This window comes from Durio zibethinus, chromosome 4 (assembly GCF_047325235.1).
Source record: "Durio zibethinus cultivar Kanyao isolate XHJ-2024 chromosome 4, ASM4732523v1, whole genome shotgun sequence".
Taxonomy (NCBI): domain Eukaryota; kingdom Viridiplantae; phylum Streptophyta; class Magnoliopsida; order Malvales; family Malvaceae; genus Durio; species Durio zibethinus.
Window position 1 is genome coordinate 5498095 of NC_143165.1, and position 71257 is coordinate 5569351.

At 30.5% G+C, this 71257-nt stretch overlaps 6 protein-coding genes and 1 pseudogene across 14 annotated transcripts; 4 read left to right on the forward strand and 3 right to left on the reverse strand.

The window, feature by feature from the left end:
- Positions 1-6711: 6711 nt before the first annotated feature.
- LOC111287641 (cytochrome b561 and DOMON domain-containing protein At3g61750-like) lies at positions 6712-10196 on the forward strand. Its single transcript, XM_022878309.2, has 4 exons — positions 6712-7393; positions 7912-8308; positions 8849-9126; positions 9921-10196. The coding sequence occupies exons 1-4, from the start codon at positions 7055-7057 to the stop codon at positions 10194-10196; spliced, it is 1290 nt and encodes a 429-aa protein (XP_022734044.1). The 5' UTR covers positions 6712-7054.
- Positions 10197-12399: 2203 nt separating this feature from the next.
- Positions 12400-22787, forward strand: LOC111287640 (histone-lysine N-methyltransferase ATX3-like). Of its 5 annotated transcripts, XR_016341397.1 has the most exons (25): positions 12400-13633; positions 13709-13764; positions 13855-14038; positions 14322-14429; positions 14529-14597; positions 14697-14765; positions 14867-14955; positions 15086-15178; positions 15291-15426; positions 15982-16054; positions 16207-16306; positions 16397-16521; positions 16860-17005; positions 17176-17280; positions 17463-17527; positions 17655-17868; positions 18385-18471; positions 18619-18675; positions 18760-18849; positions 18983-19069; positions 19883-19957; positions 20377-20477; positions 20565-20786; positions 20952-20997; positions 22378-22787. XR_016341397.1 is itself a non-coding variant. In XM_022878307.2 (23 exons), the coding sequence occupies exons 1-23, from the start codon at positions 12755-12757 to the stop codon at positions 20653-20655; spliced, it is 3099 nt and encodes a 1032-aa protein (XP_022734042.1). In that variant the 5' UTR covers positions 12400-12754; the 3' UTR covers positions 20656-20884. The 5 variants fall into 5 exon arrangements, 3 of the variants coding, with proteins under 3 accessions (XP_022734042.1, XP_089615368.1, XP_089615369.1); XR_016341396.1 differs by lacking the exon at positions 22378-22787 and having other exon boundaries at positions 20952-21227; XM_022878307.2 differs by lacking the exons at positions 20952-20997; positions 22378-22787 and having other exon boundaries at positions 20565-20884.
- Positions 22788-23703: 916 nt separating this feature from the next.
- LOC111288738 (non-specific lipid-transfer protein 3 pseudogene) lies at positions 23704-24351 on the forward strand (annotated as a pseudogene).
- Positions 24236-32421, reverse strand: LOC111287580 (cyclic nucleotide-gated ion channel 1-like). 2 transcript variants are annotated; one of them, XM_089759244.1, is made up of 10 exons: positions 32178-32421; positions 31455-31549; positions 30243-30786; positions 29401-29613; positions 28358-28644; positions 26960-27071; positions 26495-26731; positions 25471-25865; positions 24985-25243; positions 24236-24372 (listed from the first exon to the last, which is right to left on the reverse strand). In XM_089759244.1, exons 2-9 carry the CDS (start codon positions 31481-31483, stop codon positions 24985-24987), a joined length of 2076 nt encoding a protein of 691 aa, XP_089615370.1. In that variant the 5' UTR covers positions 31484-31549; positions 32178-32421; the 3' UTR covers positions 24236-24372. The 2 variants fall into 2 exon arrangements, with proteins under 2 accessions (XP_089615370.1, XP_022733945.2); XM_022878210.2 differs by lacking the exon at positions 24236-24372 and having other exon boundaries at positions 24721-25243.
- A 7851-nt stretch (positions 32422-40272) lies between these two features.
- LOC111287284 (DEAD-box ATP-dependent RNA helicase 31-like) lies at positions 40273-46130 on the forward strand. 2 transcript variants are annotated; one of them, XM_022877699.2, is made up of 10 exons: positions 40273-41392; positions 41689-41795; positions 42591-42646; positions 43099-43323; positions 43607-43813; positions 43901-43987; positions 44068-44163; positions 44596-44811; positions 45083-45265; positions 45646-46130. In XM_022877699.2, exons 1-10 carry the CDS (start codon positions 40362-40364, stop codon positions 45871-45873), a joined length of 2436 nt encoding a protein of 811 aa, XP_022733434.1. In that variant the 5' UTR covers positions 40273-40361; the 3' UTR covers positions 45874-46130. The 2 variants fall into 2 exon arrangements, with proteins under 2 accessions (XP_022733434.1, XP_022733436.1); XM_022877701.2 differs by lacking the exon at positions 43099-43323 and having other exon boundaries at positions 40308-41392.
- Positions 46131-46648: 518 nt separating this feature from the next.
- On the reverse strand, positions 46649-54546 carry LOC111287037 (uncharacterized). 3 transcript variants are annotated; one of them, XR_002689920.2, is made up of 9 exons: positions 53553-54546; positions 52853-53041; positions 52229-52321; positions 51937-52119; positions 51749-51851; positions 51461-51637; positions 48462-50902; positions 47321-48140; positions 46649-47182 (listed from the first exon to the last, which is right to left on the reverse strand). XR_002689920.2 is itself a non-coding variant. In XM_022877207.2 (9 exons), exons 1-9 carry the CDS (start codon positions 53790-53792, stop codon positions 47173-47175), a joined length of 4038 nt encoding a protein of 1345 aa, XP_022732942.1. In that variant the 5' UTR covers positions 53793-54468; the 3' UTR covers positions 46649-47172. The 3 variants fall into 3 exon arrangements, 2 of the variants coding, with proteins under 2 accessions (XP_022732942.1, XP_022732941.1); XM_022877207.2 differs by having other exon boundaries at positions 47539-48140; positions 53553-54468; XM_022877206.2 differs by having other exon boundaries at positions 47040-47185; positions 47539-48140; positions 53553-54468.
- A 7561-nt stretch (positions 54547-62107) lies between these two features.
- On the reverse strand, positions 62108-65018 carry LOC111288739 (phospholipase A1 PLIP1, chloroplastic-like). Its single transcript, XM_089760306.1, has 5 exons — positions 64199-65018; positions 63564-64091; positions 63295-63354; positions 62797-63213; positions 62108-62646 (listed from the first exon to the last, which is right to left on the reverse strand). The coding sequence occupies exons 1-5, from the start codon at positions 64868-64870 to the stop codon at positions 62227-62229; spliced, it is 2097 nt and encodes a 698-aa protein (XP_089616432.1). The 5' UTR covers positions 64871-65018; the 3' UTR covers positions 62108-62226.
- Between the last annotated feature and the right edge of the window lie 6239 nt (positions 65019-71257).

A 71257-nucleotide genomic window follows, 5' to 3' on the forward strand; every position in this document is an offset into this window, starting at 1 on the left:
TGAGGGAAAGAGGAAGATCATCCCTACTAAGTACAAACATAAAAGCATGAAATATCCTTTTTATACAATGATGTGATAATTCATTTATTCCAAATAGACTTTTTGAATAAATCAATTTTTATGGACATACGTTCATGAACTTACCTTATTTTGATTTGCCTATTATGGATGGCCACAAACAAATATAGTTGTTCTACGTGTTACTGTCAAATGCTTTGTTAGTTTACACTCTCCAATGTAAACGAATCGAATATGAATGAGCTTTACTATGTTTGTAATTTATTCATTTAGTTAATAAACTCTAAAATATTGTTCCTAATTGTCTGTTAAGCTTAATAAACAACATAAACAAACAAAAATCAAATCTATTTACAAACTATTTATCGAACGTCCAGTTCATTTACACCAATTCTGATATACTTTCTTTCTTCAAATAGACAAAAACAAAGCTTGAACAGCACCTATGAATAACATAAGATTTCTTACTTCGAATAAATTTTTTGTTACATGTAGTGTTCTGTCTGATAATCATTTTAGGGTTCAACTTTTGCAATATAAACTATATTGTCTAGTATTTTCTCAAGAAAACAAGGCTAGTTTAATATTAAGATCTTGGGTGTACTAATAAAATAGTATATGACTCTCAGTAATAGTACTAAAATAAAAAAAAGGTTTTCAAATCAAAAAAGTTTTTAGTTTGTTAAGTCACTTTTTTTAAGATATAGTTGCCTTAGGGTTGGTTAGGATCCAATCGCAACCTCGTTTCGATGTAATTGAATTATTTTTTGAATTTAATCACAATGATAAAATGTTTGGATTCAATTGGTATAGTACGATTAACTCATTCTAACCATATCACACCTTGTTTCCCATTAATGAATAATTTAATATTTTTTTTATTTTACGCATAAAACAATCGGCTTGATTATTTTTTTATCAAATAGTTGATTACTTTATTAAAAAATGACATCCACGATTAGAAAAAGTAATTTTTCTTTTCATAAAGAATGATTACTTTAAAAAAAGTAGAACTTAAACCTTGAGGCTGCTATCAAATTCTTAAGAAACCTAGTATGGTTGATGTTAGCTCAAGTGTAGATAATAATCCAAGATAGGGATGAATTTGATTGTTTTCAAATTTTTTCTCAAAATTGGATTGCAATTAAATTGAATGAAAAATTAAAATCCATATAATCTTTAATGAAAATATGATGCAATAAACAATAATTAATGAACTTGAAACAAATATAAACAACAATGAAACTAAAAAGAGTAGGGACAAAGAAATCAAATACAAAAATTTATAAAGGTTTGATCCTTCTCCAAAGGCACCTACGTCCTCTCCTTTAGCTATTCTAGCTAAGCACAATCTACTATATGTTAAATCTTACAAATAGTACTATCCAAGGCTAAGAACACAACAAACCAAAAAACCCTCAATGGTTTTTTTTTTTTTCAAAATCTTACAAGTACACTCAAAGGTTTCACTTCCCTTTAACCTATAATCTCAAATGAGATACAAGGGTTTTTGCAAACTAGATAACCTCACAAAGGTTAGATATTTGCCAAATAAATACAAGAAGAAACTAAATGGATACAAATGGATATTGAATACAAGGATAAAGAATTCAAGCTCTAAACACTTAATTTTTTTAAAATTTCTTAAAGAAATTGAATCAATGCTCTTTAAATATTGTCTTTTGGCTTCAATGGTGTTGGAAGGTTCTTTTTATAGAAAAAATATGTTTGGAGTCATTGGGGATTGTTTGGAGAAGAAAATACATGTTTATCTTTTAAAAACCTAGTCGTTGGAAGCTACTAGGGATTAAAAGATTGATCAGGTACATTATTGGATCAATTATTTTTTGAATTTCATTTAAATTTTGACCATTATAGGAGAATGAATAGATCCATTTTGATAAGGATCAATCGAGTCAACCTGATTTTGCATATGGGGGTGATTCTGAATGAATAATGCACTTAAAAGCTTTAAACTAAATCCTGGTTTGCATTATATTTACTAATTTAATCATATCTTGAATTATACAACTCCAAATCAAATTCCGTTTGAAAATTTAGAAACTAAACTTAAGGATACATTAGTAGATCAATTGGTTCTTAAATTTCATTCAAAATTTGACCATTGCAGGAGAATAGATCGATTCATCTTGAAAGATGATTGATTAGGTTAATCTGGTTTTGCAGATGAGATGATTATGGATAAACAATGGACTCAGAAGCTTTAAACTAAATTTTATTTTGCACTATACTTACTAATTTGATCATATCTTTAATTATACAACTCCAAACCAAGTTTTGTTTAAAGATTTATAAACTAGACTTAAAAGATTTTCTATCAATGTAAAATTCATCATCTGACTTAATGAATAAAAATTATAGTAAATTTTCAAAACTACTTATTATACAGTTGTTAGACAACTTTCATAGTCTTTAGTAAAAATTCAAAATCTTCTAAAAAAATTTGGATTTTGATTTTGTTTAATTCATTAGAAAGTAGAGTAAAAAAGCTTTCCATCCATATAAAATTCAAATGTTGAAAAATGTTGTTCTTACAAAACAACTTTCTCATGTTAATTTAGTTCTCAAAATCAATATTAAATCACAATTGTATTGAGTCTAAAATGAATAAGATCACTTCAAAAACAAAAATTGAACTTCCATTTAAGCTCAAATAAATAATTTTTAAAGATAGTTTTGGTTTAAGAAACACAAAAACATAAAGAAAGGTTTTAAGTTTTATAAAAACATTTTCCAAATCAAATATTACTTTGGAAGACCTAATATTATAGAGTACCAAAATAATATATCATAAGAATCATTTACTAAATAAATCTTTTAAAAGGACAAAACCATTTTCCAAAGTATTTTTTATTTCAAATATTACTAGTATTTATTTAGTACTAAAAATAATATAATTTAAGTACATATACTAAATAAATCTTTTACAAAATCTTAATCAAGTTTATTTAACCTAATATTTTGTCATTTCAAAATAAGAACCAATGGAAGGCTAACAATCTTCTCCTTTTTAGTATGATAAAACTTAAAAATAAATTTGCTTGATAAATTTTTTTTGAAATATTTAAGATTTTTTAAAACTATTTTAAAAAACTCTCCCTTAAACTATGCATGTTTCCTAGCAAAACTTTCCATCAATTCATGCATTCTTTATTCTAATCTTGCACTTATACTCCAACCCGTTTTAACATATATTCTTTTAAGTACATATATATATATATATATCAAAACATCTAACACTTATGATTCAACATACATATATATTAAGGCATATATATATCTATTAAGTACATATATATATGTATATTGAGGCAAATTTGTCCATAAAATATTTCTCCCATTTTTATCATAGAAAAAAGGAGATCAATTTAAGGCATAGGACAATTTTCAATAGCAAATATCATAAGCATGTATTCAAGTATAAAGAATCTATGTATTCAAGTGTAATATGCATAATGAAATTCAAATACAAGTATTTAAGTCCAAGAGCATAAATATATCAATGTATCCAATTTTAACATTTTAGCACAATAGTCATAAGATCATTGCATGATTGTTATGAGTAAAGAGATCGAAGAATATTATGCATTCTACTTATACATCATATTTTCACAAAATGTACTTAAAATTTAAAACATCAATATCATTTAAGTATATATTCAAGCGCAAATATTCAAGCTCATACCAAATATTAAAGAATTGTTTATCACATAAATAACCATTTTATTTCAACCAAAATTTTTGTATTCTAAGATTTCTCCCCTTTGAACAAAAGAAGTGATCAATTTAAGGCATACAATTTTTCATGAAAGGTACAAGCTCTATCAAGGATAGGCATACTTTATATTAGACATGAAAAGCACAAACATTCATGAAAGTTTAAGAATTCATTAGCAATTTTATTCACTAACTTTCCAAGAGCAATATTTCATATATATGAAAGATTGAATCAATAAATTTAAAATGATAAAAACAATATTTTATAAGCATGCTATCCAAAGAAATTCTTAATAAAAATCATAACTAATATATAATTAATAATACATGAATAGTAATGAGCAATAAAGCTCAAATCATCATGTTATAATAAAAATTATACAAGTATGATTTTTCAAACATGATGAATACATGCTATAGCAAAGAAATAATGAAAACGTAATTATTCAAATATAATTCAAATCATTTTAATGCATAGCAATGTACTTAATCCAAACATATTCAAGTTTTCAAATATACATTTCAATCAAAATCATACAAATATATGTAAAAATATTTCAAATCATACATAGAAATATACCAAAAAAGATACAAGCATTTAGACATAATGTTTCATACTATCTCAATATTTTAAAACCATGAACATGTATATAAATTTAAAATTATGAGTTCATAATCTATGAGTCAAATCATTAAAGTTCATAAGATATTAAGATCAAAACATTCAACTCATAGCCATATTCAAAGATTTATATTAAGCTAATATTCACGCATTAAAAGTCATTAATCTAATCAAAAACTAGGTATGAATATCAATCAAAATGCATTTAGTCAATCCAAGATTTCAAGATTATTAAAACAATCTCTACCAAGTAACTTGGTGACTAATTTGAGCAAAATGTTAATATATACAATCATAATAACATATCATAATAATATATCATAGCAAGCATATATCAAAGCATGTACTCAACATTACATATAGTCTATTTGTAATAAGATAAAATAACAAACCAATGATAGGCCTATAAAGTTTAGATTTAATACATTTACCTCCATTCTCATCAAGCTTTGTTGTTTAGTTTATTCAGCTTTGAATTCCACTTCATTTGAGCAATTCCTTTGATAAACTAGGCTAGATTGATGAAAACAACATACTTTACTTGAAATCCTAAAATATAAGCTCATTTATGCACATCTCAAGTTTTTCATGCATAGATTTTAAAAAATTCTTCAAAAGAAATATTCATTAATAGTATAAAAAATATCAATTGATAAATATTATACCAATTATTAGAAAATGATTTCCATATTTCAAATCATTATAGGTAAAAGAAAATGAGCTCCTTTCCTTTTCCTTTCCTAGTCTTTTTTTTTTTGGTTTTTTTTTTTACCTATGTTAGTTTTCGAAGGCTTCTTTCTTCAAAAGTTTTAACCTTTTTTTCATCTCTCAAAGTTTTTTGAGAAGCTTATGAAAGATACATTTCCTAGGAGTGAGTAAAAGTCGGTTTGAACTCACTAGACTGACCGAAATCGAGTAAATTCGATTGAATCGGTTCGATTTATTCGGTTTTAATTATAATCGATTTTTTAAATCAGTTAAATTGATTAATTCGATCGATTTTTTATTTTTAAAATTGATAACCGAACTGACCAAATTAACTGATTATCTAATAAGTAAAAGTAACAAAAATTGAGATAAATATTTTTATTTATTTATTTTTTGTACAATACTATTGAAATTATTAAATTCTTTAGTCATTTAATTTGAATGATACTTGAGTTTAAATTTTATTGAATTGAATTTGTAGTTAAATAATTATTCATAATAAAAAAATGATAAAAAAATTGGTTATTTAACTGAACCAACTGAGTCGATTTTGGTCGGTTCAATTATGGTTAATTATTTAATAATATTCAATCAGTTCGATTATTTATTAAATGAAAATCGATTAAATCGATTATTAATTTTTTCGAACCGACCAAATCGACCGATTACTTATCCCATTTCCTCGTTGTCTTGATTTTCAAAGCTAAAATGCAAACAAAAAACTGCTAACAATTTTTATCAAATGAAATATAAAAAATTCACAAAAAAGGGAAAATGAAGCTCACTCCAGGGGTGGAGTTCAAGATAAGCCATTGATTTCGCCATTCTTCCTAAAAGTTAACGTTAATTAATTAATTAAAAGTTTGCAGAGAGCAAATTACTGCTAAAAAAATTAAAAATAATTATTTAGGTTTAACTTACACAACGAAAGAGCAAGAATCGTGAGCTTTGGAGGAAAGGAGAAGCGATGAGAAGGCGAAAAAGGGATCGCGGGGCTTATCAAAGTTGCCATTAACATCCCCAAAATGCTCAGATGCGCACGGGTGAGAGAGTATTGCTAAGTTTCATACTCTAAGTTTAAAAATAACTATAAACAAACTTGAAAAAACCTCCATCAACAGATGCAAAGACAAAACCTCTACCAAAACATGTAAAAACACCAATGCATGCTCCAATAGAGCCAGTGATCCGTTCAACAGAAGAGATACCATTGCTCTGCATGCTCCAATGGAAGCTTTTGGAGAAGTTTCTGATTCAAGCTTTTAGAGAAGGTTCTGTTAAAACTTTTTTCCAAAATTAACCCTTAATTCCATAAACTTTTTCCATAATCAAACCCTCAATTGATTTGAATCACATTGCTTAGCTGTCCCCATCTCATCTTAAGGGGTTAGTTTTAATATATAGTTATAGATAATATATGTATATATTATAAGTAGATACCCTTAAAAAAATCTTCTACCCGCGTCTGATTTTATCGTTCTCACAGATAAACCTTACTTCTTCCTGACTATGTTTATTATTAGCTACCCTGTCAAAGCTTATGGAGGTACTTATTTTGGAAGGCAAATTGGTTTTAAATTTATCAAATCAGTTTACCTTAAAAAAGCCAATTGTAAGTTTCTAATGTCTTCATCTCCAATCTAATTCATTTCAGCCAATCCTCGTTGATAAAAGACAGCTATCCAAAACATGCAAAAGGCTGTAACGGATATTAAACTTACATAAAACAGTTCGAGACATAAGAGATATACAGTTTGGTAATGAGTTTGCTATCGGGAACGATGATGACCCGCCATCACCAACCGCCAACGCCACCATCACCAATACCATCTATAATTCAGCCTTGAGTCCAAAGAAGCTGGAACATCTTAACCGCCCTGGCTGGCTCAGCGCCTTCACACTTTCTCTCCTTGTTCTTGACCTTCCTACAACAAATGCTTGCCCTTTGATGCCCTTGAATCGATCCCAATGGCAACTTCAAGCTTCTGGGTATCGTTTTCCAGGATTCTTGTTGGGTTATACCTTGTTTTTGTTTTCCTGGAACCTAAGTTTTTGGCAGCTGCAGGTTTTAACAAGAACTGGGTCGAGCCTGATAACATTGATCCAGATAATGATGGACAGTATCAAGTCCTCACCCATGATTCCGATGATCCTTTTGCCGATGGTTCTATTAGTACTGCTGGTGATGGTGATGGTGGAAGATATGAGGTTTGTGGTACTGATCTTAGTTTTCTTGGTCCACCTTATGGAAATATATCCACTTCCAAGATGGTTTGTTCGCCTATATGGAATACGTTTATTTTGAGGGTAAGCTGTTTCGACTCTTGTTTTCAGACTATCATATTCCTCTCTGTGTATTTTTTATATCTGTCAACTTTTGCATCTGTATCTGTTTACTGTACCTAAATACATATAGAATACAAAAATTATCACGTCAGAATTCATCCTTTTTTATTTTTATCAAACTCATATATAATTTTTTTTAAAATTTTAAACTATATGCTTTATCATATTTAAAATTACCATGTATAATATTCTTGCAAATTTCAAAGTTGAACCTTATTTGCTTAGTTGATTGAGAGATTTTAGAAAATGATGAAAATATGTAGAGCTTGGTCTTGTAACATGAATTAGCTATTTTTTTTTTTTTTACATAAAAGGCTGCAGCCTGGAAATAAAAAAAATGGTTGCAAGTGTTGAGATTTAGATTACACATATACTGAATACCACCATTTAAAGGTGATTGTATAAATAAATTGAGCTAAACTCTGATTTAACTAGCCAATGTTTTACTTAGCTAACCATGTCTACCACCATTTATACAGTATTATCAGAGGGGAGACAATGTCATGACCATCATACTATCAGCAGTCTACACAACTGGATGGGTGGGGATTGGTTTTTCCAGTAATGGGATGATGGTTGGATCAAGTGCTATGGTAGGATGGTTTGATAGAAAAGGTCATGCAAGAGTCAAGCAATACTACTTGCAAGGTGACGATGAATCACAAGTCATCCCAGACAAGGGTGAATTGCCACTTAACAATATTCCACCGGTTGTGGTCCTTCATGGTGCCATGATTTACTTGGCGTTTCAAGCCAAGTTTGATCATCGTCTTGGCCGGCAACCTATCATATTGGCTTTCGGATGCAGATATCCTACGCATTTGCACCTAACTAAACACGATGACAAGACTGCCATTTGGTTCGACTTCTCTCAAGGTTTGATTATCCTAAGAAATCCTCAATCCAAATATCTTCTATCTATTAGCTCATCATTCTTTCGCAAAGCAGCACTGGGGTTGAGAAAAAAAAATCAAGAAAATTGAAAATCAATTTGAAATTTCACTATTCGATTCAATTTGAGTAATTTTTTTCAATTCAGTTTAAGTTCTAGATATTACATGTTTTTTATACGATTCAATTTGATTTTCGGACTAGAACATAAAAAATTTAAAAATATTTAAATCGAATTATATATATTTATTAATTTTTATATATTTTAAAATTTTATAAATATTCAAATCTATTTAAATATATTAAAAATTATATTAAAATAATAACATAAAATTTAAAATCCAATGAGTTCAATCAAATTAAACCAATAAAATCAATCAAATTGAATTGATTTAAAAAAAAAAGATTTGAATTCAAATCAATTTTTAAACATCTAAAACATTATACATTAATTGAAATAATCGAAGCATTATGTTCAGCACAATTTAAACCATTGCTAACAAAAACCATAAACTCTATTTGCAGCTTCTGTTCTAGACATAGATATGAGCCAGAAAAAGAACCATGCGATGTTGGGAGTAATAGGATGGGGTTTACTCCTCCCTGCAGGGGCAATCATTGCGAGATACTTGAAGCACAAAGATCCATTATGGTATTATCTTCATGCTGGGATTCAATTTCTAGGATTCATCCTGGGACTTGGTGCTGTGCTCCTCGGAATACAACTCCACAGAAGCATGGATGCTGATATTCCAGCGCATAGAGCCATAGGAATCTTTGTGCTGGTACTCAGCATTCTCCAGGTTTGCTCCTATTTGAAAATTTCAAAGCTTGCAACATATGGTTATGCAATTTTTTACCCATGTTTAAACATGTTTCCTATCTAATACATATAAATACGAAAATTACTTTGTTTATAATTTGTATCAATACATTAAAATAGAAAATACATTTTTTGTTTTTATTAAAATTTTAAATCATTCACATTTTTGTTTTTTTTTTTTTTTTTTTTCATATTGTGTCACCTAGAGGTGACAATGGTTTGGATTTGATCGGATTCAATTCGGTTTTTTCGAATAATGTATAAAATTATGAATTTTTAAAATTTGATCCGAATCTAAACCGAATTTTTATATAATCCGATCCAAACTAAATTTTATTTTTTTTGTTTGGTCCAGTTCTTCAGTTTTTTAACTTATATGTTTTTATATATTATTTTAATATAATTTTTTTATATATTTAAATAGATTTAGGTATAAAATAATTATTTTTATTTTATAAAAAATTAAAAATATATAAAAACTAATAAAAATATATAATTTAGTTCGGTTTGTTTTTTTTTTTTTCACTTGCTAATAAAAAATTCAATCCAAACTTAATATATATTTAATATATGAATTTAACTTGAACCAAATAAAAAAAATCAATCCAAACCGAACCAAATATTACGATTTCAAAAAAATTTTCTTGATTTTTTTTCATCCTCTAATATTTTCGTGTTATATTTAAAATTTTGTAAGCTACATGATTATCGTATTTGATACTACTTTATACAGCTTGAATTGCTAATGAAATCTGACAAATAATGTGATATCAGATAATGGCATTTTTTCTACGGCCAGACAAAGATTCAAAGTACCGACGATACTGGAACTGGTACCACCATTGGTTTGGAAGAATCGCATTGTTTTTTGGAGCTTTGAATATAATATTGGGAATTGAAATAGCAAATGCAGGGAATGAATGCAAGATTGGCTATGGGTTTCTCCTTGCTATAACTCTAGTTGCAGTTATTGTTTTAGAAGGATTATCGTGTATGAGAAGAAGAGACAAGTCTAGTCTGTCTCCAACCTTCCAAATGAATCCAATTTAGTAGCTCAAGTTCAAATATTCTCAGTACTTCGATGGAGCTGAGGGGTTGGCAATGGCTAATCATGTGTTTTGTATCTTCTATTTAGCCTTGAAGATGTCAAGCCATGTCAAACTGGGACCAGGCTTGAATTTAACTCCTAACCTGAACTTTTTATATAATTCATTTCATGTAAATATGATAATTTATGTATTTATATCATGTTTGTTTGTATCAAACACTTAAAAATTATCATGTGATAGTTCATGTCAACACATTTAAATATAAAATATATTTTTTAAATTTTTTAAAATTTTAACTCATATCTCGTATTGAAAATTATTAAATCTATTTTATGTGTAAATTCTCTTTGCACGAGAAGTGAATGAAATAACTTCATATTTGTTTGCCAAGTTGAACCATTCCAATTTTAATTTTCCAAGGACAAAACTAAGACTCACAAAATTCTCAAAGTGCAACTGTAACCCTACTCGCAAAATGAAGATGCATTTGTATCTAGAATAATTTTGATTTTAGCTTCTTGATGTTGTTTCTGTCAAAAAAAATATTATTTTTCATAGCATTGGATATATTTAATAATTTAAAATACGACACAATAATATAATATGAAATAAAAAAATATATAAAAAAATATGATTTAAAATTTTAATAATAATTATATATAAATTTTATAAAATAAAAAATATATATTTTATGTTTTCTACCACAACATATTATAATATATAATTTTCATATAAAATATGATATATAAATATAAATTTTAATATTTTATATCATACAAATATATAAATCATTAAATCTAACGTTAGAGTATTACATGATGTTCATCATTATATCACTCTGTTACAAAACTGTTACTAAGTCAAAACTAGGGCAAGCACCCGTGCCTCCAGCCAAAAAGGGTAGCTTTGCTAGCTACGTATCAAAATCAACACTAATGAGAATTGCTCATGCATTTCTCTGCACAACATCAATGAGGATTTTTTTTTCTTTTTTTTTTTTTTGTATTTAAGAATTTGAATCATCATCATTGTATTTAGTATTCCATCACAATTTGAAATGTAAATTTTTTTAACCACATTCTTAGAGTTTGAATTTAACCCACAATTTCATCGTGACTAATTTAATAATTTATATATTTATATTATGTGTATTTTTTATTAAATATATTTAAAATATAAAAATTATAATATTATATCTTATGTTTGATATGTCAAATATAAAATAAAATTTTTAATTTTATTTAATATATATATATTTTTTAAAAAAATTAAATTTTATTATTTATATTATTTTATATTATATCAAAATACTATACTTAAAATTAACGTATATACCTACGTGACCTCCTTTAAATTGTTTGACGATCCGCCTGTACTTAATAAATGTAAGCCTCAAAAACATCCCAAGCCCCGAGCCATTTTAGCCAAAGGGGCCGGCGCATCCCACTTCCCACAGCTTTCAATTTTCATTTTCGCGCTTCGCACGAACCCAAAATTTCCTACTCTCTAATTTTCCCTCCGTCTTTCCAATATTTGGAGCCAAAACACTGCGCCATCTGCGCCACCGGCCCATCTTTTTAAAATCCTTTAATTCCTTAAACTCTAATTAAACCCATATTATATTACCATTTACAACACTAATTGCATTTATGACTGAAGAAAACAAATCTAAAAATAAAAATATTAATTTAAAATTACGATGATCAATTCAACTGGAATCAAATTTTCTTTTAATATTTTAATTTATTTTAAATTGGTTTTTATATTATAAAATAAAAAATATTTAAATTAAATTATATTTGTATGTCTTTAATTCTTTGATTTAATTTAATGATTAAAAGTTTTTTTAAAAAATATAAAAATTTTAGTTTCCAAGCAAATCTTTTTTTATGAATTATGACGATGTAAAAACAAGATAATATTTTTTATTAATTTTTATATAAGTTTTATTTTTTATAAAATAAAAATAATATTTTTTATTTTAATATATTTAAAAATAATATAAAATAATAGATAATTAAAAATTAAAAAAAATTTAATTTTTAAAAATCAATTAACCTAACTAAATTAAATGGTAGAATTCAATTTAAATTAATTGGATTTCAAAAAAATTTTAAATATTATAGATTAATCGAATTAAAAAAACCAATAGAACAAAATAATAATAATAATAATATTAACTATCAAGATCCCTTCCTTTCCTTGTCTATAACAATTTCACAGCAACTCTAATTACCCATCTCCATTTTTTTTTTTTTAATTTTCTAATCTTCGATTTTTTTTCAATCTCTTTGGCTAAAATTTAAATCCTGAAATTCGGATTCTCGTTCAGTTTTTTGTTGGAACTTGGAAGACACACAAAGCGGAAGAGACGTGCGAATTTTGTAGCTCCCTTCTTGTTTCATTACATCGATCGGGAGTTTTTAAGGGTTTTAATTGGGGAATCTGGTGCGCGTGGATGTCAATTGCACAATCACCGACTTGAATTTGTGTCAACTGATTGCGTTAAATCTATTGGGTGCTTTCTTTCGATGTTAAATTAGGGTTTTGATAGGGAAGATGATAATCAAACGGACGGGGAAACTTGAAATGCCGAGCATGAAACGCTGCAAGATCGAAGAATCGAGCTACGACGACTACGAAGACGAAGAAATATATTACGATTATGACGCGAATCCCAAGCGATTAAAATCGAATGGTTATTATTCCTACAGCGAGTTCGAAGATTTCAGCAGCGGCTCAGGTTATTGGAGCAGCGAGGGGTCGTACTGGGCTGGTGAATTCGAGTCGAATTCAATGAATTTGAATAAAGCAAACAAAGCAAAACAATCTAAGAAGAGTTCCAAGAAGAGTTATAAGCCACCGTTGTTGAAATCATCTAGAGGAAGAACTCAAATGCTTCCTTCCAGATTCAACGACGCCGTTCTTGATTCTTGGAAAAACGGAGAATCGAGGGTTGATTATGCTGATTCAAGCTTGGAGGATGATGAATTTGATAGCGCAAGATTTGAATTTGATCGGTCGGGATATATGAAAGATAAGTTTGGATATGGAAGCTCGGATTTGTATCTAATTAGTAAACGAAGAGAGGAAATAGGAGTGGGTTATGCAGGGATTAATGGTAGCCTTGATTACAGAAATTATTTGAATTCTTCTTTGACATTGCCTGAAACAGATGAGTTTGTGCCTAGGTATAATAGTTATAAGGGTTTAGAGAGGTTGAGAAAAGAGAGAGCTGGAAAGAGGAAAGATGTGTATAAGCCTGAGGATTTTGCTTTGGGTGATATAGTTTGGGCTAAATGTGGGAAGAGATACCCAGCCTGGCCAGCTATTGTGATTGATCCTATATTGCAAGCTCCTGAAGCAGTCTTAAGTTGTTGTGTTCCTGGTGCTATTTGCGTTATGTTTTTTGGGTACTCAAAAAACGGAACGCAGAGGGTAATCTTATCTCTTTACTTGCTTTTGTTGTTTAGTTTATGGCTGACATACTCATATATTTGCAATTTCTAGCAGGATTATGCGTGGGTGAAACAAGGAATGATATTCCCATTTGCAGAATTTATGGACAGGTGTTTTCTTTGTAGATGGTCATTCTTGGCTGACTTTACGATAATGTGTTGGAAACAAGGGGTAATGTTCTTGAAATTTTCCTTGTTCAGATACCAGGGGCAAACCCAATTTTACAAGTGGAAACAAAGTGATTTTCAGATGGCAATGGAGGAGGCGGTTTTAGCAGAAAATGGTTATCTAGACTCTGACCATAAGACCCAGCAAATAGGATACCCAGATGCTCAACCCAGTGGCTCAAGTCAGGATTTGGATTATTTACACTCTCAAAACCAGGTAAGTTTATTAAGAACCATTTTTTTGTTGTATTTTTTACTTTGAGCTTTGTGACATTAATTGTTTGTGAGGCATCTGTAATTTCGGTGATCTAAGGGACATAGAATGCAATGTAGTTCTACTATGGGCCGGCTCAGTTGGATATTTCTTTCTTCTTCATGTAAAATTTGGTTTAGGTTCTCTGGTTTCTCCTCCCCCCCCCCCCCCCTCTTTTTTTTTTTTTTTGGGCTTATAGGGCTTGCAAAGTAGTTCAGTTGTAAGGATGCCCTGTTGATTTGTGCAGGGTGCAAGACCTTGTGACAGCTGCGGCTCAGTTGTCCCTTTAAAAACTATGAAGAAAATGAAGATATCTACGTATGAAGCTGAGCTTTTGTGCAAACATTGTGCTAAGGTCAATACAAGATTCTTCCTTTCAAGGATCTATGTGACTTTCAATTTGAACATCAGTTAAATTTTAGTTTCTTAAAATGGTGTTCATGTATCATTACAGCTGCGGAAATCAAAGCAGTATTGTGGCATATGCAAGAAGATTTGGCACCATTCAGATGGTGGCAATTGGGTAAGATATATGCAGTTTAGAGTTTCTAAACATTTTGAGTATTTTCTTTGATAAAATAGTTGCATATTTTAAGATTGTTGCTTTAACCCTGTGAATTAGGTCTGTTGTGATGGTTGTAATGTGTGGGTACATGCTGAATGCGACAACATTAGCAGTAAACTTTTCAAGGTAGCACTATCATTTCCAACTTGCCTATTTTTATGTTTATGTTTCCCTCATATGTTATCTTGTACCTAAGTCAGTAGTACTGACTTGATCAATGTTTGAAGGATCTGGAGCATACTGATTATTACTGCCCCGAATGTAAAGCAAATCTCAAATTTGAATCATACTTACCGAAAAGAGAGCCAAAAATCAAGTATGTTGGTAACAATTTATGTTCATCCTCTTGACAGTTCCCAATTTGAATTTACATATTTGTCTTACGGGAATCCTCTGGTTCATTTGTAATGCGTTAGACCTAATAACGTGATGAAACACTGAAACAGATCTACAGAAAAAAGGGGGGAAGGTGTTCCTCCTGACAAGCTGACTGTAGTCTGCAATGGCATGGAAGGATCATATATTCCAAAACTTCACTTGTAAGTCCTGGAAAGGTTTAAAATATTTGGAATCGGTTAAAGTAGGTTGTTATCTATTCTACTTCTATCTACTATAATTGGTTCTTATATAAAAATTTCCTTCATGTTCTAGAGTTGTATGTGAGTGTGGTGTGTGTGGGTCAAAGAAGTATACACTCAGTGAATGGGAGCGGCATACAGGCTGTAGAGCTAAAAAATGGAAGTACAGTGTGAAAGTCAAAGACACAATGATACCTCTGGAAAAATGGGTAAGTTCTGGTTTTTGTGATTTTGGAAGCATGGCTTTGTTCTTTTACATGAGTTATTTATAGTTTAAGTTGCTTTAAAACCTTCTTTTGGGTATTTTCTAGGTTCATTAGGAGAAGAATAAACTCTTTGATTTTGCCCACAAAGAAACAAGCTTTCTTTCTTTTTAATTTTTTTTATTTTGCTTCCACCTTTTCCTGCTGAATGGTTACTGTTCATGGATTTTCTTTAATCTTCTTGAATCCTACATACTATTTTTCTTCTCCCTTTTGACCAGTACATATCTGGCTTGGCCATAATAGTATTGGCTTGTAATTTTGTAGTCCTTACATGTAAGTTAAGCTTATAATTGTTTCAGGTAATGTTTGTGAATGCTAACTTTTTTGCGCATCCTCTGTAATTGATGTGAAGATACTAAATTGTTGCTGCTTTCTGATTGTTAAAGCTCAATGGCCTCCATCCCCAACCTCCCAAAAGCATCAAAATAACCCCATTTTTTTCTTGTTTGTTATAATCTAAGCTCACATGCATTATACATGTATGGTTCTTGTGTGCAGATTGTTGAATATAATGCCTTTGGTGTTGATACTCTGAAGCTAGATAAGCGGAAGCTAATTGGTTTTTTGCAAGGTAAAATGCCTTTTCTAAAGGATGTAAAATACCTTTTCTAAAGAACTTTATTTCTTGGAGTTCTTTTATCCCCTCTTACCATTTGGAGTTGAAGAAGTTAGTCAATTTTTAAAAGCTTGAAACTTAATTGACTATTACTTTCATTGTCATAGAAAAATATGAGTCTGTTGATGCAAAATGGACAACTGAAAGATGTGCCATATGTAGATGGGTTGAAGACTGGGATTATAACAAAATTATTATATGCAACAGGTATTTTAATCACGCATCACTTCTTTATGTTGACTTGTGTACCATTTTATAATTGCCTGATTTATTGGAAAGAAAATTTTCCTTTTTCAGGTGTCAAATAGCTGTTCACCAAGAATGCTATGGGGCAAGCAATGTTCAAGATTTGACTTCTTGGGTTTGTAGAGCTTGTGAAGCACCTGATATCGAGAGGGAATGTTGCCTTTGCCCTGTGAAAGGCATGTCATCTAAAACTGGATTTTACACTTCTTTTTTATTCTCATATATGTACATTATAAAGATCTTTTCTGAAAGCACTAATGTAAGCTATAGGGGAAAGAAAAGGGGAGGGGGGGGGGGAAGGATTATCTGCTTAGCAAAATAATTTTGGGACATATTTACTTAGTTGCAATGACATGTGAGTGGCACTTCAGTTGTTAACTCATATATCACTTCTTGCCTTGAAAGTCATTTTTGGGATTTATATTAGTCACTTGTAAATGAAAGGGCTTTTTGTGGAGTTTGACTGTTTCTTTCAACTGTTTGTTCTTATAATATGTAAAATCTGCTTCTCCAGGGGGTGCTCTGAAGCCAACCGATGTTGAGTCACTTTGGGTTCATGTCACATGTGCCTGGTTTCGGCCGGAAGTTGGTTTCTCAAATCATGAGAAGATGGAACCTGCTGTTGGAATCCTTAGAATTCCATCAAGTTCATTTTTGAAGGTGCCTTTTTGAATTAAATGATCCTTCTAAACTATTATATCTTTTGAGAATTCAGTTTAAGATCTTTTGTTGGTTAGCTTAAGGACTGCATTGCATTTTCATATTTTTATGATTGCATCACAACATTTCAGTTTTTCCATCTAAGTGTGCTTTAATTGTGTGGATGACAGAGTTGCGTGATTTGTAAGCAAACTCATGGTTCCTGCACTCAGTGTTGCAAGTGCACAACTTATTTTCATGTGATGTGTGCATCAAAAGCAGGATATAGCATGGAAGTAAGTGTTTTTATGTTTTGCTTAAAGACAAATGTTCATCCCTGGTTTCTAAGTTGAAGAGTCTTGTATGAACTCAAATGGCTGCTGGAATGCATATGACTGACTTTAAGTGCTTGTACTTTTATAGAACATGTTTTATTGTGAACTCATATTTATGTCTATTTTATGAATTAAATTTACAGCTACACTGCTCAGAGAAGAATGGGATACAAATGACAAAAAAGTTAGTTTACTGTGCTGTTCACAGGTTTGGTTTATGTCCTTTCTTATTTTTCATTTTCTGAACAAAGGGAAGCTGATAATTTTGGACCTGCTCCTGTATGCATCATTGTTATTGTTTGGATTGGATCCTCATACTTTGGTCTTTGGTGCAGGAGCCCAAGTCCCGATGCAGTTGTTGTCATGCATACTCCTTCAGGGGTTTTTGCTGCCAGAAATGTTCTTAAGAATGAGAATGAATGTCTTAGAGGTTCAAGGTTAATTTCATCCAAGAATGCAGAGACCCCTGAATCCCCAGCTCCAGAGACCAATGAGTTTGATGCATACTCTGCTGTGAGATGCCGTGTTTTTAGAAGGTCACATTTTAAGGTAGATGTCCAAGAATCTTGTGACGTGCTGTCATTTAACTTTTTATAATCTGTTAATACTTTCCAATTTTCTCTGATTATTATTCTTGTACTTCCTGAAACCTTTTTATTTCTTTCTTCATGAAGGTGAAGTCCATTGATTTTATGTGATTATTTTTTCAATTAAGTATGCTTTTTTGTAGAAGCTAAAGCTGTTTGCTAGACCTGTATTTTTTTTCAATTGAAAATTCCCAATAATAATGGTACTTAGTATAATTAGGAGGTGGGTTTCACGTCAATGGCAACATACCTCATTTGTTGCAACACTCCTTTAGACAATTAAAAAGGTTTCTCTTGAACTAAGAAGGGGAAGGAAGAAAGCAAGTCAGTGTGATAATTCCTCATCCTCAAATTAATCCTTCCCATGGATTCTTGTCCCAACGAATAAGTAATTATGGGGGTGAAACGTGAACTCTTGCTAACATGATGCAATTATTGGTATCATTATTGTCTTATGTATACTATTCGTATTTGCCAGAGGGCTGAAGGGGAGCCTATATTCCACCGGCTGAGTGGGCCAAGTCATCATCATATAGATGCAGTTAGTGCATTGAGCACATATAAGGTGCTATTCTTTTCTTTGTTCTAGATCTCCTATCTTTTGAACATAAAGTTTTTCATTTGGAACAGACCTCATTTATTTTTTCCTTCTTGGTCCTTCTGGATTGGTCAATGAGATTACCATCATTATAATTCCATTGTCTTGTAACAGGAAGTAGATGATTCTACCATATTCTCGTCATTCAAGGATCGACTATACCATTTGCAGGTAAGCTATAATTCTTGATTATGTTCCATGGTTATTTCTTTGTTTGATATAGTTTTCTAATTCAATCTACATATGTGCCTTTAGAGAACGGAGAATCACCGAGTTTGTTTTGGTAAATCTGGTATTCACGGATGGGGCCTCTTTGCACGTAGGAACATTCAGGAAGGAGAAATGGTACTTTATTGACTGCTATCTCTATTTCTATCCATTTCTTAAAACCGCTACCTAGATTGGGTTTGAAGTTGCATTTCATCAAGAGAACCTTTTTGATGTTTAGTGTGTTGATAATCATCATGTCTATGTTCAGGTTGTTGAGTATCGTGGTGAGCAGGTTAGGCGCAGTGTTGCAGATCTTAGGGAGGCTCGGTATCGTTCTGAAGGAAAAGATTGCTATGTAAGTTTCTTCTAATCACTCTGTTTAATTTATTTATGTGCTGCATTTGGTATTCAAACAGTTAAGATTTGACTATCTTTGTGGTCTAGATTTTTCGTTTATAGACATAAAATTCACATACCAATGAATCATCATGAAGTGCTATGGTTCTGCACATGATTTTGCACTGGCTTATAATACAAATATTACTTACAGTATTGAATTGATAAGCCAATGTCAATATTTTCTTGGTTTCATGAAATTTCAAGGTTTGATAATTCTGAAGTACCCACGTGACCAAATAGTTTGTCTTATCAGTTAATTTAATTTGCAAAGGGTTCCTAGACTTTTTGAATGCCTTCTTGATATGTTTACTGTAGATTGGATAAATTGCTGGAATTCCAGAAAAGGATTCCATGCCAATGGTTTCAGCCAACCATCAGATATTGAACTGAATGTAGGTTAAGATAAATGTCCCTATCATCTTTGTGATCATGTATATGTTAAAGCATTTATAAAATGGCTGAAGGTACTCCATTTGTTGTACTATCTTGACACATTCTGGAGTCTTAGATCCTCTTTGATTGTCTGTAATTAATCATGCTTAAAACACTCTTGCTTTTGGCAAAAGCCACTTGGTCTGTTAGTAGAGTGTTGTACTCTTAGTTTCAGTGATTAGGGTTCAAATCTTGATAGTTTCAAGTATAAAAAATAAAAATAAAAAAAACCCTTGATTTTTGGATACGTCTAATTTTTATTGTCATTGCTGCCATTGTGGCCTGCTTATTTTGTATAGAACACTGATTCTTATTGATTATTCTACATGTAATGCAGCTGTTCAAAATCAGTGAGGAAGTAGTGATTGATGCCACCAACAAGGGGAATATTGCTCGCTTAATCAACCATTCGGTATGGCCTTATAATTGGATTTATGCTCCCTCCCACCATTCTCTCTCCCCCCACTCCCCCCCCCCCCCCCCAAAAAAAAAAAGAAAAACAAAAGAGGATGTACCTATGATTACTTAAGTAGTGTTAGTGTTACTTTTGTATAGAATTGATAATTCATGTATTTATGTCGTGTAAAATATTAGTAATTCATGTTGTGTTTTACATGAAATTGTGTATCACAATTTCAGTCAACACAAAAAACATAAAATACTTTTTTTTTTTTGGTTAAACTTATATATGGTTTTTACTAAAATTTTAATTCGTGTTGTTTTCGTATTTTTATTCATATCGTTTTTGTGTCATGTCATATCATGTTTTAAATTACCAGCTTGTAGCATTGTAAATTCTCTTTGTATGCTGAAGCATCGTCCCTTTTGCAGTGCATGCCTAATTGCTATGCGAGGATCATGAGCGTTGGTGATGAGGAGAGTCGGATAGTCCTTATTGCTAAGACCAATGTGTCTGCAGGCGATGAGCTAACGTAAGATTTGCGGATCCCTCTTTTCTCACTCATATAATATCACATAGGGGATGATATAATATCACATATATATGATTTTTGGGACAGGTATGATTATTTGTTTGATCCCGACGAACGCGATGAACTTAAAGTTCCTTGCCTGTGTAAGGCTCCCAACTGTAGAAAATATATGAATTAAGGTCTATAGTCCCATTTATTCCTGGAAGAAGCATCAAAGAGCTGCTTACTGATGGGGAACCTCTCCCCTTCTAGATAGTATTTGATAAAATCAGAACTGAAACAAATGAGGAATCTCAGTTTTTGTCATCGGTGAGCTTGTAATTCTTTCCTTTTTTTTTTCCCCCATCAACCACATTTTTTTTTTTTGTAATTCTTTTTCAATAATATTTAAACTTATCAGCTCTTTACCTGGTGGCTTTTATAGTATTTATAATTTTGTTGCATTGGCACCTCATTCCATCTTATATCTTGCAGCGCGAGCCCTATGCCATTTTGTGTATCTTTTCTAAGGGTCAAGCAGGTAAATTTACTTAAGGACTAGTTAATTAACGAAAAATTATTTTCTTATAGTTTTTAACGTTTTTGCACCAAATATCTGTTGGTTTTTGTTTTGTATAGGGTAGTATCATGAATGATTATTGAATTATAGTGAAATTTAATATGGTATTCAAATTTTAAAAATTTTTAATATGGTATTTGAATAATAAATATGTTAATTACTATGATATTTAGAGATTTTTTTGTGTCAAATGTCATCATTTAGTGTCAATCATATTTGGTATAAATAATATATTAGTTAACATATTATTAATTTAAATATTATATTAGAGATTTTTAAAATTCAGATATTATATTAAATATTTTATTATAGTTTAAAGGCTATTTACGGCATTAGCCCTTTTGTATATTTATTGTTGTTGGCTGAAGACAAATAGAATGTAATAACATTTTTACAAAAGCAATTCATAATTGCTGGATAATTGCTGGAACAAGTAAATTAGAGGTATACTATAATCTTATAAAACTAGATAGATGATTGCAACCTGATGAGGTTACCTAGGTGATGTTTGAATTTTTTTCTTCATATAAACTGTGTTCTGATAAAATTTTTTGTAAACTTTTGATTTATTAAACCCATTTGCATATATAAATTTTGCAAATTTTTGGTCCATGTTGAGGTTTATCTTGCAGCCAAGATAAATCTCACATAAAATATTTGTAAATTGAGATGTGCTAAAATTGTTATTTATGTGGAGGAAAAACAATTAATAAAAAAAAATCATGATAAGTTATAGCTTTGAATATTTTTATGTCACTCACTTTTATAAAAGAAAATTTTATTTACTTTCTTAATTTTTATATTTTTCTTTTTATTGCTTACGTTTACATCTTTTCTGGTTTACTTTTAAACGTTTTGGTCTTTCTTTTGGTTTGGTTTTTTTTTATTAAATTTAATTTTGATTTAGAGATTAAATGTTTTAATTAAATTCGAATTGATTCGATTTAAAAAAAAAAATTCATTTAGGATTTGAGTTGATTTTTGAAAATCTGAAATAACATGCATTGATAAAAACAACTTAATCAGTTTATTCGTTATCAACTCTAATATAAGCATTAGATATTAGATTCGAATTTTATTATTTCCTAATATAAAAAAATCGTTATTTAAATTCATTGAAAAAGAAATACAAGAAATAAGACCTTAAGCCATTATCTTCCCAGGCCCAAGCAATGTGATATGGAACATATTTCCGCTCACCTTTTAGTCTTTTGCGTATATGATTCTCAATCCTAGTTTGGTGGTTTTAAATAGATAGAATGGATCAAAACTCCGAGTCTATTGTGTGAATGAACATATTTCCCTTCACGGTTCATCCTCAGTAGTCATGACATCTTACAGGGTTGAGAATGACAAAGTGGAAAACTACTCCATCACACAAAGCTTCAATAAACAAGAGAATTGGACCAAAGCTCTGAAATATACTCTTTGCAATCTGAAATGGGCTCTCTATTGGTTTAATAGGAGCACCAATTTCCAGCCTCTGTCTGCCATGGTTTCTTCAGCTTACTGAAGTTCTAGCTGCAGAATCTTTATATGTAAGCCATGCTCGTGATCCCAAATTCGTAGTTCGAAAACCGTCAAATCCATAACAGAGAAGTACATATAACATACCATTATGTAAATATTGAAATAAACCGTTTTGTTTCATGTGGTTGCAGCAGCATTATTTACGTTGTATGATAGAACACGTTTGAAATATTAAATATTTTTCAGCAATTCAATGTACAGTCTGAATTAAAAATTTCCCATGTTTTTTATGTGTTCAACTCAACTGATCTTGGCATTTTCCAATCAAAAGGGGAGAGGGGACAATATCGAAGCCAAAAAATTAGTCCTTGCAGCTTATTCATTGGTCCGAGTATGAAATTACATTAGCGATTTAACCTTAAAGTTGTTTTTTGTGTTAAACGTAAAATTTAATTCAATTGATTTATATAATTACAATTATCTTTAAAATATGACATTTAATAAATTCAAAAATCAAATTTCATTTGTAATTCATTAAAGAAATTTATTAAGAATTTGTAGCTCATTAAAAAAATTTGTTAGGATCAGACAATACGATAATAAAGAAAATACAATTTTATGAGTACAAGATATTTGTTAACTATTTAACTTACGATCAATTAACAGCAAATAACAAAGTTTAATTTGAATATAAAATTATAAGATATTGAAAATTTATTAAATGCGAGATAATCCATTATTTTATCACGTGTAAATAAAGATGAAATAAGCTTTTTACGTGACAAATTAAGAAAGGGCAACGGAAGGAAATCCCGACTTTGATAACATGTTAAGCATCTAATTTAAAATCATTTTTATTTTCCCCAATAATTTTTTTAGAATAACATTAAGTTTAACACCTAATTAATCAGTTCATTTGGTCATGGGGAAAACAAAAGCATTTCAAGCTTAGACATGAACTCGATGCTGTGGCAATGGCAGTTAAGTGCCTGGCCTATGCACGTAACTTCCAACATGAATTCTCTCTTCTCATTCTAACAGGCGAAGGAACAGCCACAGCTCCAATGTCACGAGACTTGCATTGCAACAACCTCAAAAACTTTCCCAAACAAATATATTTATATATATATATATATAATTTGAAGAAAAATTTCTTTCAAACATATTTTTTGTCGACAAAATTAATAAATTTGTTACAGTTTTACACATATTATAAGTGATAACTCCTTACGAATCTTTCACTATATATATATATATATAGATGTATATATATGCATATGCTTTACATCCTCATCATTCAAAGAAAACGACAATAACATCAGGGAATAAACTCATTAGCCACCACCATGTCTCGCTCAATCAATTTTCTAGCCATGTTGGTTTTATTAATTACGGAATCAGCCATGGCTGTTGCAGAAATTCCAGCTGCACCTTCGTGCAATGACGCTGGCAAAGCAGCAGTCCCGTGCGTCGACTTCGTAAAAGGCAAAAATACCGGCGACAGTCCATCGGCGGCATGTTGTGCTGGTGTTAAAGATGTTGCTAGCCAAGCAAAGAGCAAAAGCGATCAACAAGCTGTATGCGAGTGCCTTAAAGGATTATTGACAACTATTGGCCCATATGACCCCTCTCGAGTCGCTCTAATTCCCCAGAAATGTGGTGTTGATTTTTATCTTCCTCCAATTACTAGCAACACAGATTGTTCCAAGTATCAATCTCTTCCTTTGCCTTGAATTTTTCATTTATGAATCTTATTTCAGTGTTAAAACTTACAATGTCACATTGATTCGGGTTTTCCTCACAGGTAAGCAAGAGTTGGAGGACATTATGCTCAACCTTCAGAAATCTGATCGACAAGCATGCCATCTAAACAAATACTTAATTAGTGCAATTACATTGTACTTAATAAATAACAAATCCTAATCATGGACTATTAGACAATTATGATCATCTTTCTTTACTCTTTTTCGTAGAATTTTTCAAATAAAAAAAGAGGAATTAACCTCATACTTGATTATTATACTAAATAAAATGAAGTTATTTTTAACTTTCAAGTGGCAAAAGTATTTAGTATTTACATTTGTCTTGGTCATAAAACGAAGTCCATGAGATTCACAAAAAAAGAGTAATTTAGATAAATTTTAAGAACCCGATCATGTCTCACCTACGAGTGAAGAAAGCGTGCATGCATTACATTTAACTCGAATCATGCAATTCTGTCTCAAAAACTGACGAAAATCTTATAGAAAATCTCGTATTAGTATCTAGATTTGTGATTGTATTCTTCTGTTTCGACACCGCGCTAGGTTCTTTGAGTAAAGCTTATACTATGTACATTTCGTAGAGAAAATCCTACAATAACTTTAATTTCCAATGGAAAAATTCGGAATGAAGAAAAACTATACATACATATGTTTAGCTTAATACATTATAAACAAGAATTCTTCCAAATTTGCTCGAATTTAAGATCAAAATTACCTATCTTTCAGCAGTAAAATCAGGCTCGGCTGGCTTTTGAGGAAGAAGCGATGGTAACCTGCGAGTCAATCTGGCGCTTTGTGAACCATTGGCAGCAAATTTTGATGCATAAAGAGTGGCTCCAGACTCTTTTGCCAAAGCATCTTGCAGCTTATCCTCTGCTTCACGTAGAGATTTAACAAGCTTCCTCTTGCAGCACCGGCGCCAAGCTGCTTGTATAAAAAATGCTGCCCATGTCTGCCATTGCACCGAGTAGAACCTGAAAACAAAGCAGTTGATTTCAGGGTCGGATCCAAATAGCATATCAAAAACTGAAAGACAAAAAAATTTTGAAAAAAATTAGTAAATCTGTTGATTTTTTTATATATATTATAAACGAAGACCTCGAGAAAAAATTTTGGATCTGTTACCGGTTGATATAAGTATTTGATTTGGCAACCATGGAAAAAAAATTGAAAGAAAGTGAAATGTTGTTCTTAGACTGACTTGAAAGTGTGCTGGAACTGCTTGCTGTGAAGACGACGAAACTGGGAGGCCACAAACTTCAAGTCATCAGCCATTAAAGCAAAGGCTTCAACTTCTTTGAGGGCCTGGACAGTTCTAGTTGAGAGAGGTAGGTTGGAAGAGGAAAGGGGATCCAATGCCCAAGTAAGAAGATCATCTCCACAAAAGTCACCAGCCTTGAGATAAACAGCATTGAAGAAACCAGTTCTTCCACCATTGGTGGTCGTGCTTATTAGATTTCCTCGTATGATAAATAACATTTTCTCTACTGGATCCCCCTCTCGGACAATGTAGCTCTTTTCAGTGTAAAGCGCCGGCTCTAGACGATCACACATTGCATCTAATAGTTGCTCATCCATTTTTTCAAACATTGGCACCTAAAGGAAAAAATATATATAGGTTAATCTTAAACGTAACTCAATTTTTTTTTTTTAATAAAAGAGGCTATAGTTCGGAAATAAGAGAATAGATTTTAGGTAGAAGGGGTGTAACTGAGTCAAGAAGCTTAAGCTTGACTTGAAACTTATTATTTGAAACTCGATTTAAATTTAATTGCATTTTAATTTTCAAATTCGAGCTCGATTTAATATAAAAATTGAATTATTTGAGTTTGTTTGATTATGCTTATTTATTAAATAAAAACAAGCTCAATTCTTATGCTTGACTCCAAAAATTTAAATTTAAGTTTGAACTCGAATTGATATATAAAAATAAAATAATAATTTTTTAAATAAAATAATTAAAATATATTAAAATTCAATTAAATTCACAAATTAATCAAATTGAGTATTATAATGCCTAAACTCAACTTGCTTCATAAATTGAGTTATTCGAACTTAAATTCAATTTGACAATAATCAAATTGAGTTAAAATTTTTTTCAAAATCCAAATAGCTTACGAACACGGGTATATTAATTAAACCCCTAGCTTTGATGTAACACAATTTATTAATTAGGTGGGGAAGCATGCTCATAAGAAGATAGAAGCCATTAGGAAAGGACTCACCCTCTTAAGAAGATCCAAGCAAAGATGCCTTTTTATTTTCCTCCTGAGATCTTTAGGAAGGTTAGAAATCAACATCTCTTCTTCAACCCCTTCGGTTTCTTGCCATTTGTAATGTTCATATCGCCTAATACGTTCCCTCAGGTTCTCAGGAAGCATTCGATGGGACATCCATTGTTCTTCATCTTGTCTTTTCTCTCTCATTTCTTCTATTCTGATTCCTGTCGACTGCAGATATTTCTATGACAACATAACAAGTAATGTTTAGAAACTATGAAAGAGTTTAAACATTAAGACTTTATTCGGTAGGAAGGATCAAAAACTTTTTAATTCAATGATTAAAATTTACAATTATTTTCTTACTTTATAGTTTAACCATTAGATTAAAAAAATTTTCATCTTCATTCATTTACATCTTTTCTACCAAGCAAAAATTATGAATACCAATGAAGAAGGGTTAAGAAATACCTTCATATTCCCAATAAGTTGAGCAAACAGAACCAGTCCAAGAATGGGAATCGAAATAGCAAAGATTATCTCCGCCACAAAAGTGCTTGTTTTGAGATTTTGGCCCAAAGAACTAAAAAAAAGGGAAAATAATCTACAAGTTAACCATATATTTTTTTCTAATACAAAATGGCAAAAAGTTAAACTAAGAAAAGAAATTACAAGCGTTGATATTTGAATATCATATTTACTGAGAGAGGTAGAATTAGAAATTTTATCTAGTAAAGACTTAGTTTAAATATACTAAAGTATATAAAAAAAAAAAAAACCAACAATAAACATTCATTTCTACGACTAAACCATTGACATAAATATTGAGCTCAAAGCATATAATATTGCCTTCATGTATAAGAAACTAGAAATACATGAGAACCCAATTACGAAAATTTGTTACTAATAACAACAAAATCTTGAAACAATTTAACTTCTAATGAAATTTTATATATGTATTTTTTGTTAAAGTGAATTGGAAAATTTTGCATGTAGAATACCTGTTAAGCTCCTTGATATCATGTAATTTTTTCCATCAATACTTTATGTCTTGAAATTGGTAAATAATATATACTATCAGCGTTAGCACAAACCACTTTTTAATTCAAGTAAGTGATTTTTAGACAGCAGCTATAAAATGAGTTAAAAGGACCATCAAAAGCTGAAAACTCTTTTATCTTTTTTAAAAGATGCATGATTTAAATTTTTTTTCTCTCATGGGAGCTTAAGCCCCTATTCGATTAAAGGTGTAATTAAGTTAAGTCGAATTAATACAGTGAAAATTTTGAGCTCAACTTAAAATTTGTTATTCGAAACTCAATTCGAATTCAATCAAATTTTAATTTTCAAGTTCAAAGTCGATTTAAAATAAAAATCGAGATATTCGAACTCGCTCAATTATATTTTTTTAATAAAAATGAGTTTAATTCTCATATTCAATTCATGTTCGATTATATATTCTAATTCGAGCTCAAGTTGAAATTGATATATATATATATATATAAATATAAGTAAAACAATTATTTTTTAATTAAAATATTAAAAATATATTAAAATTTAAAAATTCTATTAGATTCATAAGCTACTCAAATTGGATATTAAGATGTTCGAATTCAACTCATTCAATAAGTTGAGCTATTCGAGTTTGAACTCAACTTAATAATAACCAAACTGAATTTGAGTTTTATCTAAATTGAATATGAATAATTTACGAGTATTAATGTATTATTTATATTTATATATTAGTTACTATTTTTTTAAAATGATTAAATGAATCAATAGAGTTAAGTTTTGGTTCAAATAAACAAACTATTCAAAAAGAATAATCAATCACTTAAAGATGGATTAAACTTGAGGGTTATTATTTACCTTAGATTACGCAAACCCCACCAAAAGCAGTAAAAGAATTTTTTTGGAAAATCCCGGCTTTCTGCCACCCCTGAAGCAAGTGCATCATTGAATATCCCGAAGTTGAACACTTTCGGATCAGGTTTTGTAAAAGGGCATGAAGTATTCAGCAGACTCACTAATGTTGCGTTTACTGCTGTACTGGTTTTATCACAGTACAACGCACTGTGTTCACCACTGCCGATAGCTTTGCGCCAGCACATGTCTTCTCTTTCAATGGAGAACAAGTACCAAAAGGCTCCCAATACCTGGTTTGTCATATTTATTTACAGATCACAAAATCAGAAAATTTCTCGGAATTATGTTAATAGTAACTTACACCATTGATCACTTAACTTTACTCGTATTTTTAAAATAATTATTAAATTATTAAAATTTTTTAATTTAGTTGTTAAAATTTAAGTAAATGGTTTTTTTTTTTTTTGGTCACTTAACCATTAATCTCTAATGGCGTACTAACGTGATAATAATACATCAGCTATAAGATGTTATGTGGCATGCCACATCAACAATTTTTTTTTTAAATTATAATGTTATATTCATAATATCACATGACATATCAAATGACATGACACCTAAAAACTGACATTGAATTGTTATATCAACACGTTATTAGAGATTAATAGTTGAATAATAAAAAATACTTACTCAAATTTTAATGATTTAATCAAAATTTTTAATAGCTATTAAGTCTCATGTGATATTGTCATGTTAGCAAAATTTATTTTTTTCTAAATTTATAATATCACAACAACAATATCACCTGACATATCAAATAACATAACAATATTATATGACACCTGACAATTGACATGGTCATATCAGCATCCTATTAGAGATTAATGATTTTGTGACAAAAAAACATATACCTAAATTTTAATGATTAAATCAAAAAATTTAATAGTTTGTCTATATTTTAAAAACATGATCATAATTAAGTGATCAATGGTGAATTTTACCCTAATGTTAAATAATTCGAAAACTATATACCAAATCAAACTTACATGGCTGGCCAACATGTAGAGGAAGAGATTCAGAGCAGCTCCAGCCCATGCTGTTTCAGTAAGTACGCCAGAAGTTCTTGTAACTTCTTTGTAAAGAGGAAAGATCCGAATGATTCTTGGAACATATTGGCATAAAATAATGAATTTCAACAAGTCCTTTGTCACCAATGAAACCGGGCCTTCTATTGTTGGAGTTATAATTAAGATTACCACCTATGCAAAATCAACACAAGTGTTAAACAACATAACCAACTCATCTTTGAAAGCGAATGCTTTAAATCAAGATATTGTTTGAACAAGTTGTGATCTAATTAAGAATGTTAGTGTAACTTCAAGCTAAATGAAAAAAAAGGGTATTTATTTTATCGATTTAGTTAATTTAAAATTTAATTATTCAAAATTAAATTAATCAAATTGGTTTATTTTATTTTTATTAATCGAACTAAATTTATTAGTTTTCGAAATTAATTGACCGATGATTAATTGAATAATAAAATATTTTAAAATTATATTTTAAATTCTTAACTTTTGATAATATTTAGAAATAAATTAAATAAAATCATCTAACAAAATATTCAAATATCAAAATATTAAGTTAAAAACTCTAATGATTTATAAAATGAAGGGGTCCATTTCATGTATTTTTATTTTTAGATTAGGTTTTGTTATATTTGAGCTAATTTGATTATCGAATTGAATTAACTAATTACCAAAATTTTTTTTTAATTATTTTGATAATCAACTCAAATTAATTCAATAGCCAATCAAATAATTCGATTTAATCGATTAATTTGGTTTTAATAGAATTGTTGAGAACACCTAAAAGAAAGCTCACTTAATACCTGAGGGAGTGGAAGAATTGCCAGAATATCAATGATGAAGAACTTGGACAAGTATCTCTTAGCTATAACCCTAGCATCCTCAATCAACACACCTCTACCAAATACCCGAGAAGGAGGGGCAATGAAAGCAGTGCGAAATTGAAACATCATGTGAACTATATAAAAGGCATCAATGAATGTACGAAGGATGCAAGCAGTGATTTCCAATCTGTGATCCAAGTTAAGGCAGCTTCTTTGGCCATCAATCACAGGGATATAAAAGAACAAGGGATCCACTGCCAAGGCAATTGCACAGGAGAAAAGAAACATTTTGTTCCAGGTCTGAAGAAATTGCCCTTGTGGGTTAAGAATTCTATTCCTGGAACCTAATTCTTTTTCTTTTGTTGGTTTATTACTCGAAGAACCGAAGCTTATTGGTTTCTTCAAGCTCCTAAGTGTTTCAGAACCCTTCTCAAATCCTCTTGTTAGAGCGTCCATGACAGGATTCAATGATGGTCTAAACTTCATTGGAAATGATCCAGCACCTGAACTCTGATCTTGAAATCTGAGTAGAATCAAATCAATCCAAGGAGATTTCATAAGATTAGACCACTTTCTAAAACAAGTCATCAAGTGAGTATCCAAGAAATGGCAAAACCTTCTTTTAATCACTAATCCAATTGAATAAGCCTACTTCATTCTTGTACCAACCGTAAATTTTTTTTTTGATATAAAATATGTCAGAATAAACCTGTCAATTCATGTATTCATATCGTGTAAAATATTAAAATTTGTGTATTTATATCATGTTTTATACAAAAATTATATGTCACAATTTATATTAACACGACAACATGAAATGTTTTTTTTTTGTTTTGTTAAATCCAAATATAATTATTGTTAAACTTTTAAACTATATTACCTTCGTATCTTTTATTCATATTGTGTTTATGTCGTATCACCTGTTTTAAATTATCAAGTCTATCTAAGAATACAAAAATAGATAACAGGATGTTGAAATTAGAATTCTAGACCTACTAGATAATACCTTTAAAAGTAATTGCATAAACTAACTAAAATAAACTCTAGATTCCAATCCAAGTAAATTTACTCGTGACTTCATGCTAAGATTGTATTATATACTTAAGATGGGCAAATAAATCTAGAGTTGGACAGATGAAAATAAAACAATAAAATGGGAACAATTCGGGCATTAATTCAACAAAGACTAACCTCACAAATTTCTGTTGCCGGGAATTCATGACTTCAGCCAAGTTCTGTGGTAGTTTCAATTGCAAAAAAGTTCTATTTCAAGAGTTGTTTTAGCTCTGTTTCAAAATCCAGACCCCGCCAAAAAAAAAACAAACAAACTTCATATTAGCAATGCCCTTATTAAGAAGTAAAACCAACTTAATAACTTTGAAGATAAATAATACTAATAAATTACAAGTCTTATGATCAAAAGTTTTCCATATTTTAAGGATTGGTTTATCTAGAAAATCATTTAAAAAAAAAACATAAACTTCAACTTGTGCCACCATCACTATCTCCCTTAGTGGGGGTGTAAACAATATAAACATTAACAAATTTTATTATGTTCGTGATCTATTCGTTTAATTAACAAAATCTGAAATATTATTTATGATCATTTATTAATCTTAATAAACGAATATAAATGAATAGAACCGAGTCTGTTTACGAACTTTTCATTTAATGTTTTGATCATTTACACCTTACCCTTACCTCACACAATTTTCTAGTCTTTTTGGCCTGCATGTAAGTTGCAGAAATGAAAATCATCAAGTTCTTTCTTCAAAAAAAAAAAAGATGAAAGAAAAAGAAGATGAAAATCCAATCCAACAAAGACCAAAATCATAAATCTTTCATAAACTCACGACAAAACTGACCAAAAAGAGAAACAAGGGTCGTTGTTAGAAAACAATATGAATGACTCACCTCGACAAAGTGAAGGCTCAAGAAGGATTGAGTTTCATTTCATGTACGAAGCAGGGTCTGGTAATAATTCTAGTGATCAAAACTTCTTTATTTAACCGTTTCAACGATTTTCAGACCAACCAAAGCTGGAACAGTGGAAGAACAGAACAGCAACCAGTTTTGTCTGTAGTCTCACCAAGACATCAAAACGAAGGAGAAGTTTCGTTTAGGGGAGAGGGAGTGGCTAATGGCAGTTATTGTCTTATTGTCTGCATTTTTTTTTCCTTTTCCAAAGAGAGAAGAAAAGAAATATAGGGAGGAAAAACTCAAAAACAGGGGGAAATATTATATATTAAAAGATTAATGTTATAAATGATATTTAAATTCTAAAAAAATATTTAATATGATATCCAAATTTTAATAATTTTTAATTAATATAATATTTGAATTATAAATTTAATAATTAATGTTATACTTGAATAATTTTTTGTATGACACGTATCATTATTTAAAATTAATTATGTTAAAAAATATATTATATTGATTAATAAATTTACTGTTTAAATATTTTATTAAAAATTTTTAAAATTTAAATATTATTTAAATATTTTATTATAATTCAAGAATCATCTATAACTTTAACTTTACACTAAAGTATACCGAAGAAAAAAAAAAAAGGACAAAGTCTACGGGGAGAGAAGAGTCAAGCCCTCTTCGAGTAGCGTCTAAGAAATTGTTATTAGGTGAAGTTCTTTTCACAAAAAGTCACACTACGAGGATAAATAAGAAATTGCAGAAGAAATTAATTTTCATTCGGCATATTTATTTTGTATCAAGTATTTATAATATATGAAAATTATTGTGTTTATATATTAAATATAAAATATATTTATTTTATTTTTATCAAATCTGTATATAATTTATCCAAATTTTAAATTGAATTATTTTTATTTTTTTTATATCATGTTTAAAATTATCAAATTTATTTATTCAATATCATCTTTCAAAGATAATTATATAAATTAATCAAATTAAATCTCAAGTTTTATTTGGAGTAGTTTTGGTTCATTATCATAAAAAGAAAAAAAATTATTTAAATATTAATCATTTTATTACTTTACTCAATCAAATTACCAAGTTTCAAAATATGTAGAAGTTGGATTAATAAAAAAATATTAAAATATTTGTTGAACAAGACAGTTGATTCTAGAACTTAACATGTGAAGCCATTTTCATTTAACAACGACTTATAACAAATGATGTTTTTATTACATTATAATTTTGAAGTCTTACTTATAGAATAGTTTAAATTAGGAGGCAATAATCATCTTACGCAACACACAATTGGTTCAATCAAGAGCCTAAGGTCAATGACTTCAAATTTTGGGAATGGTGTAAATTAGCAATAGTTTAGTCATATAATCTTCGTTGCAAATTGGAAGGTTTGGATAGTTGGAATTGTAAAAGAAAATTTCAAATTAATGATTATTTATAGTTACGATTGTTAAAGTAATGTTATCTTATATATGTTAAAATTTAGATTTAATAATTTTATATTCAAATTAGAGTATTTAATTTATAAACAATTAGTTTAATTAAATGCCTAATATGATATTAGAGTTAATATTCGATTCTATTGTTATTGTCTATCATTCTTATCTTACACCTCTTTTGAGTATGCCACATGATGAAAACCTATTAAAATTATATTGTCCAATATTTATTAAATTTTGAGTTTATTCAAAATAAAGTATTCATCTATAATCAATTAATTTTAAATTGGATGTAAACATAACAATTCGTGTATTTATATTATTTTTTACATGAAAATTATGTGTCACAATTCATATTGATATGAAAAACATGAAATGCATTTTTTTAGTTTTATCAAACCCATATATGATTTTTGATAAAATTTAAATGATGTCACATTTGTGTCTTTTTTAATATTATTTTATATCATATCATCATATCATATTTTAAATTGTTAGATCTTGTTAGATGCTTAACAATGACCCTCATGGATCATGCAAGAAGTTGGATGGATTTTGTAGTGGAAAGGAACATTATGGAATTGAATTTCTTTTTATTATATGTATGTATATAATACTATGGATGGCAAAAGATCAAGTCAGGGAGTTTTTACTCTCTCTGAACTCGATTCGACTACATATATATAATACTTGAACCTAATCTGATCCAATTTTTTTTAATTTTTTTAATATCCAAACTCGACCAAACATTATACAAAATCATACCCGACTTGATCTAACTCGACTCGATATGAAATTAATAAAATATTATTTTTAATATAAATATAAAACTATATATATAATTAATTAAAAAATAATTTTTTATATATATTGAGTCGAATAAGTTCGGGTTTGCCTAAAATCGGACCTCGACCTGACTCTAATTTTTCCTTTCTATCACTCAAGTCGATCCAATACGCGATTTAAAAAAAAATGACCTTAAGAGATCGGGTCGGGTCAGAATCCGTCGAGTCAAGTTGCCTTCCTTAATATATATTATAATATTTAATTTTATGATGGCATCATATTATTAAACTATGCAAAAGACTATATCCCAATTAAAATTTAGGACAAATTTCCTATGACCTTGTTAATTGTAGAAATCTAGGCGACTGCTGCACTAGAGTTTTGAACTTAGCATATGAAAATGTTGATCTATTGAACATTTTCGCCATTTTCTCTTTTTACATTTTGGCTAAATGCTTTAAGACTTGGTAATTGAAAAGTCACTTTTAAACAAGGGATAATATTCTATTTAGCCCCTTAACTATTGTAGTTTGTTGGATTTGGTTCCTAAACTAAAAAAGTTGTTAAATAGGTATCTAAACTCTCAAATCATGTATCAATTTGATTTAAGAGACAACTTCATTAGAAGAGTTGTTGATTTGGCTATTTTAACCAATAAAAAATCACCATCTAGACACAAAATGACATGTCAACTTAATTTGTTGCTTTCATGCCATGCTTATGTGGCCATATATTCTAAAAAAACTTGAATCAATAAAAAAAAATAATTCTCCCTTAAATTGTACAACCTAAATTCAATACCCATGGCACCGTCCACCCCAAATTGGAAGAACTCTTCGAAATTGTAGCAAAATTGAAACTTGTGAATTCAAAGTTGCACGTACCTTCACGAAATCAATAGCAAACAAACCAATTTATCATCACCATCCATCATCACAACCTCACTTCACCCATGAAAAACCACCTTTACCGATACTCTTTCTCAACAATCGAAACAACCTAACAACTTAAAGATCGAAACCTATACTCACCACTATCGTATACAACCCAAATAGCCATTAACCAATGAGATAATGAGTCTTGTTCACAGCCAAAACAAAACGTTAACAAATACTACCCTAACACCCAAACCCCGCTCTATCAACACCTTATCTAGACCTATAAAAAAGTATATAAAAAAAAATCACATCCTCAAAAAAAGAACTACAAAACAGCAGCTGAACCAAAAAAAAATTTAACATTGAAATTAAGATTCAGGTTTAGGTATTTGGGATGGTTTTTAGGCTAGATCTTTGGAGAGTATGAGGGCTTTGATGAGACAAACAATATGGTAAAAGATAGGGTCCATTGGAGAAGCAAGAACCGATGAAAAGAAAATTTTGATTGAATCTTTAAGGTCAAATATAGGCATCTAAGGGTTGTTTTTGAAAAAACAAAGGTAGGAACATTAAAGAGGAAGTTGAAAGGAATCGACAGGTGAAATCTAAGGATAAATTGGTACTGGTGATCAATGGTCGACGACGGTCGTCAGCATAGTGTCGAGCCATTGGTTTCTAGGTTTGGGATTGACCGATGTTCTTGGGGGTTGAAAGTATTTGAAGTTTTTTTTTAGAGAAAACATTTTTAAATGAATTGAAAAAAAATGTATTTTATAGAATTTTTTTGTATTTTTTAAATTTTTTAAAAAATTTCTTTTAATACTAATGTCACATTAATTATGTGGGGTTGACTAGATTTTTTTTTATACATGTCAACATTTTATTAGATATTCATACTACGTCAATGTTTAGGGTAACAATGTTAATGGTTAGGGTAAATTAATATATGAAAATATAGTTTAAGTACTTAATTAAAATTTTTTTTTTTGTTTAGGTATCAAATCCAACAAACTACAATAGTTCAAAGATTAAATGTGACATTATCCCTTTAAACAATTCAAATAGTGCCTGCCCAAATTAGGAATTGATCCCCGACTGATAATTTTGTGATACAAACTCAAGACACAATAGTTTTGGAAAGAGTTAATTGCACTTTTTGATACTTGAATTTGGAGAAAATGTATAATTTGTATCCTCAACTTTTAAATTATGTATCATGTTAATTTTAATTTTAATTTTGTTAACTATATTAGCTTGAAAATAGAAGAAAAAATATATAAGTGTTTAAATCGTAACTAAAGAGTAAGGGAAAAAATTACAAGAATAGAAATTTGACCCAAACTCGTTGGATTTTTTTTTTTTACAAGGGAAACCCTAATTTGAAAATAAAAAAATTTGTAATGTTGAAATTTAAAACTCAGACTTACTAAATATCATTTTTTTTAATTGATTCTATGAATCAACTTAATTAAATTTATTTAGTAAAAGTCAAGAGGAGTTAAAATTACCACAACACCTAACAATTTTAATTAGACAGCTCCAATCAACGAAATCTAAACTTATGTACAAGGAAAAAGTCCTAAAATCTTGAGGTTTTAGGTTTAAATTTCATTGTGTGCGAATTTAATTCTCTAGTTAAATTTTAATTAATTAGTTGATTATTCAATGAATTATTATGTATATAAATGTAATATTTTATTATAATTATAACTTTTATTATATTTATAATTTTAAAAAAAATCACTTGACTTTCAAAACTAGGTAACTTGATGTTACAAAGTTTCCAAGACTAAACTTTGGTTTGACAATGTTATTGCATATATGGTAAATCATCAACTCAGAGTAAAGAAGAAAAGAAAAAAAAAAAAAACCTCATCGCAAATAATTTTGCCCTAACATTCATCCGGATAACATGTCCACATATGAGATTCAAAAGCAGAGCCCGGCCAGTTGGGTATTCAATAGTATTAACTAGATACTCCCTGTCCACGATGCTAGCAAACTTTTTATAGGAATAATGTCACGAATAATTATTAAATTATAATAAAATATTTAATTTAATAATTAAATTTTAAAAAAAATTTAATGTAATACTTAATGTAAACAGCACATTTAATCTGTGATTAATTTATACTTTAAAATAAGACTTTGAATTTTTTATTTATTTTTAATAGTTTATTTAATTTAAAAAATTTTTTTAAATTCAAATAAAACCTAATTAGTTCAAGATTAAACTCTTTTAAATTAAAAGGCTTTTGATTCAAATTAAAATCTGAACTTGAATTGAAGTGAAATTAAAAATTTTTTCGATCAAGTACTCTCATAATATGAAACCAGAACCCTATAAAAGCTCTTTTATAATTAAAGAAAATTTTAATTAAAGAAAGGAGGCATGGTTGACCTGATTGGTTGGAGATACACTTGCCCGATGGATATGGGACCCAAATTGACTACAGAAGCCCTTGATTTGATTTAAAGCCCACTGATCCAGTCTGGAATTTGGCTGGGCTCAAGCTTTGAATTAAATCAAATCAAGTATTGTGCCAAAGCTAAACGGATTCAAATTGGTGAACCCAAGTTTTTGGTATTTTCCTTCCTCAGTTGTTTTTACTTTGTTCATTTTATTTCTTTAGTCTATTGTGTACATTTATTTATTTATTTATGAAAATTTTGTAATAGGATTATATAAAATAAGTGTCAATTAAATTTTCAATGTATACTTAGGATGCATCATTTAATAAAATTTTTAGAAAATTAATTTATGATGTCCTATCAAACTATTAGATAATTTTTGTGGATTTAAAAAAATATTTTTGTTTATGAATCTTATCAAATTATTAGATAATTTTATTTAATTAAAAAATATATTATTTTTAATCCTAACTAATGATTAGAGGATTTAAATATAAAATTAAGTATTACCAAATGATTTGAGAATTTAATAATTTTTTTAAAAATAATTTTTTAATCTTATCAAACGATTGAAATATTCAAATCTCGAGTTAAATCTTATTAAATTATTGAAAATTTTTAATAATTTTTTTTTAATTTCATAAAAATTTTTGTCAAATAAAAATTTCACCAAATGATTGGAGAATATGCATCAGTGTAAAATTTTATCAAATGATTGGAAGATTTTATGGATTGTTTTAAAAATTATTTCTTGAAAAAATATATTAATGAATCCGACGACGTAACCTCTTCAAAGTGAGACACAAGTCTTCGTGACTACTTCTTATGTGAAAAAATTATCTTAAATTATTACTAAATGATTAAAGTAACTTTAAGACTAATTTTTAATAATTAAATTACTTGGTAAATTTACAAACATATTTTAAGACTTAGATAACATGAAATCAAATAGATATCATCTTTCAATGAATATTGTAAGGGTGTTATAATATTCCTCATATGTAATCGTATTCTTGAATCTATATCTGATTTAATGGACTAAAATATACTTTTTAAAAATATCAAAATCAAGCTCAAGATATCTTTTTAAAATGTGATAAATTTAGTTAGAATATTTTTTTTAAATTAAGATAAATTTAGTTAGGTAATTAATCACACCTATACAAAAAATATTGATAACGACTCCTTAAGTTAGATTTAATCATAGGTTCATGAATCTATGCGTTGTTAAACTTAAATTATGAATATGTTAACTAATGTAACACTTGAATGGTTATTTATCTATTGCGTATCATCATTTTAAGTTAGTTAAGTTAAAAGTGAATACTATATTAATCAATAGATTTATAGTTCAAATATCATTTTAAAATTTTTTAAAATTCAAGTGTCACATAAACATTTCACTATAAATATTTTACTATAATTTAAAAATTATTTTTAAAATTAACTTTTTTTTATATTTAAGATTATCAAAAATTAATTTTTAATCGTTAAACTAAAATCCAACACTTTATTAACAAATCAAACGAGCGTTGGTTGCTAGCAAACCATTTTAATAGTATTTACAAATAGAATTAAGGTATACATCACAGCATCGTGAGTGAAGTGATATATTTCTTTTATGTAAAGTTAAAAGGATAAATTAAATATGACATAATATAAATGAAGTTATTTAAGTGAAATTTGTGAAATTATTTAATAAAAACTCTAAATCAATATATCGATTCAATTGAAAAACTAAATTTTTACATTTTTTTTACCACCAATTTTTAGTAATAATTTTGTAACAATTTTCATCGGTAAAATTTAATTTATAATTTTACCAAAAATATCATATTTATCTTTTTTTACTCATATTTATTGTTATTAAAAATATAAATAAAATCCTACTATTCTTTAGATTAATTAGCATGTTATTAGAATTTGTACTTAAAGATTATAAATTTTAAAAAAATTAGGAATTTAAAAGAGTTTAAATGTATAATATCTTATTCGATCAATATATAATTGGATAGAAAAGTTAATGATAGATTATGAACTTTAAAAAATATATATTTATAAATAATACATTTAAAAATTTATTAAAAATTAATTAATTTGATCGATTTAATTATTAATTTTAAAAAATTGATCAAATCTAATGAATATATCATTTCATTTAATCGATCATTTTCCAATCAAATGAATTGGACTGACTTGATCAAATTCAATTTGACTTATGATTGATCAAGCTGATTGAAACCAAGCAATTATCATCATATGTGCAATTGGAAAGAAAATCACGGTGGACATAAAAGAAAAAAAAAGATCTTATGTTTTTTCTAATACTTTTTTTTCGAATTGATTCAAGCATATTTATTTAAATTCAATCTAATAAATTTATAAAAATATATTTTTTTAAAACCATTTATTAAATTTGAACCCAAAACAACTAAGAGAGGAACATCCTCTAATCTCTTGCAACTTGAGCCTATCCTTCGGTATTGGGCCGAAATGCCCATAAAACTTTCTACAACTACTAAACGACGTCGTTTGACTCTGCGTTTTGAAAACGCTATAAAAATCTAAAACCCTATCACCTTTTCATTCAAAACTTTAAACCCTTGAAAGCCGCTCCATTTGCTATCATTTTGGAAATGCCGGCACTGGTAACTGCCAACCGGCTGAACGGAACTCAGGGTAAGAAAATGCTTATCAACTTTCTGCCACAGCTTCGTCCTCTCAGTCCTTCTCTGCCGGTCACCCGTTTCCGCTCAATGAAAACCGCAGCCTCCATTCGGGCTAACGGGTCTATCCATGGTCTAAATCGGGTTTTCCCTTTTAAACTCAAGTTCTTTGGCTTATCACCGGGCTTTAATGGACGACTCAGTGGGCGTAACCTCTCCACCAGGCCGTTTCGACCTAGGCCAGGGGCAAGTTCCGAGTTCACTCCTAAAAACAGAGGAGATGTCCGTGCCTCCAAGAGCCTGATCGAGGACGAGGCCGAACTCAGCGACTGGGTCGGCGAGTTGAGAACCGACTCGTTCCGTGGCCGACTTACTAGCGAAGACGAGGAATTAGATGCGGATAGAGCACGCAACAGAATTAGGAGTAGAGATAGAGAGAGAAATAGGGGTTCCATGAAGAGAAGAAGAGAGAGTGAGTCGAACTGGAAGGGAACTCGGGGCCACTCGGACAATTCGTTTTCGAGGAATTCCCGGTTCAGTAAACTGTTTGATAGTGAATTAGAAGACGAAGATAACGATGACGTCGAGGAGGAGAAGGAATTGTACCCAAGTAGAAAAACCCAGGTCTTGAAAAGAGAGAATAAAAATGTGGATTCATGGAAAGGAAAGAGAAATGAGAGGGGCTTGGGTTCGGGTTTGGGCTCAAGAAATATGGGGAACGGAAGGAGAAAGAGTTTGGGAAGAAAATCAAACCTTGGACGAGAGGAAGATGATGATGCTAATGATTTTGAAGAGGAAAGAGGGAGGAAAATGAGAGGAATTAGGAATTTTCTTAGTGAGGAAGATAGTGACTTTAATGATGTTGAAGAAGAAGATGATGATGATGATGGAGATTTTAGGAAGAACGCGAGTTCCGCCCTGGGATTGGAGAAAGATTTTAGCCAAACAGGGAGTCCAAGAAGTTCACCAGGGAAATCTGAGTCTTATTTAAGTGATACAAGGTATGGTTCCTAGATATTTTTCGCTAGTGTCCACTTATAATATGTGTGTGTATATATATATATATATATATATATATAATTGTAGATGAATTTAACAATTCTATGGATGTAAAGGGTGTCCGGGAAAAAGTTTTGAACTGATAAGAGGAAATTTTCATTTAAATTTTTTTGTTTTTCAATTTTGGGATGTTCATAGACACATTGCTTTTGAATGTGGATCCGCATCTGCTTTTATGAGATATGATTCCTATTTCTTAGTGTTTTTGTAAATGTGTGATCTTTTGTTGTGCTTGCAGATTTGATCAATTATCACTGTCTCCCTTGTCACTAAAGGGAATCAAGGATGCTGGCTATGAGAAGATGACTGTAGTACAGGAGGCAACTCTTCCAGCAATACTGAAAGGTTTGTTTCCTTTCCTGCATTATTTATAACCAAAACTTCAATGATGGGATCTTTGTAGAATCTATTGTCTTTTTTTTAAGATTGACATATGATGTAGCCCTCTAAATATACCTCTTTTCACTATTTAGTACCCTTTGAAAAAATTTACGATTAGGTATCTAAAATTTGTGATCTTTGAGGATTTTGCCTCTTACTAATTCTTTTAACGGTAAGCTGACATGGCAAAACAATCAATAATATTATGATATGTGACACATTTTTATTGGTCAACATTTGCTGTGTCAGCATTTTGACTAACCGTGTTAGTCAATGATGCAAAATGCTTGAAGGAAGCAAGCTCGGGTACCTAATTATGAATGTTTTTCTATAGGTACCAAATCATTGAAAGTAACGTGGTTCAATGCCAAATTACATGTTAACCCCTTTTTTACTATTGAATGCTTTCATTGTTAATGATAAGGAAGCCAAATGTCCTGCAAGAGTAGATGCAACTGTGTGGCATTTTTCGGAATTTCTTTTTGTTTAAATAGCTTCTAAATTTTGGCTATGGAATGGTTAACAGGTAGCCTTAAAAGATTAATCCATGTGGTTTACATCTCTTTAGCTTGATATTATGTGGTTTGCCTAACTGACAATTCTTTTGAGCTGTGCCCCATAGGTTGCTAATCAGTTAATATTGTGAAATCCTTAAATGATATTGCGTTTGATTTTGTTCTTTGCGTGTTTGTTTTCTGCTGATTTTATTCAGTATATTTCATATCCCAACAGCTAATCACTTTTTCCATTTTTGTTTAGGCAAGGATGTATTGGCCAAGGCCAAAACGGGAACGGGAAAGACGGTAGCATTTTTGGTAAGGCGCTGCTTTTGTATGTTTGAGCACACTTTGTCTGTGTAATAAGGGGTTAATATCTGCTTTATGACCTATTATTTTCTAATGATCTTTGAATGCTTTGCATTATCAAAGTTATAAAAGTTTCTTTCTTTTCTTTTCCTTTTTCTTTAAATAAGATCTAAATGATCATTTTCCTTTTCTATGGGAAAAAAGAGAAGTAAATATCTATCCAGGGCAACAAGATTGTCGTTTTCTATGTTTTTGTTTTCTCCTGGTCTTAACTTTCTTTTCTCTTTTAGGGAGAGATATTAATTATAGGCATCATAATAATTAGTTTCTGTGATGTCATTGCGGCATGTATTGGAAGTAGGAATTCTGTGAACTAGTGAAACTTACTCCAATTGGTGCTCCTAATTATTAGATCTGCTGGAGTTGTTCACTTTGCTTACTGTTTTTTTCTTTATTTTCAGCTTCCATCAATTGAAATTGTTTTGAAATTGCCTCCTACTGACCGTGATGTTAAACGACCACCAATTCATGTTCTTATAATATGCCCAACTCGAGAACTTGCCATTCAAGCTGCTTCAGAAGGTAAAACTTTGCTGAAGTATCATCCCTCTCTTGGCATTCAAGTTGTCATCGGAGGTACAAGACTTGCTTTAGAGCAAAAACACCTGCAAGCAAACCCATGCCAGGTGAGTTTCTTGTAATTGGTGCGTGGCTTGTCATTCACTAAGGCAATGGTGGGACAAATATATTGACCTTATTTACATTCTTAAACTGTTCATGGACTGGAATGAGATTGAGAGAATTTAAATGGATCAAACTTTAGATTCTGTCTTAATTCATCAAATCAGGGAATCATCAGTTCCCTGTCAACCTGACTCCAGATCTTCACTGTGAATTAATAATGCATTTACTATCAAGGCCATGTTATAGTAGGATGTCTTTACATTTTACTCCTATTTTAACTCTCAGATTCTTGTTGCTACTCCTGGAAGGATCAGAGACCATATTGAGAATACTGCAGGATTTGCAACAAGGCTGGTAGGTGTGAAGGTCCTTGTCCTCGATGAAGCAGATCGTTTGTTAGACATGGGTTTTCGTAAAGACATCGAAAGGATAATTGCTGCTGTTCCAAAACAACGACAGACACTTTTATTTTCTGCAACAGTTCCTAAAGAGGTTTCTTTTTTTTTATCCCTAGAGTGTATTTGATATTGATGTTTCAAAAATTTTAAGAAAATTCTGAAGTTGCAATTTGGGGTGAAGGTCCACCAAATCTGCCACATTGCATTGAGAAGAGATTATGAATTTATCAACACAGTTCAAGAAGGCACTGAGGAGACACATTCACAGGTAGACTTTACAGCCTGCTATTTTCTATGTAACATGGAATTTTCTTGTTGTCTTAATTGCTTAAATTTTTTATACATCAGGTCAGACAAATGCACATGGTTGCTCCACTAGACAAGCATTTTTCCCTGCTGTATGGTGTTCTGAAAGAACATATTGCAGATAATGTTGACTACAAGGTGCAATTTTACTTCATGGTTCTTTGCTTTAGATTATTAGTTGGAAAGTTCTAGTTAGAGAAATTTTACTTTTGTTGTCTTCAAAACCTTTGCTATTATAAAAACGGGATCATTTCGCCTACAATTCTTTTTACTACAATCCTACAATTGTCCAATCACTATAAAGAATTATGTAGAGGTCCACCACTTATAAGTGTGGGTTTCATATGAAATTTTGATGGATCACACAATTCTAAATTGTGATTGGTTAATTGTAGTGCAATGATTGTCAGTGATATACTCTCTATAAAAATATGGCTAGCCCCAATTATTAAATGTCTAATATTGGAACTTAAAAACAAATGTGTTTTTCTCCAAATGTCACTTATGCTTTTGCTCATCATTTTGTTGATCCTTACACAAAATATGTAATCTAGCAGTCTGTTTCTGCAGGTTCTCGTATTCTGCACTACTGCTATGGTAACAAGGTTGGTAGCTAACATTCTTCGTGAGCTGAACCTGAATGTGAGAGAGATCCATTCAAGAAAGTCACAGAGTTATAGAACAAAGGTATCCGATGAATTCCGAAAGTCAAAAGGTCTTATTCTTGTGACATCTGATGTGTCTGCTCGTGGGGTTGATTATCCTGATGTTACACTTGTCATACAGGTAAGGAGGTGTTATTTTTCTAATTAGAATATCGTCCCCGTTTTCTGCAGTTCTATTAGTTGGAAAATATACTGATATGCTCCAAACCTCTAGTGAAATGAGGTAGTTTGCTTGCAAGTCAGAAATCCTGTTCAATTTTCGGAGGAAGAATAAATTCTTTCTTCAACTTAAGCTTTTCCTATACTTTCTTCAATGTATATTCTGTCTACTGTGCAATAGTTTTCTTTACTGTTGATGGTTTTCTTTTGCAATTTCTTTTACTATTTACCAGGTGGGCTTGCCATCTGACAGACAACAGTACATACATCGGCTAGGTAGAACCGGCCGAAAGGGTAAAGAAGGGCAAGGATTACTCCTGCTGGCACCATGGGAGGAATTCTTTATATCTAGCATCAAGGATTTGCCAATAACAAAGACTCCCTTGCCTTCAGTGGATCCAGACACAAAGAAAAAGGTCAGCTTTAGTAGAATGTACCTTCTAAGGCTTCTTATTCCCCATGCTCCTTAACTAAAGGACAGAAATGATCCCTGAACTATAGTGAAATGTTTAATATGATATTTAAACTTTAACAATCTTTAATATGATACTTGAATTATAACTCTGATAATAATGTAGTACTTAGAAGGCTGATTGTCTGTCATGTGTTATCTTTAGGAGTTAACGATGTTAGGAGCGAATATCATATTATCACATTAGTCACATATTCATAATTTATGTATCACATTAAACATTTCGTTATAGTGGAAGGGTCATTAGTGATATTAAGCCTTAACACGCATTGGTAAGTGAATACCCCGGAAAATCTATAATGGTGCTAGAATATGGTTGAACAGGTGGAGCGGGCACTTTCTAACGTAGAGATGGGGATCAAAGAATCAGCTTATCAGGCATGGCTTGGTTATTACAATTCTGATAAGAACGTAGGCAGGGATAAGTACAGACTTGTGGAGCTTGCTAATGAGTTCAGCAGAAGCATGGGTCTGGACAACCCTCCTGCAATTCCTAAGCTCGTCCTCTCGAAGATGGGTCTAAGGAATACTCCTGGTCTGCGTGCCAAATAGACATGGAGCTCAACCAGTGATTCAATCATCCCAATTATCACATCACTTGTGAATATATCTCTACAAGACTAAGAAAATTCCATTTCATTTCACCGGATATTAAGTGATTGTTATTCTTTTTGGTACAAAACAATACCAAAAAAAGTCTTAATATGAGAACGAAAGACATATATTGGGATTTGAATCGTGGACATATTAAAATTTATCTTTTAAAATTAATTTTATGAATTGAGTTAAATTTGAAATTCATTAAGTAATTGCTGTTGTTATCTTCGTATTTTCGTTTATTAGTGATTTATTTAGATTGATGTATTTCCATTAGTTTGCTTTAGAGTTATAAATAAATCAAAAATAAATGAACATGGTTAATTTATCTTTTTGTTTAATTAATCACCAAATAAAAATTTACAAATTACAAATTGTTCATTAAAAACTTCGTTCGTTTTCAAAAAAAATCAAACATGATCAAACTTTACCATGTTTGTTATTTATTTGTTTAATTAACAAAATTTTAAATGTCATTGGTGATTATTGTTAAATTTAATAAATAAATCATATAAAAGCAAAAATTAAACATATTCACGAACAGCCGATCAAAGATACTAACAGACTTCATTCATATCTTCGAGACAAATTTTGTATTTTTAAGTACTAGACAAGGACAGTTTGGTGATCATAGTCCATATTCACATCATCGATTGATTTGGTGATCATAGTTCAAATCTTGATAATCTAACTACTAAAAATAAATGCCATGAAAGATGAAACAACCATGAAAACACCTAGTTTCTGTTTCTGTAACTTCATTTTTTACCATGTAAATGCTATCAATACACTGGTAACTTTCAACAAGAAGGTTAACAAAAGAGAGCTAGTAGACTGAAATTATAAAGTAGAAAAAAAAAATGAAAAAACCCTATTTCAGTTATAATCCTAAAGAGATCCTATTTCAGTTACAATGTGTAGAACCCTAAATTTAAACTCTTAACCTTTGACTCCTGCATATATTTCACCATTACTCTATGATATCCTCAAAATCAGAGAACTTTCATAAAATGATTTTCATCATTCATAGTGCACATACAAGCACAAGGCAGGAAGCATGAGCGACCATCTTGTAAGAAAAAATCACTGAATCTTGCTTTAATGAGTGAGATGAGCACAAAAAAGCCCGGAAGGGGAGGTTTTCTCATTGTAGGTACCCCCACCATCATTTCTTCCCTCAAATGGAAAAGCAAGGGGTGGGGAATCCTCATCTTTCAATTGTAATCCTTCTGGGCCACTGATCTGGCAATAAAATCAAAGTCCCCTGCTAAGATAAATAACGAGAGCATCATAAAACAATCAGATTGAAACAAAAGAAGGTATAAAATCAGAATATTATAGTTTCCATATATGATATAACCACCAGTCAGGACTCATGGTTTATGACAGAAAGACAACCCACCAGAAATATGAGAACACCAGCCTGGAAGAGGGTGGGGAGCAGGCAGCCATTTCCATGCAGCTCATTCGAGTTGGCCCATAGAAATTACTCAACCATCAACTCTATTGCTAGACCAGCAATGGCAGTTCGACAATAGTATAGATGCAGGGTACTTTTCGGGCTGACTGCTTTTGGTAATTCTTATAAAGAAACTACCTCAGATAAACAAGACAAATTACCTTCGGAGGTGGGGTGAGGAAGGTGGGTCTGGTGAAGATTGTTGAGTAGAGGTACCATGAAACCTTTGCTCGTCAAATACCCCAGCAGAGCTGCTTCCATCACTTAGCTGTGATACTTCATTCATGCCTGAGAAACCCACTGGTCCAAGAGAGCCAAACTCAAGCTGTTCAGAAGGGGAACTATAACCAGAATTATGATCATAGGGATACAGCATGACAACAGACGGAATAGTAGGTCCATTAGACGACACCCCACTGGGATTCATGGCTGGCAGTGGGTACATGCCATATGGCATGCAGGCAGAACTACTTTCTGAAGAGTTTGAGCTGATTGGTCCATTATGAGACTGGTATGAAGTAAATGAATTATGTCTACGTGAGCCCCAAGGCCTCTCGGCTCTGCTCTGACCAGCAACAGCTGTCACTTGATCAAACGTGAACCTTGATTTTTCATTTTGGTTGCGACTATGGCTGCGGCCAGCAGCTCGTGACTTTGGGTTGGCATTCCAGTTCCCTTCTCTATTACCATGGTGGTCATTTCTATCAGAATTATATTTTCCTCTCCTTGAATTTGCATAATGGCGTTCTCTCATTGAGACTTTCTGAAGTAGAAAAAAATCATATTAAAAAATTATTGAAGGCTATAGTTCTGAAGGTAAAACAACACAGAAATGGGAGCCATACAACATTAAGATCACTTCAAAAAACCCATCGGAGACAGATAGATGTAGTCGTATCTTATGACCAACATAGTATTACATTTCAAATGATTGTCCACAATAAAAATGCATACCCAATTAATGGAGAATGGAAAAAACAGGACCATGCAATCAACATTACTCTCCAAACTCCAAAGCATGCAAAGTTCAATAGCAGAAATATAAGGTAATAAAGGCTCATTACAGATTGTCAACATGACTTACAGGGTTTGGCAGGTATGTCCCAGTACCACTGCGATATCTTGGCATTTCATCAACATACTGTTGGTATACACCGGGAGGTCTATTTGAAACAGATTGGAGGGAAGTAACAGGAACAATACAAGGCCCATAATTCACAAATTGAGAAAAGATATTCATGTTGGATGAAAGAGGTCTCCCGTGACAATCCCATGGGAAATGACCTTGTATATAGACAGGTGGCACCACAACAGGTGAAGGATAAACCAAAGGTGGAGGATGTCGTGAATTTTGGCAAAACCGGCCATACTGCAGGTTTTGCCAATGGCTAGCAATGTCACCATTAAGAATGTCAGATTTATGCTCTGATGGCTCAAGAGATGTAACCTTTCTCATAGAACTAGAAGTACTTGACACCTCAGACTGATCAAGTCCCTCAGATGATTCAAAATTTTGACCAGAATTATTGTTATCCAAACCTTCATCCCAACTAAAATGGCTTGCTGATACATCTGAAGTTCCTGTTTCTGCTGGAATGTTGTACACAGGGCACAACAAAAATGAAACAGGTGGCCCTGTTATCGTGAAGGCCAAGGTAGGAACTCCAGAATTATCCATAGTTCTTTGCCCTGCACTGGGACCTAAGAGGAATGGAGCGATGGGTATCAGTGGATCTGATCCACTTGCCTGAGCTGCCTCAAATCCAGGCATTTGATGCCTTGGAACAGGCAAAGAACCAACTGTTTGAGGTCCAGTAGTTCTTTCTTCCATTTCAGTGCCCACCATTGATGGTGGATTCCAGTCTCTGCCATCGTCACCTGCCTGAGAAGAATGTTCAGATACACTCTTACCTTTCCCACATGCAGCAGAAGGAAGCGTAGCAGCAGCTGTTTTCCTACCCCGTTTCTCCCTAGCTGGCTTAGAGACCTTTGCTAATGATCCTTCCAAAGAACTTTCTGATGAGGTTTTACTTCTGAGTGAACTAGTATGTGAAGCAGGTATGGATCTAGAACTTGCAGTTCTTTCATCAAAGTGAATATCATTACCTCTGTTATCTTGATATTGGCAAACATCTAGATGATCTTCCCTACTTGATCCTCGAGCTTCTTTAGTAAACTTCTGTTGGACTTTGGTAGAACTACCAGAGCTACCTACCCTAGATGAAGGAACAACATTATAGCCAGCTGAAGTTGAAAGTTGCTTATCATCTGAGTGAAGCATTTCAAAACTTCCATTATCAAGATCAAAACCACCACTAGAGCCCCTGTCTTGTTCATGCCATAACTCATGTTCCACTTCCCCTGCGTTCATTTCTGGAAATCCAAAATTTTCACTACCTGGCTCAATTGGATCCTCTGAATTCGAGGCTAATCCAATGCCAGAAATATAATGAGCCAAAGGAGAAGAGACCAATCCTTGGGGAAACATTTGAATATTTGAAGGAACACTTCCGCCCAAATTTCTCTGATCGTATCCCATTGATAGAGAATGGATAGGAAAAGGTAAGTGACCTGCAGCAAAATTAAGAGGAAGAGGAACCTGACCATTAAAGCCATTAGCTGTAGAAGATGCCATCATGTTCACTAGATCTTGCTCTTCTTGATGCATTCCTTGTGTGGCTGGAATTGAAGAGAAGCCCTGACCTATAGTTCCCAAGCCTAAATCATCTTGGTAACTATTTAGAAAATTGTTTGGATCAGCATCATCATCAATGCTTTGACAGGTTGAAGCTTGCCTAATAGATGAAGGATCATCACATGAAGAATTAATGTTATGGTTTGCCACCATATCAAATTTCATATTCTTCCTCTCGTTGTTATCCAACCTCATAGAACCAATCTGGGTTTTCCCAATCTCTGGCACTCTGTTCCGCCTTCCTTGAGAAGTAGCTTCCCCATATGTTTCAGTAAGCTCAGGACTGGAACGCGTCCTTGCAAAAAGATATCTACCTTGAACATCAGTCACCAAATTCTCTGCTTTGGAAATTCTGTGACCTGCATCATTATGCACATTCTGATTGGAATTAGTGTCCCTTCTAACCTGATCAAATGTCTTTGAGTTGCTCATGCTACCATAACTCTTTTGGCTTTGAGTACGAGAGACAGTAGATACATCATTAATCTTAGTTATGCTTTCCAATGGATAATTAACATGCTGTGAGGAAACACCAGATGATCCTTGAGCTCCTTCAGCTTGAGATTCACACCCAGAGGAAATACCATTTCCTTTGCTGCTTGAATTGTTCCTGACATTCTTAGACCCATGATTGTGGTCCGAATTTGACAATCTCAAATGCCACAGATCATTACTCGGTGCATCAGGACGTTGGCCACTGCCATGCCTTTCCCATGTATTCATAAAGAATTGATTTACTTCATAGTACAGGTCCTCTTTGGGACAATCAAGTAATCTGTCCAACTTTTTAGCCCCAAATGCAAATGCACTGCATATCCTAATGAAATTACCTGGAGAATAGAAAATTATTTTTATGCACAATAGTACCTATTAGTAGCGGTGTATACAGTGAACCGAAAATTGACAACTCAACAATTCCAAAAGAATTAAAACTGTCAAAGAGATTAACATAGTTGTACTTATAGAGATTAAATAGTATCCATCTTTGATTCATGACATGCTTAAATCATATAAGTTTCCAGTAATTGTCAAAACTGTGCAGAAGTAAACAAAATTAAGATTCTAATTGTTTGCTGTCACCTTCGTTCCCTCCATTAACAGTCCCTTCACCTCGCTTTTTACCAATTTAAGTTCAATATTTTCAAAAGTTCTTAATCATGTGACTCTTAAAAGTTTGTAATGTATCTTCAAAAGGATTCTGTAGGTCCATACAGGAACAAAATGGGGAAAAAGGACATTTTAATGTATCAAATAGTTAAGCCAAGGATAGAAACTTATGACAGACAAACAGAGAATTGCTGAACAGGGAGAACAAAAGTCAAAAAGAAATCAAGAGAAACCTCAAAAAGTACAAAGAATAACCACTACAAAGTTGTAGATGTAACTACCTTTACTAACACTACGTCCAAGATTGTTATTTATACGCAGAGGATCGATCACATTGAAATGTTTAGAAACAAAGAGTTGGCCCTGATTTTCTTGGCAAACAGTATATCTTGAACTACAAGTATCAAGAAAATATTTGCTAAGTAACAACTCCCCGCCATCTCTTCGAGGAGGATATGCTGCAAAAAGTATTTCAAACAATGCAATTAAGAATAGAAAACTGGAAAACGTTTTGTAGTAGAAGCTTCTTGTACAATGCTTAGAATTAGATGTCCCAGAAATTGTAGTACCAGTTACGTCTGGCAGCGAACTAATTGGAACAGGACCCCAGAGGCTAACACAAAAATTTTCCCAATCAAACTTGCTAAAGAACTCAAGAAAACGATACAGGACCTACACATGAAAAGGGAAAAAAAAATCAGACAGATGTACAGACAAATGGAAAAAGAATAAAAAATAGAACGGTCAACATAGTCACCTCAAGTGGTCCAGAAAAGGACTTATTAAAAACATGGAATATGTAAAGAACCAAGGTTTCCAGGGCATAAGTTGAGATAAGTCCATGATGAGCACCCAATATACGACTCTCATAATAACACCATGCCTTTATCAATATGATACTACGTTTGAACAAATGATTCTGATTTATCAAACGATCAACCTACACACATGGACGTTAAGTTAGGTTAAAACTTAGACAAATTCCTAAAAGGTCTATCATTCCACAAATAAATCAGCAGACATGCAGTGGCAGGTTTTGCATCACTAACCTCTTCAAGGAAACAAAGGGTACATAATCCACCAAGCTGATTAAATGAAATGTCTACCACGATATTTTCTACAAGACACTTTATTATCTTCACCTGAAAGTGTATGAGAAGGAAAATAAAATATCAAAATGAATTAATGTATTAAGATAACAACATTGAGTAAAGGTGTGGAAGAATTCTACAGCTTGTTTTATGCAAGAAATTTCTGGAGATAATATGAAAAATAGGAAGAATAATGCTGAAAATAAGGATTCCCTAGCACAGTAGTAAGTGTCACAGATGTGCAAATTTTAATTGAAGAAATTTAGCAAAGCAAAAGATACTGAAATATTGACAAAATGGTAAACAAGAGATTCTAAGCAAAAAGATAAAATCCAGGGGCGGATCCAGGATTTTTTTCCAAGGGTCTCCACCTTAATACATATAAAAAACTGCAGACAAGTTTATCAATTTTGTCAAAGGAAAGGGAGTCCATGGTAAAATTTTAGGGTCAAAATTTTCCTTCAAATTTTTTATTTTCTGAATTTTTGGGGGTGTCAAATAGTGGACCTGCCACTGAATCCGAGATTCCTGAGAAAGATTCCATAGGAATTGTGAAGAAACAGTGTCTCCTTATAACTTTACCTCAGCCTGAATGTACTGAACTTCTTTTACTAGGAATTCAGCATTCTCATTTTTTTCTTCATTTTCCAGCATATCACGAACCTGATGAACCCAAGTATCCTTCAAAATTTGATTCTTACTAAAGGCCGTCAAGTCAATATCCCCATCAGGCAAGTATGTCTTGAGCGGCACAGACCCAAAAGTAAACACCTGTCAACAGAAAGCATTCAAGCAACTCCACATTAAAATCTGATTGATGATGGTATGAGTAGAATTAGATTAAATAATATCATCCTATCTTATGTTTGATATGTGCAAAAATTAAGATAGGATAATTTTATTTATTGGTCAAAATTATCCTTCCTCAAAATTTATACAATTTAAATTATTTATGTAAATTTTTAAAAGGTATAATAAAACACGTAAGTTCAATCCCATGAATTAAAAGTAATCCTTTCCATTTTAGAAGGATTGAAACAACAAGAGGATGATTGATCCTCCTTGTAATCCTATCCCTTTTTTAGATAGGAACCAAGCATGGTATAGGATGATTATCATCCTATGAACCAAACATGACCTTAATACTTTATATGAATGCCACTTATCCATCCTTAGACATTTTTAATCAAATACATCCATTCAATCATTTCCTTAACATAGAATCAAAAAGAATGTAGAACTTGACAAATATAAATTATAATGGATTAGCATTTGATTGGACCTGACAAGGGAAGCATTTGGAGATGAGGCGCTGGACATAATCGGCAACAGCATTCCGGCGAACTTCCGAGGGTGCATTGGGCTGTATACAGGCAATGAGGTCAGCGGTTCTTTCCTCAGCCTTCATCCATCGCTCCGAGTCAAGTATCCTAACCACCGAGGTGGTTTCGTTTGGTAACAAACCGTTCGGCCATAGGCCGCTCGGTGGCTGCTGCGCCGCCCACCCTTCATGCTCTCCCATACAATCCTTAACCACTCTTCCTCTCTAACAACTTTCTAAACCCACCCAACCGCCACAACCCAACCAAAAACAAAGAAAATAAATTTCAAAATAATAAAAAAAAAACTTTGTAATTAGTTTCAGTTAGGGTTTCTTTTCGATCAATCAGATAACAACCCTGGATGGGTATGATAGTTTCTGAAGTAATAAAATAGCAAGTAAATCAAAAACTGCCAATATTCCAACAAATTTCCAAGAGAAAATGATTAAAAAATGAAATTTCTTCTTTTATCAAGAAAATCTACAAAACCCAGATTAAAAAAACTCTAGAAATCAAAAAATTAGCAGTAACAACGAGCAAATGGGGAAACAATGGGGCGATGAGATAATCAAAAACCCTAAATAGAAACTGCACCAATCCTGGATATTGGGAAGTGTCAGCAAATCAAAAGGACAAGTGAAAAAGGACGAAAGGGCAAATGCAAAAGGAAAAGATTGGGCAGAAATGGTGACAAAAGAGAAGGTTTTTGCGGTGATAGTCAGAGAAAATGAAACAGAGGGGGGTGTTTGGTTGCAAGAACAAGGGATTGTGGAGGCGTGATATTTGACGTTGAAAAAGTTTGTTCATTTGAGGGTTTTAAAAAAAAAATGGAAATTTAATGAGAGGAAGGGGACGGTAATGGAATCTCTGCCAGACAGAGAAGAAGAGAGGAGAAAATAGAAGAAATGGAAAAAAAAAAAAAAAAAAAGGAAAATAGAAGAAATTATTTGAAATAAATTTTTCCAGAATTTTGTTGTCTTAAAACAAAATAATTAAATCTAATTTTATGTATTTATATAATGTAAAATATCGATAATTCGTGTATTTATATTATGTTTTATATAAAAATTATTTATTATAATTTATATTGATATAAAAATATATTTTTATTAAAATTTTAATTTATATAATTTATATTTTTTTATCGTTTTTGCATAATATCATTGTGTTTTAAATTATTAATAATGCATTAACACTTTTATTTATACTATGAAAGAAACAAAAAGATTTTTTATAAATAAGGAAATACAAATAATATTTTTGGTAAAAATGGATCTTGACCTCATATTACTAGGCTAATTTATTTAGCCATTTACTTATACTTTTGTTACACATTTTTAAACTTGCTTGAATGTATAATAAACACCTCATTTATTAAAAAAAATAATTCTTTATAGAAGATATTATTGTCTAAAATAAAATAAAAATTATCAATAGATCTAATAAATTAAAATACAATATGCTGATATAAAAAAAATGAAGACATAAAGGTGGATAGTTTAAAATGTTAATAAAGATTATATATGGATTAAAAAATAAAAATATATAATATTATATTTTTTGTGTTAACACAAATTATCACATACGATTTCATATAAAATACGATACTATAAAATTAAAGTTCATGTAAAATATATTTACGAACAAATAAGTATATATTCACGAACAAGTTAGTATATATTCATAATTATATATTACATGAATTTTAACATTACATGCAATTACTTTCATGATAACTCACCCATTATAGGGGGTTAAGGGGGTTACCAACATTTCCCACTCGTACATAATGGGCGTCAAACTCTCATGATTTCGAGAATATTTTCTCTATTATTTGCATCGAGTTCATATAAGGAAATAAGCCATATGACCAATATACTTCGAAAGCTTAGTTGTTATACGACTATTAGGTATACGACTATTAGGTGTATATAGCAACTCATAATCAGATCCAATTATTTATACAACTATTAAGTATATATAGTAACTCTTAAGTACAAGTAAAGTAAGTATGCAACACCCTAAATCTATTCAATCACATTTCAAGTTTCTCACAATCTCTTTTTTATTATATTGCATGATATACTTGTTTATTCACAATTATATTTGACGTTTTAAATATAATTGGTCGACCTATGAATACAATCAAATGTGACACTAGAATGATCTTTCCTTCTTCCAAAATCTCCGTATTTCAATTCAACTATTATTTAAATATGTCTTATTAGATTGAATCATCCATGATCATTAACAATAATTCAATATAGCTAACATTAAACTGAAACTTTAAAAAACAGTCGAAAATTCTTGAGGATACTAAATATGAGATCTTTTGATGCCAAGGATCTCACACAATAAAAAGCAAATATCCATTCTTTTGTTAACTTGTTGGTCGAACAATGCACATGTGGTATGAAACACTTGCTACGATATTACTCCCATTTTTTCATGGAGCATATGTCTTTCATTATTTATATATCAATACTGTATAGGTAATAGTTTAGATATTCCCAATATCTTTAGATCCATAACTCTACTTGATTTCATATAATCAACAGGACTTTCACCTAGCATATTAAGACAAATAGCATGAATTATAGGCTTATTCACTTTTGGTCACAAATCCCAATATCGAAAAACCTCATATTGATCACTTATCAAGGTGATTCTATTTTAAGCTTGGTCTCTCGATCCATAGCTTAAAACTAATCATATCTCTATGGTGCCAAACCATTGAGGTGATTGCTTGTGTGAGAAGGTCAATCATCTATTCGACATACATTTCGAGTCATATCGTATATGTACATATATATATGCATGTATCCTAAAACAAAATACTAAACTTTAATTGTATTAATTGTATTCAATATAAGTCAATTCAATTGGAAAAATATCATACATTGTTCAAATAGGACTATTCAATTAGTACATATACATCAATATCTACACAATCTTAAAGATTTCATGTTGCTATTAAACACATCTCTAGGTATGGGTTTACTAAATGGATTTACAATCATCTTATGCGTAAAAATATACTGCATCTTAACTTTCTTTTGTGTAACCATGTCTCTCATGTAGTTATACTTGGTATATAGATATTTGGTTTTAGAATAATATTTAGGATCTTTTGTGAATGCGATTACAACTTAACTATCACAATTTACTAAAACTAAGTTGGACTCATTTTTCTCAAATCCCAAATGATTCAAGAATCTTTCAAGCCAAACAGCCTCTTGTATTATCTTTGAAAATACTACAAATTTAGCTTTCACTGTGGATAGTGCTATACAACTCTGTTTCTTACTACTGAATGAAATTGCCCCACTATTCAATAAGAAAACATAGCCAGAGGTAGATTTTTTTTCATCTAAATTTTCTCTTCAATCAACATCCGTATAGCTAACCAAATGCAAATAACTTCCTTGTGTAGACAACTTATTTCATCCGAAGTTATTCTCGAATCTTGAATTAGTTTAAATTGAGTTTTGGACCTAACCCATTTGGTTTTGAATTTATCATTTGAGTTTTAGGCTCAAGTTATATTTAGGATCTAAAGCAAGCCCATTTATTTTTGATGTTATTATTATTCTGGAAATGAAAAAAAAAAAGGGATAAATCAAGTGATAAGACTCGATAGATTAATTTTTTGAAATTCCAATGCTTTAGGAAGTCAAAATTCTTATTATAGGGATAGGATGCTCAGTTTTTGAATTGAAATCCTATCTTCATCCTCCTTATATAAGATGTTGTTTGTAGAGTAGTGGGGGAATTCAATAACCAGGGATCAATTCCAAAATCACCAACCTTATTATACCACTATGAGCTTGTCTCCATTCCCATTTCTATGTCTAAATCACAAGCAACAATTACACAGAAAGTAACTGGCCAAAAAAAGCATTCACCTTTAGTCTTCTCTTCCATCCAAGCCACCACTTCACCACTAGAATCTAACACTGCCATTATTGAAATTCAACTACCAACCATTCTATAAAAGCCACCAATATTGATAATCCAGCTTGGAATATCATTCACCGAGATTGTAAACCCTAAAGCCTTATACCACTGTGAATTACTCAATTTCAACCATCAAACCCAGTACAACCCCTCTAGCCTTAACACCACCACAAAAACCACATTCAAAATAATCCATAACCCATAAAACAGACCTAGTTCTAAAGAAGCCAAACCTGCAAACAATTTTAACAAACACCCATAACTACAAGATTGAATCTATTCACATTGCCATTGCTATTCTACTATCTTCACCATTATCTTTAAACCATTAAAAATAGCCCTTACCATAAAAGTTGATCACAATAGTCCATCGCAATTCTAGCCGAGACTTTTAAGCCTAAATTGCACACCAATATCCCAGAAACCTAGACATAATCAAGTCACCAAGCCTTAACTGAGTCCTATTTCAACCCAATAAACCCAGAAATACCCAGGAATCAAACACCAATCAGGGATAGAGACAAAGAATCAAACAGAGGGTAGTTGAGTGATACCTAATTTTTAACATCCAATTTTCAGTAAACCATCATCAACTTCTCATCAAATGGCCACTATTGAAAACAAAAAAAGAAAAAACAAAGCAAAGTTAAAAACCAAAGGAAAACTAGAAACAAAGAAAAAAAAATTTTAAGTTTCAATTAGGTCCTCATACTAGGGGTTTTGGGGCTTTGAAATCGATAACAATACATCAAAAAAAAAAAGGGAAACAACATGCCTAAAGGCAGTGGCCATCAGAGAGGCAAAGAAGAGGGATAAAACTATGACTTCAACTCAAATCTACAACAATCTACTAAGTTGCTAGAGAAACTAACCAAATATGTAAATGAGGAGGTCGAGGTAAACTTTGGAGTGAAATTTGAAGGTAAATGGTGGTCACCTGATAGTGGCCAACGGTAATTTACAATAATGACAGTAGTAGCAACTAAGCATCTCTAGTTTTTTAGGAAGGTTTGAAGACTAGCCGGTGTTCTTGATTTTTATTTTTTGGGAAAACTTTGTAATAAAAGAAGCATAGCACAATTTTTTTAGAGAGAATGTGTGGTTTGAAAGAATGAAAGGAAAGGAAAATTTTAGCTGTTAAGCTAGGCTAAAATGTTGCGTTTCATACAATGGAGGATCCGCGCATGGCTTTCTGCCCAACCTAACCAAGCACTTTCAAGCATATAGCCCACTTCACAATCTAGTTAAGGTGAGCCAAGCTGAGTTGCAAGTCATTAAGTCGAGTTTTTCGAGTCGTTTCATTAGAAAGAAGCCAAACCATTTTTTAAGCCAAACTAAGCCAAGTTTTTTTGGTATTTTATTTGGTGTTTTTTACTTATTTATTTGATTTTTTGGGTAAAAATTTTAAAAATAATAATAAAAATAAAAATAATTTCAAAATTCTGAAAACAAAGTTGAATTATCAAAATTTTCTTAAACAAAAACAATTTAAAAAAATAAAAAATGAATTATCAATTTTTCTTAAATAAAAAAAATATTTCATAAATGTTTGAGGAAAAGTTGAAGTATCACTTTTCCTTAAATAAAAAAATATTTCAAAAAAATATTTTGAGGAAAAGTTGAAGTATAAATTTTCCTTAAATAAAAAATGTTTTGAGAAAAAGTTAAAGTATCAATTTTTCTTAAACAAAAAAAAAATTCAAAAAAATATTTGAGGAAAAAGTTGAAAGTATCAATTTTTCCTTACAAGCATTAATTTTTTTCTAAAATAAAATAAAAAAAGAATTTTTAAGAGAACGTTGAAGTATCAATTTTTTCTTAGAATTTAACTTTTTTTTCTTTTTTTAAAATTTCATTAAATAAATGTTAAATAATCCGATGATTGAGCCTATAGAAGAGAAACAATAGTTTTGTTCCATACTCCTAAGGTGAATAAATTCTCTTAATTTTTTGCCAAAATATTGAAATCTATTAAGAATAATTCTCAATAATTAATTATATGGTAAGATTTTTTTAAGGCTTTGGATAACACAAAATTTACTGGTCCCATATTTTGGATGAACGTTATGAAAGTGTTATAATCTTCCTCACACATAACTGTACTTTTAGACCTATATTTGATTTAATATACTAGAATCTATCTTTTAAAGATACACGCATTAAGTTTGAGATTTCTTTTTAAAATGGGATAGATTTAGTTAGGTAGCTAATCATACTTAAATAAAAAAAATTGATGGTGACTCCTTAAATCATATCTAACGATAGATTTACGGATTTATACGTTATGACACCTTAATAGCACAATAAATAATTCATAGTGCCTTTTAGATATCTCATTATCTTTTTAACGACCTTCCAATGTGACTGACTTGTATTAGATTGATATCTGCTTACCATGCCCATGGCACGATAGATGTCTCACCTTGTGTACAAAGAAATAGAAAAAAAAAAGGTGAAAAAGCAATCAAGCAAGCATCGTACAACTCTAAAGAGGAATTCTTACTTCAATGTGTTGAAGAACTATGTTGTGAAAATGAACAATTTTTGTTTTATAATTTTATTCAACAACAAGTAATTCAAGTTAGTTTTCCACTTCCACTTAATAAGTAAATATATAAGATTATGTTCGTAAATATATATTACATGAACTTTAATCTTACATACAATTACCTTCATGGTAACTCACCCATTATGGGCGGTTACCAATAGATACAAATATATAAATTATTTATATTTTACACAATATAAATAAATGAATTACAAAATCTAATTAAAAATATTGAGATTAAAATTTTAAATTTTCTACATTAAAATAAATTTATTTTAATCAATGAATAGAGATATAAACAAATCAAATATAAATTAACCAACATATTTCTTTGATTTGTTCGTTTATTTTTAGAGTTATTCGTATTCAATAAGAAAATCATTCATTACATCTAAGCTTGGTTTGTTTAAATAATAGAATACTCGCGTTTAGTTTATGATCGATACATTTAAGTTAAACAAATTTATTCATAAATATTAAATGAATATATTAATAAATATATATAAACGAATATTGTCATAAATAATAAATAAATTATAACCAAACAAATTATTTTACATTTTTAATTAGACTAGCCTTTTGAGAAATAGTAAGTTCAATAGCATTTGGAAGGTAAGGCTAGCTGAGATAATGAAATAATAGGTAAGTTAGTTCGGCCAAGTAGCACCCAGACAGAGTGCAAGAAAAATTGTATTTGACTGCCTTGATAGGTGTGTAAATGAACAAAATTTTAATGAATCGCCCGTAAACATCTTCAATTTTTATATATTTATATTCATTTATTAAATTAAAAAAACTGATTTTGAATTAAATGAATCAAATACAAATAGTTATTTATTTAGTTTATTTATATTCATGAATAAATTCCTTTAAAGTTAATTTAAAACTTGTTAATTTAAGATTTATTTATATTTATTTATTATTCATTTATTATTAATTTTATAATTATATGTTTGTTTGTTTAAATTTATTTGATTTTGATATGTTTATTATTCATAAACATATCCGTTTATATATGTTGATGAATATATTCGTTTAATATTCATAAATAAATTTGTTTAATTTAAATAAGTCGAATATACACCAAATATGAACGTCTTAGCATTTAAATGAATTAAACTTGAATGTAATGAATAATTTTTTTTTTATCGAACATAAATAACTTTAAAAATAAACAAACAAACTATAAAAATACGTTTGGTCTTTCAAATTTGATTTGTTTATATTTTTATTAGTTGATGGTAATTATTAGAAATTTTTTTTTGCTTTGGCAAACAATAAACAAGGTAGGACAAATGCTAATTTATTAAAATTTGTAAATATATATATATATATATATATAAGGAATTGAACCATATGTTACGTTAATTTATTTTGTCTCATATTTTTGTCAAGCAGTGAATTTGTAATTTCATTTTTTGTATTAATTTTTTGCTTGAATCAATAAAATCACCACATTTATCCCCCCAAAAAAAATGGTGATGAAAATGTTTCATATTTAAACTTAAAACTTCTCTTTTTTTTTTTCAATTTAATTATGAAACAATCTACTAAATTTTTAGTGCATTGATATGATGATACCCATGAATTTTGTATCGATTATGTATTAAAATTTGATTTGGAATATAAATGTTTATATCATAACATCTTTAACTTATGAAACAATAAAATTATAAAATCTAATAAATAAAACAAATAATACTTTACAAATTAATGCGAATAGTCACAACTGGCATGTTATAACAAGATAGAACAAGAATTAAAGTACTAATATAAATTTGTATATAATCTTGTTTGTTATGTTTATGTTTTGGGTACGATTGTTCCCTTTTCTAATGGCCTTTGGGTTGTAGACAAGAACATTGACATTTTAGTCAACAATGAATGCCATTGAGACATAGCAAAAGACTATAAGTTCAGTGAATGTACATGTTTTTTTTTTTTTTTTGTTTATGTTGGATAGATGACGGATTCGATTTCATAAGTGTCCACTTATAATATATAAAAAATCGTGAGAAATTTACCCATTTTATTTACGAACAAAGTGTCCATGAGAAATTTTTTAAAAAATTTTTGGTTTTTCAATCTTTGGATACCCTAGTTTGCCATTCGATCCGGCCCTGCAAAGTTCACACACAGGTCATAATCTCCTTATTTGACAACAGGCTGCTATCTGAAGTTCTATCATGGGTCCATGAGTGAGGAGATGGTGAAACCAGCAGTAGCCATAACAGGCCTCTCTGGATCCTGGCTCGGAGAACAAGCATCTTTTTCTGTTGCCATAGGACACCATTAACCGCTTTCAAGTAGTTGCTGGAGTCATGATCTCTCAAAATGGTACCTTCGGAGCCATAGGCTGTGAGATCACTGAGGATGTCAAGGGGATGAGGACAGTTCAGGAAGGCCTTGAGTGCCTTCAATGTGTATCCCCTACGTGTCTTGTCCAAAGCATAAAGTGCATTTCCTGGAGGGATTAGAGGGTGTGAAGGAGATAACTTCTCATCAGGTTGGAGAATGAATAGCTTTCCCAGTGGAATGTACAAAAGTTTCTGCATCAGAAAAGATGAATGAGAATTATATGGGTCTAGTTCTCCGATTATTTTCGCGATGGCAAAGCAGGGCCGGATGCACATGTACAAGTAAGGTGTCAATGAAAAAACCTTGGATCCGTCACTGATGCAAAGCGTTTAAGTACTTACATTTTTTAGTAGACAGGGGTGAGATCGGAGGGAACCAGGCAGACGCTTGAGGAGAACCGCGACATGGTTTGGATATTTGCAGGAGAAGGCTCTAGGGACGATGTCTCGGTGCATCATCACACAATGAACATGGTTGTCATCTAGCCCCAATTCATCTAGTATCTTTTGGCCTCCGCAGAACACAAATGGTGAGCCAAAAGTAACAACTGGTCGAAGAGCAGAAGGCTTTACAACCTTCCTAGTCAACAGCATCAAGTTAACTAAAAGGGAAAGACTACCCCCAAGGGAATGACCGGTAAATTGAAGCTTCGCCCGATCTCCATGCCTGTTCAGATGATCCATAATTTCTGGCATGAATTGTTCGTATATGCCCTTTGCAGCTTCATAAATTCCTCTATGAACAAGCACATCAGTTCCCTGTAAGGGAATAATAGTATTAGATGTACATTAAGTTAGTAACTCTTCTAATTCTCCCATTTTCATTCGCGTAAAGCTCACCTCAAATTTAGTAGGCTCGAAAAAAAGGTTCGCCTGCCATGACGCCAGAGAGTCGGACCCCTGCAGTTCAAGTTCAATTAGATCATATATGCAAATATAAACAAACAATCTAGAAGATATCAAGATTCAACAATTTGATCTTTCCTCATTTAACTTTGTCTTAGAACAAAATGACTTGTATATGATGATTTGTACATCAGATGCTATATCAGATTGATTGTTGCTCGAGAAATGTAAATGCAGGCCTATAAACAGAATTGAACTAATACCTGGATTACAAAAGAGCGGGTATATGTGCTCAAGTCATCGCAAACAAACCATTCACAAGGCGATGAATGTAGCGACTGAAGGTCCTTTGCAGCCTCTAGTTTTTCCTTCTCTCCAGCTCTAACCACTACGGTCATTGTTGATGCTGCCATGTAAGCAGCCACCTCCGAGTTATACACTCGGGTCAAATTCTCCCCCTCCATTTCTGGCTGGTCTCCACATCTACATGAATCCATGCCACCATCCTCCTCAGGTGACTTAGAGCCAGGGGACAAAAAGCCATTTGCCTGTGACTGAATGTAGCATGCAGCTGAAGCCGCAATCTCAGAAACCACAGATAAACGTATTAGGCGGCGTTTCTGCTCTGAACTCTCAACTTTCATTGACTCCAATTTGGTAATTTCTGGGGCGGAAACAGGTACGCGAGTAGAGTCCTGATCGAATTTTGCTTTAATTGTAGCCACTTCTGCTTTCCTTTCTAGAGATGATGTTACAAACTTTAGGCCAGAATAGTTTCTTAAATCATTTTCCTGCACATAGATGACGAGAATCAAAGCTTATAACAATGAAATTTGCTCACAAAAATCAAAGAATAGTTCTAAACAGCAAAAGCTTGATGAATTTTGGAGAAACATACCTCAATCTGTGGTATCACATAAGCTAAGTTGCACAAGAAGGCGAGCTGGGAAAACAGCTTGGTATCAGACCATGGCACCTGAACCAATAATTTCGAGAACGATTCGCGGTCATATTTCTCTTCACCACCTCTGCCACCCTCTTCTTCGGAGTCATAGCTCACTTCACAGCCACCATGTACATCACAATCGCCATCTCCACTTTGATTCTCATCATATATTCCATCTCCTTCTACACCCTCTTGTACTTGTCTATATTTCCATCGACTTCGAATCTCCAGCAACCTGTTCAACCAATTTGCTCTCTCTATTTCCTTTTCTTCCTCATTGTTTTCCATTGAGTTGTCATCGATATTGTCCACCATACTCGAATCCTTACTCGTCTCTAGGTCAAACAAAAATGAGCTAACAGATTTTGGAATTATGGAACTGGATATTTGGAAAGGGAGCTTCGGAAAAATCCCAACGGAGGGGCTATTCTTCAGGATTGGTTTTGTTGATGCAGCACGTATCCGATTAATAGAGTAACAAAGGTGATCATCTGAACGCGACCTTCGAAGGCCAACTTTCTTTCGACGATTTATGTCAGATTGTGATCTCCGAAGGCCCTTGATCTCTTCTTTGCATCCATCTTTAACTGTCGATGCAGGGACAGTCATGGTTGTGCATGCCATAGCTTTGTGTCAGATTGTTGATGCACAATTCACTTCAGGCTGCCCTGAAAAAATAGCCAACCATTGTTAGAGAAGAAATCTGTGCCAAGAGAAGAGTGTGAGCTTAAAACCAGGGGTGTTGGTAGAATTCTTTGGAAGAAATTAGAATATGGTAACAAACATTATAAAGAATGTATGTGAAGATCTATGAAACCTACCGGTAACAACAAGGTTGTAATATAATTAAGTATAGAACCAATGATTTAAAATACAATACAGTTACATAACACGAAAACGAAAAACATATGACAGTTCAAATTTTAGTAAAAACTATATATGAATTTAAAAAAGATAAAATAAACATATTTCGTGTTTTGTATGTCTGACAAGAATTGTAACACATAATTTTTGTATAAAATATAATAAAAATATATAAATTATCAATATTTTATATGATATAAACACACGAATTATTAGATTTATATTAGTATTGTCATATAAGCAAATTACCAAACTAAATCGATGTTGGAGTTTTCGAAAAAGTGAGATGAAGGTGTTTTTGGTAGACAAAGGCGTGGTTATATACGAGATTGTGTTTCTATTATATAAACCAAAGACAATGATTTTATCATCTGGTTCATTACATGGCAAATGTTGGTCGATTAAACACATTTTGCCCTTTCACAAAATTGCTTTTGGGTTTTGAGGGAACCACCTGCTACAAGACAATTGCATCGATGAAATCTATGGTGTCTGATTAGCAGTGAAGGATCCACTTTATAGACACCCTTAAAATCGAAAAATAAGAAAAAAATTTAAGAAAAAATTTTCATTTGACTAAAATTTCTTATGAATATTTTTTACGTCGGTAAAATTAGTAAATTTATCAATGAATTTTTATATATATTATAAATAAATATCTCCAGAAAAAAATTCTGCACCATTGCTGATTAGTTTGATGAATCTTCAAGGCTTCAACTACCCTATTAGGACAAAATAACATCGTTTCCAACCAACCCTTTATTTTTTTTGTCTTGTTTTGGATGATCGGATTATTCTGTAGCTTGCCCCCTTTAAGGAGCAAAATCTAGGAAATCAGGTTAGAAAAAGTAGTTGTGAAACAAAATAGGAAAAGGAAAACATGTTGAATACAAGGCAGGAAAAATGGGTTAAAATTAGATCAATAATTTTAAACACAATATAAACAAAATATAAAAGTAATATTGATGAAGATATTTCGAACATTAGTACCGTGTTAGATTGACCTGACATATTTAATGTTACATCAATTCGGCTATATTATTATTGTCCTCCATTAATCCACTACCTCTCATATATAAATATAGTCATCCAGACATTATCATCTTTTTCATCTTGATTTCTAACTTTTGATTTGCGCATCAATGTACAAAAGCATAGAGTGATTCCTTGCCTTTTCACTTAGCTATTATCTTCTAGTTTTTTATCTTTTCAAGAATATATTCATATCAGAACTCGACACAAATAAATATAATTTAAAATTTTAATAAAAATTATATCTAAATTTGATAAAAAACTAAAAAATATGTTTCACTTTCGATATATAAACACAAATTATAATATAACAATTTTTGTGTTAAACATATGTTTAACACGAAATAAACAAATATAAATACACAAATTATTAAATATAATTAAAATCGATAAGTCTAAAATTCATAGGAAAATGAGTCCAAAATGAGAGCACATAAAAATTTGTCTTGGTGTATTCATGCAAGTCTAGAATTCGATCTCCGATATTTGTAATTTTTTCAAAGTTTTCCCCGAGCTTTGATTTCTTTTATAAAACCAACACTATGTTTGTTGATCACGACGGGAATTTTCAGTCCTTTGGCGTTTAAAATTAAGCATCCTCCATGCTTGAAAATCCCCGTCGTCGCACCAAACTACTTTGCCACGGTTAGACGACAGCAGGTTGTTAAACCCCACACAGTAATAAAATAATGCCATGTCCAAGAACTAAGACTAGGATATCTTCGCAATATCGCTTATTTTTCCAAAGATTTCAAAATAAATTTGATAATTTGTATATCTATATCTTATAAAATATTGATAATTTATAAATTAATGTCATATTTTACATAAAAATTATGTATCATTTCGTATTAACATAAAAATATAATTTTTTTTATGTTTTATTAAATTCATATATAATTTTTATTAAAATTTTAAACCGTAATAACTTTATTTTTTATATTATTTTTTTGTCATATCATCACATCATATTTTAAATTATCTGGTTGACTCCAAAATATCTAAAGGTTCAAACAAACAACTATATATAAATATATCCATATTTTTTATTCAATTAATCTCCTTTTCCAAGAAAATGATAACTTAAACAAAGAAATATGCTCTACTACTATTGAGTATTGACATACTTACAAAAAATAATTTTAATCACTAAAATTAAAAGTTTAATACTTTACCAGTAAGTCTAGAGGTAATAAAAAAATCAGATTTGATTTAGTTTTGTTATTTTAGTTGATGTATAGTATTCTAAATATTGTTCAAATTTGATATAAATTCAAACCAATTTTTCTTTAAAATCGAATTAATTTAAATTGAATTTTATTAAAATTTTAAAATAAAAATTTTTAATGTTATTAATTTTTTATTATTTTAATATATTCAAATAAATTTAGATATAAAATAATTATTATAATTTATAAAAATCTAAAATTTGTATAAAACTAATAAAAATTATAATTAAATTCGATTCAAATATTTTTAGTTTTAGGGCTGAAAATCATAAACAAAACTAATGGCTGATAATCATAAAAGAACAACCTTAATTAAATAAAAAACAATAAAAATACAAGTTTGATTCTCACACGCTTTAAAAGCCTCCTTTTTGTTTTTTCTTTTCAAGTTTGAAAATCCATGGAAAATTTAGCCCTTGGAATCATCGCAATGGACCCAAGTTTGGAGCAGACCACTTTTGACAAAAAGAGTTCATGGTTACAACTCCCAACTACCATGAAATGAAACTCTGAATTACCCGGAAATAACTATGCTTCTAGAATTATCTTCATCAACGATTATTATTATTATTATTATTATGTTAAAGGGTTAAAAAAATTTTTAGACTACAATTAAAGAATTATTTAAGTCTTTAATATTTTATTATAATCAATCGAGTCATTAATTTTTTATTTCGACAATTGAATTTTTAATTGGACAAAATTTAATACATAACAAAATTGAATTAATCAATTTTTGAATTATATTCAATTGAATTTTTAAAGGGTTTTAGAGATAGGGAAAGAAAATAGAAAAGAAAAAGAAAAAATAAAAATTTTATTTTATTTAATTTTTACATATATTAATTTCATCAAATGACAAATTTTCATATATTTTATTGATGTCACATGAAAATTTATCTTAGTTAACAAAAAGATTAACAATGTTAACTTTTTCATCTAAATAAAATTTTAATTAAATGTAAATAAATATTAAAGAGTTAATTGATTGCAATAAAAAAAAGAGATTATATAATTTTTTTTAATTATAGTTTATGGACTTTTTATACCCTTTAACTTTATTATTATTATTATTATTATTATTATGAAATAAGCAAAAAAAAAATGATGTAATAAGAAAAAAAAAAGACAACTTTCTTTTAACAACACTCTAACCCTAAATAATAGCTAGTCACGATTGGGCTTAGGTTTTGAGTGATAAATGCAACGATGATATTAATGGTTTGTCAAGATCTAATACTTATATTGATTAATCAGTTACAACCGCTCATAATAAATAAATAAATAAATAAAAATTATATTACATTTTGATAATTTGTGCATTTACATTGAATAAAATATGAATAATTTATATATCCATATATATAGTATTTTATGTTAAAATTATATGTTATAATTTGCATAGACAAATAAAATATAAAATAATATTTTTTAATTTTTATTAAATTCATATAAGATTTTTTATTAAAATTTTAAATTACATCATTTTCATATCTTTTTTCATATAATTTTCGTGTTATGTTATCGTGTCATATTTTATATTACTAAATGCATCATACGGGAATAACAATAAAGTTTTTTGCTTTCCTTTTCATTGAAAAAAAAAATTCCTCAAATTTATTATTTATTTGATGAAAAAAGAATAATTTAATGATTCAATTATAAAATAACACATATATTATAAATCTCAATAAATAAAATAAATTTTTTCATATTTTTTCCTTGCTATATTTCCTCTCAAATATACCTTAGTAGGTATAGCAATAGGCATAATTTGCATATTAATTAATTTTCTATCAAACACAAGCACTTTGATCATCAATTTAAATTTTTTTTTATCAAATCATCGATTTCATTAATAAAAGAAAAAATAGTGGAATAATGAAATCAAATATCTTTTTGCAATATTAATTAATGAAAAAGAAGTATGGAATTCAATATTAAAGCAAAATGAGAGATAATAGATTGTTGAGTGCAGACATTTTCTAATTCAATCAAATTTTAATAGATACTAATCAAAGTGCATTTTCAAGTTCTCTATCGTTAATTATAAGTTTTAATCAAAATTAAATTATAAATAATATTTTTAATATATATTTTTACATATTACTAATTTTCTTATGAAAATCTATCAATCTATTTGAATTTTTTATTAAATTTTTTAATAAATCATTTTTAATTAAAAAAATTACAAACTTTATTTAAATAATTTTATTTAAGTTTTACCTCTCACCAATATTACAATTTATTTCTATGTTTTACTGTCATCATTCAAAACCACATCTATGAAGTATATTTTAATTATTAAAATTATTTTCATTATTTCATTAATTTTGTAGACCAACAAATCGTGTATTTATATTATAAAAAATATTAATAATTTATATATTCGTGTTATATTTTATATAAAAATCAGTTATTATAATTCATATTAATACAAAAATATAAAATATATTTTTTATTTTATTAAATTCATATAAATTTTATTAAAATTTTAAATCGTATCACTTTTATATTTTTTTTAATATCATACTATTATATTTTATTTTAAAATTTCACGTCCATGCGGGTGAGCAGCCTAGCATTCAAACTAAACGAACAAAAGCCAGGGTGATATCATATAATCAAACACCCCAAGTTTTTGCATTCCAAACTTTTTTTAGTGAAAATTAACAATAAATCCATGTAAAAAGAATGATGAAAAAATTCAAACTAATTATATATATAAATATATGTACCTTTGTTCACCATCGTCAGATGCCACGAACCCTGGAGTAGGAGACAACAGTTCGAGGGAGAAATCAAACGATATTTTTATGATCGAAAAATGCTCTTAATAATTGGTATCAGAATCTAAAAAACGTAAGAGAAACTAAAATTTTTAAAAAATGGATGTCAAAATGTGTTTGTAGCTGAATTCGGACAAGAAAGTGGGAAGTGAAATTTGGGAACATCTGTAGAGTTTGTGTTTTGTTACGACAGATTTGATGTATGATTTTGGAAACAGAAACTATTTCATTATAGTTAGATCTGGCTTGATACAATCTGAGTGGAATCAAAAGAATCACGTGGACAATGAGAGTTGCCGTCTAAAAATAGAGTTTTTTGGACGTAAACGCCCCTTATGTTTTTTTAAATGACCCAACTGGGTCTACTTCTTTCGGTTTTTACATTTCTTTTAATTAATTGGGTTAATATGTAAATACCCCTGTACCATACATGTTTTGTCAATTTGGCACTTAAAGAAATAAAATTTCACTTTGTACTCCAACTTTCATTTCGTCAAATACTGTGATATTTCGTATTATTATCTAGTTAAGTGGCTAAAATGACATGAATATTCAATAAAATTATGTCATATATCGTAAATATCCATTTATTGTTCTATCAACTATTACCACGTCAATAAAAAATTTACTTTTTCTTTCTTTTTAATTTTTTTTTATATATTTTTTTCTTTTCTTTTTAACTTTTGAATTAAAAAATATATTTAGAGTAATTTAATTGAATATTTATGTCACATATCATAATTTTATGATATAATATCACATAACTGTGTTAGACTAGAATGACAAAGTGTTTGATGAAATGATATTCAGACATCATCCAACTAGAATGATAGAGATCTATCAAAGAATTAAAAATAAAAATCAAAGAATAGTAGAATTTGAGTTTCATGATATATTTTAAAAGCTTAATTCAATGATCTGTTCAAGAAGGAGAAAAGGTAGATTTTGAGAAATGAGGAACTATTTAATATCAAAATATTCAATTAAGGGTTTTGTGCTCTTAATTCATACATTGTATATCTTGTATCATTAATTGATAATGCAAATGTTATTAATGGACTTCATGGATTTAATCATATTATAGCAAAAGTTTTAAC

What these genes read in the sequence shown, in the direction of transcription:
- LOC111287641 (XM_022878309.2), top strand. Translation starts at nt 7,055, where the DNA reads ATGGCAACTTCAAGCTTCTGGGTATCGTTTTCCAGGATTCTTGTTGGG. An exon ending in TTGGTTCGACTTCTCTCAAG is followed by an intron (nt 8,309 to 8,848) that starts GTTTGATTATCC and finishes CTCTATTTGCAG; the next exon opens with CTTCTGTTCTAGACATAGAT. An exon ending in TGGTACTCAGCATTCTCCAG is followed by an intron (nt 9,127 to 9,920) that starts GTTTGCTCCTAT and finishes ATGTGATATCAG; the next exon opens with ATAATGGCATTTTTTCTACG.
- LOC111287640 (XM_022878307.2), top strand. Translation starts at nt 12,755, where the DNA reads ATGATAATCAAACGGACGGGGAAACTTGAAATGCCGAGCATGAAACGC. An exon ending in AAGCAGGATATAGCATGGAA is followed by an intron (nt 17,281 to 17,462) that starts GTAAGTGTTTTT and finishes TTAAATTTACAG; the next exon opens with CTACACTGCTCAGAGAAGAA. An exon ending in CTGAAGGAAAAGATTGCTAT is followed by an intron (nt 19,070 to 19,882) that starts GTAAGTTTCTTC and finishes CATGTAATGCAG; the next exon opens with CTGTTCAAAATCAGTGAGGA.
- LOC111287580 (XM_089759244.1), bottom strand. Translation starts at nt 31,483, where the DNA reads ATGAATTCCCGGCAACAGAAATTTGTGAG. An exon ending in CAATTCTTCCACTCCCTCAG is followed by an intron (nt 29,614 to 30,242) that starts GTATTAAGTGAG and finishes GATTTTGCATAG; the next exon opens with GTGGTAATCTTAATTATAAC. An exon ending in CAGTTCCAGCACACTTTCAA is followed by an intron (nt 25,244 to 25,470) that starts GTCAGTCTAAGA and finishes CTTTGTTTTCAG; the next exon opens with GTTCTACTCGGTGCAATGGC.
- LOC111287284 (XM_022877699.2), top strand. Translation starts at nt 40,362, where the DNA reads ATGCCGGCACTGGTAACTGCCAACCGGCTGAACGGAACTCAGGGTAAG. An exon ending in TGCAAGCAAACCCATGCCAG is followed by an intron (nt 43,324 to 43,606) that starts GTGAGTTTCTTG and finishes TTTAACTCTCAG; the next exon opens with ATTCTTGTTGCTACTCCTGG. An exon ending in CTGAGGAGACACATTCACAG is followed by an intron (nt 43,988 to 44,067) that starts GTAGACTTTACA and finishes TTTATACATCAG; the next exon opens with GTCAGACAAATGCACATGGT.
- LOC111287037 (XM_022877206.2), bottom strand. Translation starts at nt 53,792, where the DNA reads ATGGGAGAGCATGAAGGGTGGGCGGCGCAGCAGCCACCGAGCGGCCTA. An exon ending in TTCAGTACATTCAGGCTGAG is followed by an intron (nt 52,322 to 52,852) that starts GTAAAGTTATAA and finishes ATACACTTTCAG; the next exon opens with GTGAAGATAATAAAGTGTCT. An exon ending in TGGACGTAGTGTTAGTAAAG is followed by an intron (nt 50,903 to 51,460) that starts GTAGTTACATCT and finishes TCTATTCTCCAG; the next exon opens with GTAATTTCATTAGGATATGC.
- LOC111288739 (XM_089760306.1), bottom strand. Translation starts at nt 64,870, where the DNA reads ATGGCATGCACAACCATGACTGTCCCTGCATCGACAGTTAAAGATGGA. An exon ending in ATGTGATACCACAGATTGAG is followed by an intron (nt 64,092 to 64,198) that starts GTATGTTTCTCC and finishes ATCTATGTGCAG; the next exon opens with GAAAATGATTTAAGAAACTA. An exon ending in ACCCCTGTCTACTAAAAAAT is followed by an intron (nt 62,647 to 62,796) that starts GTAAGTACTTAA and finishes TTTCTGATGCAG; the next exon opens with AAACTTTTGTACATTCCACT.